Source organism: Erinaceus europaeus, chromosome 16 (genome assembly GCF_950295315.1).
Source record: "Erinaceus europaeus chromosome 16, mEriEur2.1, whole genome shotgun sequence".
In the NCBI taxonomy this organism is placed as follows: domain Eukaryota; kingdom Metazoa; phylum Chordata; class Mammalia; order Eulipotyphla; family Erinaceidae; genus Erinaceus; species Erinaceus europaeus.
Window position 1 is genome coordinate 57,234,053 of NC_080177.1, and position 72,089 is coordinate 57,306,141.

General features: G+C 40.3%; 3 protein-coding genes and 2 pseudogenes across 3 annotated transcripts; 3 read left to right on the forward strand and 2 right to left on the reverse strand.

Annotated features, from left to right (window-relative positions):
- Nucleotides 1–22,242: 22,242 nt before the first annotated feature.
- LOC132533558 (U4 spliceosomal RNA) lies at nucleotides 22,243–22,319 on the reverse strand (annotated as a pseudogene).
- Nucleotides 22,320–31,296: 8,977 nt separating this feature from the next.
- On the forward strand, nucleotides 31,297–32,244 carry LOC103112309 (olfactory receptor 4F15-like). Its single transcript, XM_007521710.2, has one exon. The coding sequence runs from the start codon at nucleotides 31,306–31,308 to the stop codon at nucleotides 32,242–32,244; it is 939 nt and encodes a 312-aa protein (XP_007521772.1). The 5' UTR covers nucleotides 31,297–31,305.
- Nucleotides 32,245–35,178: 2,934 nt separating this feature from the next.
- On the reverse strand, nucleotides 35,179–38,263 carry LOC103112308 (elongation factor 1-alpha 1-like; annotated as a pseudogene).
- A 2,128-nt stretch (nucleotides 38,264–40,391) lies between these two features.
- LOC103112307 (olfactory receptor 4F6-like) lies at nucleotides 40,392–41,339 on the forward strand. Its single transcript, XM_007521709.2, has one exon. It carries the CDS (start codon nucleotides 40,401–40,403, stop codon nucleotides 41,337–41,339), a length of 939 nt encoding a protein of 312 aa, XP_007521771.1. The 5' UTR covers nucleotides 40,392–40,400.
- A 22,464-nt stretch (nucleotides 41,340–63,803) lies between these two features.
- Nucleotides 63,804–64,787, forward strand: LOC103112306 (olfactory receptor 4F3/4F16/4F29-like). The gene has a single exon (XM_007521708.3). The coding sequence runs from the start codon at nucleotides 63,816–63,818 to the stop codon at nucleotides 64,785–64,787; it is 972 nt and encodes a 323-aa protein (XP_007521770.3). The 5' UTR covers nucleotides 63,804–63,815.
- The last annotated feature ends 7,302 nt before the right edge of the window (nucleotides 64,788–72,089 follow it).

Consider the following 72,089-nt stretch of genomic DNA (forward strand, 5'->3'; position numbering starts at 1 on the left):
TAGAAGCCTCGCATGATATGTTGAATTTCTGAGGTGTCTGTTGTGATATCTCCTCTTTCATTTACTATCCGATTTATTTGGGTCTTCTCCCTTTTTTGTTTTGTGAGTCTGGCTAAAGGTTTGTCGATTTTGTTTACTCTTTCGAAGAACCAACATTTACTTTCGTTGATCTTTTGTATGGTTTTTCTATTCTCAATGTTATTTATTTCTGCCCTAACTTTAGTGATTTATGACCTTCTCATTGCTTTAGAGTTCCTTTGTTGTTCTTCTTCTAGGTATTTAAGATGTGCAATCAGGCTGTTTATTTGTGCTTTTTCTTGTTTCCTAATGTGTGCTTATATAGCTATGAACTTCCCTCTTAGGACTGCTTTAGCTGTGTCCCAAATATTTTGATAGCTTGTGTCTTCATTTTCATTGAAGTCTCGAAACATTTTGATTTCTTCCTTGATTTCCTCTTTGACCCAGAAGTTGTTAAGAAGTGTACTGTTGAGCTTCCACATTTTTGCACTATTACTAATCTTTTGTTGATTGTTAAGTGTTAGTTTAATTCCACTGTGGTCTGAGAAGATGCTTGCGATGATTTCAATGCTCTTGAATTGGCTGATGCTGTCTTTGTGGCCTAACATATGGTCTATCCTTGAGAATGACCCATGTGGATTTGAGTAAAATGTGTATTCCAGTTTCTTGGGATGAATGACTCTGAAAATGTCCAATAGTTCTAGTTTATCTATCTCTTCATTTAGCTCCCTTATGTCTTTATTGATTTTCTGCCTGGATGGTCTGTCAAGTTGAGAAAGTGGGGTGTTGAAGTCCCCTACTATGATTGTGTTACTGTTAATATATTGCTGTAGCTCTTTCAGTAGAAGTTTGATATATTTAGATGGCTTCTCATTGGGTGCATAGATGTTAATAATTGTTAAGTCCTCTTGATTGACTGATCCTCTGAGCATTAAGTAGTGTCCATTCCTATCTTTTTTAATTTATCTATTTTCAAGTCTATCATGTCAGATATGAGAATAGCTGTTCCTGCCCTTTTTTGTGGGCCATTGGCTTGTATGATAGTTTTCCATCCTTTCACTTTAAGTCTGTGTTTGTCTTGTTGAGTTAGGTGGGTTTCCTGTAGACAGCATATTGTTGGGTTGTGTTTTCTGATCCATCTTCCTACTCTGTGTCTTTTAATAGGTGAATTCATGCCATTGACATTTATTGATATCAAAGATTGAAGATATTATAATGCCATTCTTGTAGAGTTTTAGAGTGTTTTGATATATGTCCTTATTAAAAAAAATTTGTTTTGTTATCTTTATTTACTGGATAGAGACAGCCAGAAATTGAGAGGGAAGGGGGTGATAGAGAGGGAGAGAGACAGAGAGACACCTGCAGCCCTGCTTCACCACTTGCAAAGCTTTCCCCCTGCAGGTGGGGACCGGGGGCTCGAACTCAGGTCCTTGTGCACTGTAATATGTGCGCTTAACCAGGTGCGCCACCACCCACGCCCCCTTGATATATGTCCTATTTGTGGTGGTCTGATTGTTTATAGGAGACCTTTCAGAACTTCTTTCAGGGTTGGCTTGGTGATAGTTGATTCCTTCAACTGTTGCTTGTCTGAGAAGGTTTTGATGCCTCCATCTAGTCTGAATGATAGTCTAGCAGGATATAGTATTCTTGGCTGAAAGCCTTTCTCATTGAGCACTCGATAGATATCTTGCCATTCTTTTCTGGCCTGTAGTGTTTGTATGGAGAAGTCTGCTGCTAATCTTATGGGTTTTCCTTTGTAGGTGACTCTTTGTTTTTCTCTTTCAGCCTTCAGGATCCTTTCTTTATCCTTATTCCTTTCCATTCTAAGTATGATATGTCTTGGTGTCTTTAGGTCTGGGTTAATTCTGTTTGGGACCCTCTGGACTTCTTGAATCTTTATGTCTTTGATGTTGTCTAGACTAGAGAAATTTTCAGCTATTATGGCCTGGAAAATGCTTTCTTCCTCTCCTTCTCTTTCTTCCTCTGGTATGCCAATAATGCGTATATTGTTTCTTTTGAAGTCATCCCATAGGACTCTGTTGTTGTTTTCAGCAGCTCTTAATCTCTTTTTGAGATCTCTTATTTCTTTTTTAGTTGTCTCTAATTCATCCTCAATCTTGCTAATTCTGTCTTCAGCCTCATAGATTCTATTCTCTCTGCCCTCTACTGCTTTCTGGAGTTCATCTATTTTGTTGCCCTGCTCTGATACTGTTTTAGCTTGTTCATCTAGTTGCATTCTTAGCTCAGTGATTTCAGCTTTCAGCTCTCTAATAACCATGAGATAATTAGTATTTTCTTCCATATTCTCATTTGTTGTTCCTGCATTTCTGATTACAATTTTTTCAAATTCTTTACTCACTCCTGTTATTATTTCCTTAGCTAATGTTTGGATGTTGAACTTGTTATTTTGTGCTTCACCCTCTAGAAAACTTTTAGCTGGAGTCTTGTCCTGGTTTGATTTTCCAATATTTTTTCTTGTTGTTTTAACCATTTTATATATTATGTTATGAGTTCCCTTTGTCAGTACTTTTCAAATTATTGATCACTATTGCCTGGATTGACTTGTGTCTAAGTAAGTTAATTAAAGAGTTCACAGTGGTGGAAGTTAACAGTTATTTCAATCCCTGAGTTGGAGCTCAGTGGTTTAAAAACCTCTTACTTTTTGTTTTTTCCTTCCCTGTAGGCTATGGGAGCCTGAGGGCTTTTAAACTATCAATAGGCTTCTTAGCTTAATCACTGACTCCAGGGATGCATTGGATCGACCTTCTCGTGGTGCATCCCGTGAGTACCCATTTATTGGGGAAACTGACGATCCTTCCTAGCCGACTGAATCCACATGGATCCCAGTCACTTTCAAAGCCAGCAACAAGCAGACATCAGGCTCAACCTGACGCTGTTGACTGGCTACGGAAGAAGGGCAAATGCTAGAAGAAGAAGAACTGACTCCAGACCAAGAGATAAAGCAGGGTGTGGCAGAGATAACCCAGTGATTATGCAAAGAGACTTTCACAGCCCCTCAGCTATGCCACCGAGGTATAGGTCTTTTCCTGAGTTTCCTGGTTAGATTTCTGTCCCCTGGTGTCCCTCCCTGTCGCTGCTCCAGATTCTGAGGGTAGTAGCCATGGAGACTCAGAGTTGCACTTGGTGAGTCTCTGGGGAGTCCTCTCCTCCCTTAAGCTGTCCCCTTGTTGGTGGAGCAGACTGGAGGTGGTGTCTCAACTGATAAACTGCTGAACTGTTAGCAGTCACTTAATCTCTCCTTAGGCTCCTCTCTCCTGTCACCAGCCACACGTGTTTGTACTCACCGGTGATTTACTGGGTTCCTGTGGTCATTCTAGTCCTGTCTTGTTTTGGTCCCGGGTGGTCTCCTTTGGTATTCCTAGTTGATCCGGGAGAGGAGAGGAGAGAAAGTGATCTCTGTTGTTCTTTTTTTATTGTTGTTGTGGTTATTATTGTTGTTATTGAAATCATTGTTGTTGGATAGGACAGAGAGAAATGGAGAAAGGAGGGGAGACAGAGAGGGGGAGAGAAAGATAGACACCTGCCGACCTGCTTCACCGCCTGCGAAGTGACTCTCCTGCAGGTGGGGAGCCGGAGGCTTGAACTGGGATCCTTACTCTGGCCCTTGTGCTTCAGTGTCACCTGAGCTTAACCCGCTGCACTACCATCTTGACTCCCCATGAATGTCTTATAAGACAAAGGAATTGTTTCACTCCCTGTTCCTGCTGGCCCTGATGCCTTAATTTTTTTTAAATAAAAATTTTTTATTTTAGGATTTATTTGATATTTTATCTTATTTATTATTGGTAGAGACAGAGAGAAATTGAGGGGGAGAGAGGAGATAAAGAAGGAGAGAGACAGAGAGACACCTGCAGGCAGCAGTGCTACACCGCTCATGAGGCTTTTCCCCTGCAGGTGGGGACCATGGGCTTGAACAGTCCTTGTGTACTGTAGTGTGTGCACTTAACCAGGTGCACCACTCCCTGGCCCCTTGATAAAAATTTACTGATGGGATTTTTTAAAAAAAATTTTTTATTTAAGAAAGGATTAGTGAACAAAAACATATGGTAGGAGGGGTACAACTCCACACAATTCCCACCACCCAATCCCCATAACCCATCCCCTCCCATGGTAGCTTTCCCATTCTCTAGCCCTCTGGGAGCATGGACCCAGGGTCGTTGAGGGTTGCAGAAGGTAGAAGGTCTGGCTTCTGTAATTGCTTCCCTGCTGAACATGGGCATTGACTGGTCAGTCCATACTCCCAGTCTGCCTCTCTCTTTCCCTAGTAAGGTGGGTCTCTGGGGAAGCTGAGCTCCAGGACACATTGGTGGGGTCTTCAATCCAGGGAAGCCTAGCCAGCATCCTGGTGGCATCTGGAACCTGGTGATTGAAAAGAGTTAACATATGAAGCCAAACAATTTGTTGAGCAATCATGGATCCCAAGCTTGGTATAGTGGAGAGGAAGTGTTAGGGAGGTACTCACTGCAAACTCTAGTGTACTTCTGCTTTCAGGTATATATTTTGCCGTAGTTTATGGATACATGTGCACGTAAGCTCTCTCTCACAGAAACTGGTGTATATCTAGATTATGGGACTTTGTTAGAAAGTGAACTACCTGAGATGAAATTAGAGTGTACTATAAAAGGAAAGGTCTCACCCGAGTAATGAAGTTGAAGGGTTGTCATTCCACACGTGAAGTCTCTGGATACAGTCTGAGGTGAAGCATGTTGAGGTGGCAATCGTTGCTTTGGTTAGGTTGTGATTGGCAGATGCAATATTATTTGGTTTGGATTGGGAGATGCATACGGGAAAGTGGGCCCTATCCAAGGGTTCCAGGACTGGGGGAAGTAGGGGCTCTGTAGTGAAGATGTGAGGTTCCTGCTGTCTTAGGGTTCAAAAAGACAATCGATAGTTAATATTATCATCACATTATATGTTAATTGGGTTAACTTTGAAAAGTCCCTTTGTTATGGTTTGCTGTACAGTACCCAGTATCTTGTATATAGCTGTGCTATTGGATGTTTCTAATCTACTTGGTCTAGACTTTTGAGAGAGTCTGCATATCAAATACACAGCCTATATATTAAAAAGATTCAGTTTGTCTTTTGAGAAACTTTGAGACATACAATTGACTTCCCCCTCTCATATTAATTAACTACTGATTTATATGTCTACATTTTGCTAGGAGTGTACATAAACACCATTCCCACCACCAAAGGACTGTGACCATCCCTCCCGCCCACTCCCACCCCCCACTGGCCCAGGAAGCTGCATGTCTACCCCTCACCACTGGGTTTTTACTTTGGTGCCCTACTTACAATTTGATCAGGTCCTGCTTTTAGTTTCCCTTTCAGATCTTCTTAGTCAGCTTCTGTTGATGAGTGGGATCATCCCATACTCATCTTTATCTTTCTGGATGGGATGTTTTTAAAGGCTCATTTTCCCATGTTTATACCCAAACCTAGTCTCCGGGAAAGAACCTGTGGACAGGGTTTCTATGGCATTCTCTCCCTAACTACCCTCAAAATTCTTCCCAGTTGAATCATCTATTTTCTTTGTCCTTTTTCTCCTAACTGATGGATGTCTCTCTTCTAGTCCCTCAGGATTGGAGGAGTCCGGCCAAAGACTACCTTAAATGGCAAAAGCCCATCTCAGTTGTAGGAGAGCCAGTGGAAGTAGCTGGGGCCATTGCAGTTTGGTTTCCTGTCAAAACTTGTTCAAGATAATTTTTAATGTCCTGTTCATTCTCTCTACATTCCAGACCTTTGTGGATGATATGCAGTGTTAAGATGCCACTTAATTCTGTTGTCTGAGCCTATGCTGGGTGGCAGACTATATTATGGGTTATTGTGTTTTAGCAATGGTCTGGCAACCCCTCTAGCTATCTCAGTTCTGGTGGGGTATGCTACCCACCCAAAGTATGTTCAGATCAGGACCAAAAGGTATTTTTACCCTTGACAGGACTTGACTTCAATGAAATCTACTTCTAAGTCATCGAAAAGAATTTGTCCCACTCTTTGGGTGCCCACTGACAGCTTTTGTCCTTGGATTGTTCTTGATATAGATTAAGCATTTTCCACAATTGTTGCAGCCAGAGCCCCTATTCGAGAAACGTATAGCCAACCATTTAAGAGATTATAGGAAGTGCTGAGGGAACAGGTAACTTGGGGAGAAGTGCTCTTTCACCACCAGAGCTGAACTGGAAATAGCCCAGAGGCTCACCTTATCATTCACTCACTTACTTTTTTATTAATTAAATTAAATTAATTAATTTATTTTTTGCCTCCAGGATTAGGTGCCTGCACCACAAATCCACTGCTCCTGGAGGCTATTTTTTTCCTTTTTGTTGCCCTTGTTGTTTTATCATTGTTGTGGTTATTATTATTGTTGTTATTGATGTCGTTGTTGGATAGGACAGAGAGAAATGGAGAGAGGAGGAGAAGACAGAGAGGGGGACAGAAAGATTGACACCTGCAGACCTGCTTCACTGCTCGTGAAGTGACCCCCCAGTAGGTGGGGAGTTGGGTGGGGGAGCTGGGGGTTCGAACTGGGATTCTTGTGCTCCCACTTACCTTTTACAAAGAACTGAGTGAGAACCTCCAAGAGGAGACCTCCTTCTTGAAAAATTTCCCACTTGAAAAAAAAAAGATTGATGTAAATTCATATGTTGTTAGGTTAGGACCCCAGCTCAAGGCCCTGCTCTACACTTGCATTGGGGAAAGCTTTTCTCCTTGTCTATATCCCTCTCCCCTCTCAGTTTCTCTCTGTATCTAATAAAAAAGCAAAAGGAGAGGTGGAGCCAAGATGGCTACATGAAGACAACATCTAGGCTGACTCTCCACAAGAAATCTCTTCAGATCCTGCCATCTCTGAATGGAAGCAGGATTTCCAGGCCAGTAGGACAGAAACTACAGAGGAGGTGACAAAGAGAAACAATGGTGGAAAGTTATAACTCATCTATGAATTGAAAAAAAAAGGGTGCTAACGTATTTTTAAGAATGAGAGTTACTTACTGCCCTAATCCAACTTTCTAGCCCTTTTCTCTACTCTGACACCATTCTCTCAGACAATATTCTTACCCAACTTCAGGCTAGCTTCTTCTTCTTCTAGCATTTGCCCTTCTTCCGTAGCCAGTCAACAGCGTCAGGTTGAGCCTGATGTAAAGTTTCGAGACCTCCTTTGAATCTGGAGAGGTGGCAGTCGTTGACTATGTGGGTCATAGTCTGTCTGTAGCCGCAGGGGCAGTTCGGGTCGTCTCTGGCTCCCCAGCGATGGAACATAGCGGCGCACCGGCCATGGCCTGTTCGATAGCGATTGAGGAGGGCCCAATCATAACGTGCTAGGTCAAAGCCGGGTTGACACTTGCAGGGGTCTGTGATGAGGTGTTTGTTCTTGACCTCAGCTGACTGCCAACTCTGTTTCCAAGAGTCTGGAACAGAGAAGTTCAGTGTAGGCGTAGGGGACCAGATTGGGTGACGAGACGTCAAGCGTTGGACAGGGTGGGCGAAGATATCCGCGTATATTGGCAGGTCCGGTCGGGCGTAGACGTGGGAAATGAACTTAGATGATGCCGCATCCCGACGAATATCTGGCGGGTTGATGTTGCTAAGAACTGGCAGCCATGGAACCGGGGTGGAACGGATGGTTCCAGAAATTATCCTCATGGAGGAATATAATTTGGAATCGACCAAGTGGACATGGGGGCTACGGAACCATACTGGGGCACAGTATTCTGCAGTGGAATAGCATAATGCCAGAGATGATGATCGTAGTGTGGAAGCGCTCGCGCCCCATGAGGAGCTGGCCAGTCTTGCAATGATGTGATTCCTCGCGCCCACCTTTGCTGCAGTTTTTATGAGATGTTCGTGAAATGACAGGGTGCGATCGAGAGTAACGCCAAGATAGACTGGCTGGGCTTCATGCCAGATTCTCATATCGCCAAGCCGCACATTAAGCTCACGCGAGGCCGAGCGAGGCATGGTGTAGATGGAAAACAGATGATACCGTTTTTGCAGTGCTAGGGATTAGTCACCATTTTTTACAGTAATCAGATATCAGAGACATGTCTTTCGTGAGTGTTTCCTCGAGGATGTCAAACTTGGATGCCTGAGTTGCACAGCAGATGTCATCGGCGTAGATGAACTTCCTTGAAGAAGTTTCTGGGAGGTCATTGATGTAAATATTAAATAGCGTAGGAGCCAGAACAGAGCCCTGGGGGAGGCCACTTGAGACAAGTCTCCATCTGCTAGCTTCAGGCTAGCTAACTAACTCAAGCAAAACTACCATAGGTGTGTGCCCCCAGGAACATGCTTAAAATGAACTTCCTAGCTTTCTTCTATCCTAAGATCCTTAATCTCGTCTGTTCTGTTCCCACTTTTTGGTTCCTGTTCATTAACCATTTTATCTCAACTTAGGTCATGTCACCTTCCAGATACCAAGTTACAGATGCTACCATGATTCCATCCTGACTTCTCCTCTGGGCAGACGACCTCACTAATGTGTCCTGGATCCTCGCACCTCCAGAGCTCTGGCCCAGTAGGGAAAGATAGAAACAGGCTGGGGGTATGGATCAACCTGCCAATGCCCATGCTTAGTGGAGAAGCAGTCACAGAAGTCAGAATTCCTACCTTCTGCTCCCCAAAACAACCTTGATCCATACTACCAGTGGGGGAGAAGTGATAGGATGAAGATCAGAGAACTCTGAACTCCAGCTCCATTAGCATCGAGAGGGAGAGAGAGAGAGAGAGAGAGAGAGAGAGAGAGAGAAGGAGAGGGACATTTAGAGGGAGTTATGTTGTCATGAGTGGTCATGAGTGGCTTGGAGGGGAAGAGGTGATTGAATCAGGAGAAAAGAGAGGCAATAATGTATAAATGTGGACAGATAGTTGTAGAGATGATGACTGGCCCATTTCTACAACCTTAAGGGAACTGTGATGGATTGTAGTGGGGAGACTGAAGATTCAGAACTCTGGTGGTGGGAATGATATGAATTTAAACCCCTTTAGACATGTAATTTTTAAAAATAAAAAAATTAATAAAAAAGAAAAAAGGGTACTAAAAAAGACAAAGGCAAGTAGACTGGTGAGTTTTTCACTGCACCTCACTCCTGCCCCACCCCACAAGCCCAGAAGCTATTTATCCCTGAAGCAAAAAGAGCTTTTGAGACAAAAGCCTTCTACAGAGAAAACTCCTCTGGGCAGATTCCATGACTGAATTTTCCAGAGAGCATCTTCTGTCACCTGTCTTAATCCTGCCTAACAGATCCAGAGCAGGAACTTTCACAGATTAACCTGCTTGACAGCTACTCTGTTAGGTTAGGACAGATTATAATGTGGATGCCAGGGGCATTCCTTGACTGGATCTGAACTGCAGATAGCAGTTCTGAAAAGCAGCTTGGCAGGCTGATTCATCTGCCCATCAAAGCAACCAGGCAGTCGCCCCTTCAGCCTGGACCTTTCACACACCACTGCAGCAGATACCTGCAAAAATAGATTCTTTGGGAACTCGGGGAAGTTTCATCTGACCAATATCTTCCCCAGTTGTGAGCATATGCATGTTCTGATAGCTTGTTATACTCCTATTTACTGAGGTTGGCTGTTTTTTTTTTTTTTTTGTAGTTTCTTTTTAATTTTTTTTTTTTTTTGCTTCTCTCTCTCTTGGTCTTTTTCTTTTAATTTTTCCAGTCTACTTTTCTTTTTAATTTGGATGCAAGAGACACTACCTGTCATCTTCCAAAGGCAGTGGTGTCACCAATAAAACAACAGCCCCCCACCCCCCCTCCTGAGGCACATCACATGATAACTGGCTTCAGGGGTCCAGGAACCCACAAGCCAGCAGCTACTTCAGGCCAGACCTGAACAGCAACACCCAGGAAACATGTTTCTCGTTCTTGCTTTTGGCCCAGTTGGAGTTGTTACCTTGCTCTAATACTATGGCTTTGTTCTAGGAGGAAGGGGCATGAGAGGCAGGAAGATTTGGGGGCCTTTAACCCCTTTCTGATTGCTCCCAATTCAGATTCTGATTTTCCTGCCTTTCTCCATGTCCACCTGTATAAAAGGGTGACATCCCTTAGCGGAAGGGGCTCAATATGAATTAATGGAGCTCAACCTCAGATTGCTGGCTTGAAGGGCAACAAAGCAGATTTCCCTTCATGCAAAAGCTGGTGTGACAGGGCAGTTTTCTGTAGCACCAGGCAGTAAGTAGATCCTTGTTCGGCTTCACTTTAACATTCTGTGACCTTTTGGTTTTCTGAGTTGGTGAAAAATTAAAAGGAATTTTATTGAGTTGTTTGTCCTTGATGCTATTATTATTTTTTTAAATTAATTTAATAATGATCGACAAGACTGTAGGATAAGAGGGGATATAATTCCACACAATTCCCACAATCAGGGTTCTGTATCTCATTCCCTTCCATTGGAAGATTTCCTCTTCTTTATCCCTCTGGGAGCATGGACCCAGGATCATTATGGGGTGCAGAAGGCAGAAGGTCTGGCTTCTGTAATTGCTTCTCCACTGAACATGGGTGTTGGCAGGTTGATCCATACTCCTAGCATTTTTCTATCTTTCCCTAGTAGGGCAGGGCTCTGGAGAGGTGGGGTCCCAGGGCATATTGGTGAGGTCATCTGCCCTAAGGCTAACCTTGTCAGATAAAATAAGGACAATAAAAGCTGGATGGGCAAGATACCAGCAAACTTTAATGATGGCTCTTTTGGTCACTACCAGGTTACCCCATCATCTGGGGCTCTAGTCAGGGAGTCCTGGGATTCCCACATAGATGTGATAGGCCTAGACCTCTAAAGATATCTCTCTCCACTATTGCTGGTCATCTCCATCAGAAACAGCATTAGGGGCCCTTTTGTGGGCCTCTACAGGACCTTGCCCTCAATGTGGAACAACGATGGTGGGGACTGCCCCACTCTCTGAAGGAAGGCTGGGCCAAAATACTCTGCCACTGGAGGAAAAGGGGTCCTTAAATGAGTGCTGCCTAGAATGTTCCTAGCTATGACCATAGAATGCAAGCTCAGGGATGCAGAGGTTACACAGGTTGCTGTGCTGAATATGGGCCCCAGATCAAATCAATGGGGTTTATAGTTGATGGTATTTATATACCTTCCCCATATTTGGGAGCTACTCTCTGCCCTGATTCAGTGTTCTAGTCCTATTTCCTACTCTGACACCATCTCGCCAGACAATACCTTTAGTCCACCTGCATGTTAGCTGTTAGGTTCAGACAAAATTTAGTAAAGTCATGGGCCCCTTGGAATATGCCTAAAATAGATTTCCTAGTTTTTTCCAAAGTGGAGACCCCAAATATCATCTGATATATGCTTTTAAAATAAAAAAAATTATTATTGATTAGATAGAGACAGCCAGAAATCAAGAGGGAAGGTGATGATAGAGAGGGAGAGAGACAGAGAGACACCTGCAACACTGCATCACCACTTGCAAAGCTTTCCCCCTGCAGGACAGGACTGGGGGCTGAAACCTGGATCCTTGTGCTTTGTAACATGCACTCAACCAGGTGTGCCACCACCCGGCCCCACACCTGCTATATTCTTACCTTTAGGTTTCTGATTATTAAATAATTTGTTCTGTTTTATCCATTTATATTTTTCAGCCACCAAGTTGCAGATGCTACCATGATGCCAAGCTGCTATTAATTTTTATATTAACTTATTCTCAGTAACTTATAATTCTTTTTAAAAGAACTGTATTTATTTGATAGAGATAACCAGAAATGTAGAGGGAAGGGAGAGATACCAAGGAAGGAGACAAACACCTGCAGCACTGCTTCACCACTTGCAAAGCTTTCCCCCTGCAGGTGGGGACCAGGGGCTTGAACCTGGGTTTTTTGCACACTGTAATATGTGCACTTAACCAACTGCACCACCACCTGGTCCCTAACTTATAGTTCTTTATCCTCCCCCCTTTTATTATTTTTATTTTTTATTTAAGAAAGGATTAATTACCAAAACCATAGGGTAGGAGGGGTACAATTCCATACAATTCCCACCACCCAATCTCCATATCCCACCCCCTCCCCTGATAGCTTTCCCATTCTCTAGCCCTCTGGGAGCGTGGACCCAGGGTCATTGTGGGTTGAAGAAGGTAGAAGGTCTGGCTTCTGTAATTGCTTCCCTGCTGAACATGGGCGTTGACTGGTCGGTCCATACTCCCAGTCTGCCTCTCTCTTTCCCTTGTAGGGTGGGTCTCTGGGGAAGCGGAGCTCCAGGACACATTGGTGGGGTCTTCAGTCCAGGGAAGCCTGGCCGGCATCCTGATGACATCTGGAACCTGGTGACTGAAAAGAGAGTTAACATACAAAGCCAAACAAATTGTTGAGCAATCATGGACCCAGAGCTTGGAATAGTGGAGAGGAAATGTTAGGGGGGTACTCACTGCAAACTCTAGTGCACTTCTGCTTCCAGGCATATATTTTGCAGTAGTTTACGGACACGTGTGAACATATGCTCTCTCTCACAGAAACTGGTGTATATCTAGGTTTTGGGACTTTGTTAGAAAGTGAACCACCTGAGATGAAATTAGAGTTTACTATGAAAGGAAAGGTCTCACCTGAGTAATGAAGCTGAAGGGTTGTCATTCCACACGTGAAGTCTCTGGACACAGTCTGAAGTGAAGCATGTTGAGGTGGCAATCGTTGTGTTGGTTAGGTTGTGATCAGCGGATGCAATATTATTTGATATGGATTGGGAGAGGCCTACGGGAAAGTGGGCCCTATCCAATGGTTCCAGGACTGGGGGAAGTAGGGGCTCTATAGTGGAGATGTGAGGTTCCTGCTGTCTTAGGGTTCAAAAAGACAATCGATAGTTAATGTTATCATCACATTATTTGGTAATTGGGTTAACTTTGAAAAGTCCTTTTGTTAGGGTTTGCTGTATAGTACCCAGTATCTTGTATATAGCTGTGCTATTGGATGCTTCTGATCTACTTGGTCTAGGCTTTTGAGAGAGTCTGCATATCAATTACACAGCCTATATATTGAAAAGATTCAGTTTGTATTTTGAAAAACTTCAAGACATACAATTAATTTTCCCCCTCTCGTATTAATTAACTAGTGATTTATATGACTACATTTTACTAGGAGTGTACATAAACACCATTCCCACACCAAAAGACTGCGACCCATCCCTCCCACCCACTCCCACCCCCCTCTGTCCCAGGAAGCTGCATGTCTACCCCTCACCACAGGGTTTTTACTTTGGTGCGCTACTTACAATTTGGTCAGGTCCTGCTTTTAGTTTCCCTTTCAGATCTTCTTACTCAACTTCTGTTGATGAGTGGAATCATCTCATACTCATCTTTATCTTTCTGACTTAGCTCACTTAACACCAAGTTGCAGATGCTACCATGATGCCAAGCTGCTATTAATTTTTATATTAACTTATTCTCAGTAACTTATAATTCTTTTTAAAAGAACTGTATTTATTTGATAGAGATAACCAGAAATGTAGAGGGAAGGGAGAGATACCAAGGAAGGAGACAAACACCTGCAGCACTGCTTCACCACTTGCAAAGCTTTCCCCCTGCAGGTGGGGACCAGGGGCTTGAACCTGGGTCTTTGCACACTGTAATATGTGCACTTAACCAATTGCACCACCACCTGGTCCCTAACTTATAGTTCTTTATCCTCCCCTCCCCCCCTTTTTTTTTTTTTTTAAAAAAAGGCAGGGCTGTTATGATAGGAAGATGAGGGACACTCATTCCTTCCCGTGTGGTTGGGTATATATTAGGTAACACCAGGTGGGAAGTTTTTGTTACATATGATGGGTGGGTTTGGACAGAGAAAGAAAGCAAGACTCTCTTTTTCTGCCCACAGGCAGCATTTGTTCTTCTGTGTTCCTCCAGGCACCTGCTTTTTTTTTTTTTTTTTTTAAATGGATGTAGGCTTCTACTTGGGAAGACATCTGGTGGTTCACATTGCTTGCACATGGATAGTCTGCTTCAGATGTATTATAATCTTTTTTCATTGTTTGGTAAATCCATACAGAGAAACATGGCTCTTGGGGACTAGGTGATGGTGTACCTGGTTAAGCACACACATTACAGTGTTCAAGGACCTGGGTTCAAGTCCTTGATCCCCACCTGTCTCTATCTAATAATAAACAAACAAAAGAAAAAAGGCTCTCTGCTGTTTACATAATGAAGGAGATCATTATAAAATTTATTTTATTTTTAAAATTGATTATATTCATATATTTATTCCCTTTTATTGCCCTTGTTTTTTTTTAATTGTTGTAGTTATTACTGTTGTTGTTATTGATGTCGTCATTGTTGGATAGGACAAAGAACAATGGAGAAAGGAGGGGAAGACAGAGAGGGGGAGAGAAAGATAGACACCTTCAGACCTGCTTCACTGCTTGTGAAGTGACTCCCTCTTCAGGTGGGGAGCCGGGGGCTCGAACCGGGATCCTTACTCCGGTCCTTGTGTCATGTGCGCTTAACCTGCTGTGCTACTGCCCGACTCCCTAAAATTGATTTTATAATGATAGACAAGACCATAGGATAAGACGGTTGTAATTCCACACAATTCCTACCACCAGAACATCCCTAGTCTTTATCCCTCTGGGGGTATGGACCTAGGATCATTATGGGTGCAGAAGGTGGAAAGTCTGGCTTCTGTAAGTGTTTCTCTGATGGACACGGGCACTGGCAGGTCAATCCATACTCCCAGCCTATTTTTATCTTTCTCTAGTGGGGCAGGGCTCTGGAGAGGTGGGGTTCTAGGTCACATTGGTGATATTGTCTGTCCAGGGAAGTCAGGTTGGCGTCATGATAGCATCTGCATCTTGGTGGCTGAAAAATGTTAATATACAAAGCAGAACAAACTGTTTAATAATCAGGAACCTAAAGGTAAGAATATAGCAGATGAGATTTGGTGTCTTCATTTTGGTACAATCTAGGAAGTATATTTTAGGTATATTCCAAGGGGCCCATGACTTTACCATTTTTTGCCTGAATCTGACAGCTAAGGGCTTAACCCTGTGAGTGAGCCACTGCCCAGCCCATGGACGTTGTTTAATTTCAACATTTTATTAGGTAAAAAATGTTGTGGGCTAATCATTCACAACATTTACACTAGGTGGCAGTCACATGCTATTAAAAAGTCTCGTAGTCACTTAAGGAATCAACCAATTTTTGCAGCGTTCTATGATAAACCCCATGGCTTGCAAAGCTGTTGTAACAAAGAACCATCGGCTAGGTGGCTTATAAATAATGGGAATTTATTTCTTATAGTTCCAGGGTCTGGACTTCTAAAATTAGCATGTGAGGTAGATTGATTTCTGGTAAGGGTCCTTTTCTGAGTTCCATTCTACTTAATACTCTTCAGTAGAAAAAAAGTAAGAGAACTTTCTTTTCTTTTTAAAATGCAAGTAGTTTGTTGATGTCATTAAAAAGCCTTATTTATTTATTAGGTGAGGAGAGAAAGAGAAAATCACAGCATCAGTTTTGCACGTGTGACACTAGGATCAAACTCAAGACTTCATGCTTGACTATACAATGATTTATCCCCTCTACCAGCCCTCAGACCATTATCAGTGGCTTTTAAAGAGTCATTTAATCACTGTATGACTTCATGCATATTATTAATATCAAATTCTGAACTAATGAAAGTAAGTTAAGCTCATAATCAGATGGTCAAGAAATGCCAGTGACATTTGAAATATGGATGATAACAATATCACTAGCCTAGTCTGCTTTACTTTTTTTGTGCTTTCCCTTTCTTTCTGCCCTTGTTTCTTAAGTTTCACCTATGAGTGAGATCACCTGGTATTCATCTTCTTCTTTTCTGGCTTATTTTGCTTAACATGATTCCCTCACTTCTTCTGAGTCATTAATGCTTTTATTATATATTTCAGCACTAGAGATTACCCATCAGTAGATTACACTATCTCCCTTCATTACACTTTCTTTTATTTTAAAATTTTAAAATATTTATTTATTTTCCCTTTTGTTGCCCTTGTTGTTTTCATTGTTGTTGTAGTTATTATTGTTGTTGCTATTGATGTCGTCATTGTTGGATAGGACAGAGAGAAATGGAGAAAGGAGGGGAAGAAAGAGAGAGGGATAGAAAGATAGACACCTGCAGTCCTGCCTCACCGCCTGTAAAGCGACTCCCCTGAAGGTGGGGAGCCGGGGGCTCAAACTGGTATCCTTACTCCAGTCCTTGTGCTTTGTGCCATGTGTGCTTAACCTGGTGCGCTACTGCCCGACTCCCTACACTTTTTAATGATCTTGTTACTACTCATTTTACATTATCCTGATTAAAAACGTTCTCATTTTATCTTTTAAAAAATTTTTTTATTGGGGAATTCATGTTTTACATTCAACAGTAAGTACAATAGTTTGTACATGCATAACATTTCTCAGTTTCCATATAACAATACAACCTCCACTAAGTCCTCTGAAGGACCTGTATTCTCCCCACCCACCCACCCCAGAGTCTTTTACTTTGGTGCAATATGCCAATTCCAGTTCAGGTTCTATTTGTGTTTGCTCTTCTGATCTTATTTCTTTAGCTTCTGCCTGATAGTGAGATCATCCCATATTCATCCTTCTATTTCTTTTTTTTTTTAAATAATTTATTTCTTTATTGGGGAATTAATGCTTTACATTCAACAGTAAATACAATAGTTTGTACATGCATAACATTCCCCAGATTCCCATTTAACAATACAACCCCCACTATTTCATTCATCATTTTTCATGGACCTGTACTCTCCCCACCCACCCACCCACCCCAGAGTCTTTTACTTTGGTGTAATACTCCAATTCCATTTCAGGTTCGACTTGTGTTTTCTTTTCTAATCTTGTTTTTCAACTTCGGCCTGAGAGTGAGATCATCCCATATTCATCCTTCTGTTTCTGACTGATTTCACTCAACATGATTTTTTCAAGTCCATCCAAGATCGGCTGAAAACGGTGAAGTCACCATTTTTTACAGCTGAGTAGTATTCCATTGTGTATATAGACCACAACTTGGTCAGCCACTCATCTGTTGTTGGACACCTGGGTTGCTTCCAGGTTTTGGCTATTACAAATTGTGCTGCCAAGAACATATGTGTACACAGATCTTTTTGGATGGGTGTGTTGGGTTCCTTAGGATATATCCCCAGGAGAGGAATTGCAGGGTCATAGGGTAGGTCCATTTCTAGCCTTCTGAGAGTTCTCCATACTGCTCTCCACAGAGGTTGGACCAATTTGCATTCCCACCAGCAGTGTAGGAGGGTTCCTTTGACCCCACAACTTCTCCAGCATTTGTTGCTGTTACCTTTTCTGATGTATGACATTCTCACAGGAGTGAAGTGGTATCTCATTGTTGTCTTTATTTGCATTTCTCTGACAATCAAAGAGTTGGAGCATTTTTTCATGTGTTTCTTGGCCTTTTGGATCTCTTATTTTTTTTTAATATTTATTTATCCCCTTTTGTTGCCCTTGTTGTTTTATTGTTGTAGTTATTATTGTTGTCGCAGATCTCTTGTTTTTTTATATATATTTTATTTAGTTTATTATTTTAATGAGAAAGTGTAAATACAGAGGGAAAGAGAGAAAGATACTGGAACACCTCTCAGTTCTAACTTATGGTGGGGCTGAGGATTGAACCTGGGACCTCAGAGCCTCAGGCTTGAAAGGCTTTCGCATAACCATTATGCTGTCTCCCCAGCCCCTTTTGGATCTCTTCTGTGGTGAATATTCTGTCCATGTCCTCTCCCCATTTTTGGATGGGGTTATTTGTGTTATGCTTAGAGGTTCGGGCCCCGATCACACACAAGGAAGTCCAGAGTCTCATGCAAGTACAAGAGCCTTTATTAGCAAGCTTAAGCTTGGGTCCCAAGAGCCTCCATGCAGGGGAAGGTTTACAACCCTGAACATTTTTCATCTCAGCTTTTTATAGTTAGCACAGGGTGGGTATAGGTGGGGATATTTATGCGGAACAAGGAACAGTGGGTTTCGGGTCAGTGGCTGTTCTCCTTTCTCAATATTCGGGAACTTTCCTGCTCGTCTCTGATTGGCTGGGTTCAGGGTGGAACTTTTGTGGTTTTTCCAGTAACTCAGGGTGGGGCTGAGGTCATACCTAACATGGCAGAGGGTGTCCAAAATGGAGTCACTTTTGGTGCCCTAGATCTTTTCTCTGACCTCCTCAATTTGTTTTCTTGTTGTTGAGTTTGGTAAGCTCTTTATATACCCTGGTTATTACCCTGGTTTCTTGTCTGATGTATGGTATATAAAGATCAACTCCAATTATGTGAGGGGTTTCTTGGTTTGGGTAGTGGTTTCTTTCTTTCTTTCTTTCTTTCTTTCTTTCTTTCTTTCTTTCTTTTAAAGATTTTATTTATTTATGAAAAAGCTAAGAGGAGAGAGAAAGAACCAGACATTAGTCTGGCACATGTGCTGTGGGGGATTGAATCCATGAGCTCATGCTTGAGAGTCCAAAGCTTTACCACTGTGCCACCTCCTGGACCACTGGGTAGTGGTTTCTTTTGCTGTGCAAAAACTTTGTAATTTGATGTAGTCCCATAGGTTTACACTTCCCTTAGTTTTCTTTGTAATTGGATTTATTTAATTGAAGATGTCTTTAAAATTTATGCAGAAAAGAGTTCTGCCAATATTTTCCTCTAAGTATCTGATAGTTTCTGGTCTAACATCCAAGTCTTTGATCCACTTGGAATTTACTTTTGTGTTCGGTGAAATATAGTGGTTCAGTTTCCTTCTTCTGCATGTTTCAAACCATTTTTTCTGACACCATTTGTTGAAGAGACTCTGCTTTCCCCATTTAATAGTTTGGGCACCTTTGTCAAAGATTAGATGTCCATAGGTGTGGGGGCTTACTTCTGAGAACTCAATTCTATTCCACTGGTCAGTGTGTCTATTCGTGTTCCAGTACTAAGCATCAATTCCAATTTATTTTAGTGTTGGTGATTGCAACTGGGACCTCAGAGTCTCATGCATAAAATTGTTGTGCATGGCAACTAAACAGTCTCCTTGCCCTTTGATTAATGATTTATGAACATTAAAAGAGACAAATTTTATCAAGACATTTCAACTGAAATTAAAAAATATGTATTCAGCTTTTAGAAATATTATGCTTATGTACAAACATAGATTACTATACATTTGGAAATTTAAATAATTTTTTAAAATTAAAAATATTGATTAAGATTTTTTGATAGGCAAATGGGTGAATTTTTAATAGGGTCAAGAATAAGGTGGCCTTTATATTTTTGGTGGCTCTATTTTTATATTGATGAATTTAATAACTCCCAGAAAGTTTCTTTTTCCAACTTACCCAACTGTTTATTCTAGAAAAATAATACACAATTGTGTTTTTGCCTGTTTCACATGAATATGCACTGGATAACAATAAAGATGATTTTAACTAATAAGCAGTTAAAAGATATTTTTGTAAATTTTCTTTAATATTTTTTATTCATTGTCCCTTTTGTTGCCCTTGTTGTTACATTGTTGTAGTTATTGTTGTTGTTATTGATGTCGTTCCTGTTGGATAGGACAGTGAGAAATGGAGAGAGGAGGGAAGACCGAGAGGGGGAGAGAAAGACAGACACCTGCAGACCTGCTTCACTGCCTGTGAAGCAACTCCCCTGCAGGTGGGGAGCTGGGGGCTTGAACTGGGATTCTTATGCCGGTCCTTGTGCTTTGCACCACCTGCGCTTAACCGCTGTGCTACTGTATTTTTGTAAATTTTAGATATTTTCTTTGCCTCAAATCCTGCAGTGTTAAAACAATCATATAAAAGTTACTTATTCATAAGGGATCCCTTCCCCTAGACAGCCCATTAGATGCCACACCCTAGTTGCTCTGGGAAAATCAGTCTTATTCTCTGAGACCTTTTTCAGCACAGACTGAAATCATATTGGCTTTCTCTGTTCTACTTGGTTCTGCATTTCACTACGCTCTGTGTTGTTGACTAACTGCCTCTACTCTGGGGGAAATGGCATAGCTCCATATGCCAGTTGTGATCTCCCTGTAGATGCTATTTCATAACTGCTAGAGAACAGGTGGGTAAAAAGAATGGAAAGGGGAGTTGGGCAGCGGGTTAAGCGCACGTGGCACAAAGCGCAAGGACCCGGGGCTTAAGGATCCAGGTTCGAGCCCCGGCTCCCCACCTTCAGGGGAGTCGCTTTACAAGTGGTGAGGCAGGTCTGCAGGTGTCTTTTTCTCTCCTCATCTCTGTCTTCCCCTCCTCTCTCCATTTCTCTGTCCTATCCAACGACGATGACAACAACAATAATAACTACAACAATAAAACAACAAGGGCAACAAAAGGGAATAAATAAATAAATGTTAAAAAAAGGAATGGGAAGAATGGATTCAATCAGATTGCCATGTCTTGTTCATTATGATACTTTCTGATATCTAAATCAGACATTAAAATCAACACTGAGCTGACTGGTGAAATAGACTAGCTGGTTGAATGTTGGGCTCATATATCTCTGGTTCAGCCCTCAGCACTGCGTGTACCAGAGTGTGCTCTGACTTCTTTTTTCTTATGTGAAACTAACTCTCATATGTAATCAATAAAGTAAATATTTAAAAAAAAATCACCACTGGGTATAAGGGAAGATCATACCCAGAGGAGAAAGAACTGAGAACGGTAGCTAAGTTAGGGGCAGGGTTTGAAATGTATTCTGCAGGGAACCTGGTTGCTTCTAGTTGGCAACAGAGAAGGGTTAAGATATTCAAGGATAATAACCACAGGGTGGAAGAGTCCAGCTTAACCCAGGGAGCATGCAGGCGTGTAAACAGCATCTTGAATGTTTAGATTTAGCTTCAGATCAGTCCAGTAGTAAACACCTCAGAGCTGATAACAGTATTTAATCTTGTTTGTGGAAGGCTCCCACATGGATCAAGCAAGTGGAAATATGCCATTTAGGTGAGGTTTGCTTATTTTGTTCTTCTGCATCGATCTTTTAATCAGTTATTATAACAAATGACTAAAGAGAAGCAAAAAGACAAACAAAAAAACCCAACCAATCAGTGAGTTTTTTTCTTTCTTAATTTAATATTTATTTATTTATTCCCTTTTGTTGCCCTAGTTGTTTTATTGTTGTAGTTATTATTGTTGTCGTCGTTGTTGGATAGGACAGAGAGAAATGGAGAGAGGAGGGGAAGACAGAGAGAGGGAGAGAAAGATAGACACCTACAGACCTGCTTCACCGCCTGTGAAGCGATGCCCCTGTAGGTGGGAAGCCAGGGGCTTGAATTGTAGCCGGTCTTTGCGCTTTGCGCCACGTGCACTTAACCCGCTGCGCTACCGCCTGACTCTCAAACAGTGAGTTCTATGGTTAAATATTTCCTTCAATTTAATCAATTGAACTCTAATCCTAAAATATTTAGAAACCTTGATGTCTAGTTTACCTATACATTCATTTTCTAACTCAACAAAAACATTTATTCACCTTCTGTTATATTTTCAACATGGCCTAGTGTTATGAAGGTAGAGAGAAAAAAAACAATACTTTCTTTCATAAGCTTATTGTGTTCTGGTGTTGGGAGATAGAAATAAGTGTTACATAACTACAATAACAGCAACAACAAGGGCAATAAAAATGGGAAAAAATGGCCTCCAGGAACAGTGGATTCATAGTAGTCACCGAGCCAGAGAGAAATGCTTTTTAAGGATATATTGTATTAGGAAAGAGGTGGAAAGAATTGGGAGACTATAGTTTTAAATTAAGTATCTGCCATCCCTATCCATGAGACTTTTGAGCAAATATTTGCTGAGAATAAAAACTTAGTTCCTGCCATTTTATGGTTGGTTTTCCCTTCTAAGGTCTTTCACTGAGTGTGGGAAGGAATCTTTCAAACTCGAAAGCTACAATAAGCTATTTTTAAAAATCCTTTTCTGTTTTTTTCACTAGTCTCTAAAAAGGGGGGAGTGTCCTATTACCATTCTTTAAAAAAAATTTTAAAAAATATTTATTTCCTTTTTGTTGCCCTTGTTTTTTATTGTTGTAGTTGTTATTGTTGTTATTGATATCATCGTTGTTTGATAGGAGAGAGAGAATTGGAGAGAGGAGGGCAAGACAGAGAGCAGGAGAGAGAGATAGACACCTGCAGACCTGCTTCACTACTTGTGAAGCGACTCCCCTGCAGGTGGGGAGCTGGGGGCTCCAACCGGGATCCTTACGCTGGTCCTTGCTTTGTGCCACATGCACTTTACCGGTTGCACTACTGCCCAACTCCCTTAGATTTTTTTCAATTAGCAATAATCGCGCCTCGGATAAACCTCATTGGCTACGATACTGCCACTGCGCAAAGCTCCCTTAGATTTTTTAAAATCATCTTTACTTATTGGATAGAGACAGCCAGAAATCAAGAGGATGATAGAGAGTGTGAGGGACAGAGAGACACCCGCAGCACTGCTTCACCACTTGCAAAGCTTTCCCCCTGCAGGTGGGGACTGGGGGCTCGAACCCGAGTCCTTGCACATTGTAATATGTGCACTCAACCAGGTGCGCCTTCACCTAGTCCCCCATTATTTTTTCCTTTTCTTTTTTTATAATGTTTTATTATTATTATTATCTTTATTTATTCATTTATTGGATAGAGACAGCCAGAAATCAAGAGGGAAGGGGGGGGACAGAGAGGAAGAGAGACAAAGAGAAACCTGCAGCACAGCTTCACCACTTGTGAAGCTTTCCCACTGCAGGTGGGGACTGGGGACTTGAACCTGGGTCCTTGTGCATTGTAACATGTGCACTCAACCAGGTGCGCCACCACCTGGCCCCCCCTTTTATTTTTTTCTAAGTGATTGTTTTCATTACTCTGTCTTTCCTTGTTACTTGTAGTCTTGCTTTTTTCTCGTTTTTAAAATTTAACACTAATTTTTCTACCCAGCCTTTACCATCTCCAATTTCTTTTAAGTTTAAAAATTTTTAAAAAATATTTATTTATTTATTTATTTCCTTTTATTGCCCTTGTTGTTTTATTGTTGTAGTTATTATTGATGTCACTGTTGTTGGATAGGACAGAGAGAAATGGAGAGAGGAGGAGAAGACAGAGAGAAGGAGATAAAGGAGAGACACCTGGAGACCTACTTCACCGGCTGTGAAGGGACTCCCCTGCAGGTGGGGAGCCGGGGCTCAAACCCAGATCCTTACACCGCTCCTTGCGCTTTTGCACCACCTGCGCTTAACCCGCTGCGCTACCGCCGGACTCTCTCCAATTTCTTTTTCTTTGTATACTTCCTTTTCTTTTTTTTGTTATCAACTTCATTTTAATTTTTAAAAAATATGTTATTTTATTATATTATTATTATTATTCAGTGCCTGCAGTACGAATCGACTGCTTCTGGAGGCCATTTTTCCCATTTTTGTTGCCCTTGTTGCCCTTTGTTGTTATTGTTGTTATAGCTGTTGTCATTGTTGTTGGATAAGGCAGAGAGAAATCGAGAGAGAAGGGGAAGACAGAGGGGGAGAGAAAGACAGACACCTGCAGACTTGCTTCACTGCTTGTGAAGCGACCCCCCTGCAGGTGGGGTCAGGGGGCTGGAATCGGGATCCTTATGTTGGTCCTTGTGCTTCGAGCCATGTGCGCTTAACCCACTGCGCTACTGCCTTTCCCCCAGAAACCTATTATTTTAAGCAAAATTGCAAAGAATTAATTCAGTTTAGTTTATCAGAAACTTTTTAACTTCCTAGAAAGGATAATTCCACCATCTGAAACCATCCTAGGATTTGAGAATGAAGACTGAACTGCATAATCCAAGGATTCTGCCTGACTTCTAACACTTGGAAGAAGAGGAAAGAATTGCTCTTGTAACTGTCCTACAGGTAAAAAGATGATCTGATAAGTATGACGTGCTGTGAGAAATAAGTGGAACAGGGTGTTTTTTTTCCTAGCTATGAGAACTGGGGAAATTTAATTAGATGAAACATGCTTAAACTGCACTATGAAAAAAGATAAACATTTCAAGATTGACTAGCAGGATATTTTATGTGGAAGGCAGAGTTTTGATAAAAAGGGGCAAAAAGTTTCCGAGATGGTGAAGAAACTAACTTCCTTAAAAGTTGGATGAGAAGAGAGACTGGGCTGTGGTGTACCTGGTTACGTGCGCACAGTACTATGTGCAAGGGCCCACAAAAAATAAGATGAGAGAGTGCTGCTTAGAATGTCTTAGAATGCCATGTTTGTTCTTTTAGTCCATGAGAAATCACCACTTGGGTTGTTGGGCAGTAGTAGCACAGCGGGTTAAGCGCACATGGGGCAAAGCACAAGGACCAGCTTAACTATCCCAGTTGGAGCCTCCGGCTTCCCACCTGCAGGGGGGTCGCTTCACAAGCGGTGAAGCTGGTCTGCAGGTGTCTATCTTTCTCTCCCTCTCTCTGTCTTTCCCTCCTTTTTCCATTTCTCTCTGTCCTATCCAACAGCAATGACATCAATAACAACAATAATAACCACAACAACAATGAAACAACAAGGGCAAGAAAAGGGGAAAAATAGTCTCCAGGAGTGAGTCGAGCAGTAGCGCAGCGGGTTAAGCGCATGTGGTGCAAAGCACAAGGACACTCGCAGGGAACTAGGTTTGAGCCCCCACCACCCCACCTGCAGGGGAGTTGCTTCACAAGCGGTGAAGCAGGTTTGCAGGTGTCTATCTCTCCCCCTCTCTGTCTTCCTCTCCTCTCTCCATTTCTATTTGTCCTATCCAACAATGAGGACATCAATAACAACAACAATAATAACTACAACAATAAAGTCAGGGCAACAAAAGGGAATAAATAAATAAATAAATAAATAAAAAATAGTTTCCAGGAGCAGTGGATTCATGGTGCAGACTCTGAACCCCAGCAATACCCGGGAGGAAAAAAAAAGGAAAGGGAAAAAAAAATCACCAGTTGAAGCAGTAGGGATCTATGCAGATACTGTTTTCAGAATATTGACCTGTCCTAGAATGGTTGAGGTAGGCAGAGACTAGACACTGGAAGAACTTTGAATCTGTAAAACCCTCAAATTCTCATTTTTGGCTCAGTATCATATCATCTTGGGGGTTCAATCTACAGCCTCTTTCTTGCTTTTTTTAAAATTAAATTAAGTTTATTTAATGTATTGCACCAGGGTTATTGTTGGGGCTCAGTGCCTGCAGAATGAATCCACTGTTCCCAGCGCCATTTTTTTTTTCTGATAGAGATAGAAACAGGGAATGGGGATAGAGTGGGATAGAGAGAGATATGTGCAACACACACACACACACACACACACACACACACACACACACAGAGTCTGTTTTTCTTTTTGCCAGAAAATGAGAAAGTGCAAAGGGTGGAGATAGAAAGGGAGATAGATAAGGAGACACCTGAAGCACTGACTCACTGCTTTTGAAGCTCCTTGTACATGGGGACTGGGGGCTTGAACCAGGGTCCTTACATATTGTAATGTGTGTTCTCTGTAGGGAGAGGGCACAGCCCCTCATTCTATTATTATTTTTTATCTAATTGTTTTTTTATATTTATTTCCCCCTTTTTGTTGCCCTTGCTTTTATTGTTGTTGTAGTTATTATTGTTGTTGTTGATATCGTCATCGATGTTAGATAGGGCAGAGAGAAATGGAGAGAGGAGGGGAAGAGAAATATAGACACCTGCAGATCTATTTCACCACCTGTGAAAAGACTCCCCTGCAGGTGGGGAGCTGGGGGCTCGAACCGGGATCCTTACAGCTGTCCTTGCGTTTTGTGTCAGGTGCACTTAACCCGCTGTGCTGCCGCCGACTCCCATCTAAGTGTTTTTTATATGACTCCTTGGATTGCAACTATTCCATCCATTTCAGCAGATAAATCATCGGCTTAAAGAGCTGACATTTATATACCATTGACTCTGTAGCCTCTAAAAGATAAACCTTCTGATTCAGAGTATAATTAAAATTTACTTGTTTTTTTCTTTAGTATTATTTTCCTTTAAAAAGGTTTTATATATAACATTTCTTTGTATATTCACACATTACTTTCCACTTCTCTTTCTGATTGAAAACTATCTATGGCCCTTTTATTTTGCAAAGTGAACACTTCTTTTTTGGGAGTGGAGAGTTGGCCAATAAAAATTTGCCTTGTAGCAGACAAGGAGGTGTTCATTAGGCCTTGAGTTTGACTCCCAGAATTGCATGTGCCAGAGTGAGCTCTAGTTTTCTCTCTCATTAATCAGTAAATAAATATTTACAATGGAATATACACAATGGAATACTACTCAGCTGTAAAAAATGGTGACTTCACCGTTTTCAGCTGATCTTGGATGGACCTTGAAAAAATCATGTTAAGTGAAATAAGTCAGAAACAGAAGGATGAATATGGGATGATCTCACTCTCAGGCAGAAGTTGAAAAACAAGATCAGAAATGAAAACACAAGTAGAACCTGAAATGTAATTGGCATATCGCACCAAAGTAAAAGACTCTGGGGTGGGTGGGTAGGGAGAATACAGGTCCATGAAGGATGATAAATGACACAGTGGGGGTTGTATTGTTAAATGGGAAACTGGGGAATGTTATGCATACACAAACTATTGTATTTACTGTTGAATGTAAAACATTAATTCCCCAATAAAGAAATAAATTAAAAAAAAAGTTTGCCATTGGGGTTATTTCGAGGGTTTGGTGCTCCATGACTCCACCATTCCTGGTAGTCTCTGTTTCCTTTGTTCCTTTTAATAGAGGGAGAGTGGTAGAGAGGGGAAAAAAGAGAGAGAGAGACAATGCCGCGTTGTTTATAAAGTTTCCTCCTTGTAGGTGGGGATTGTGTGCTCTCTTAGGTGAACACCTCTTAATCCCCATTGCAGAATTTGTTTGTTTGTTTGTTTGTTTGCCTCCAGGGTTATAGCTGGGGCTTGGTGCTTGCACTATGAATTCACTGCTCTTGTGGCCATTTTTTCCATTTTATTGGATAGGACAGAGAGAAACTGAAAAGAGAGGGAGATAGAAAGACACTTGCAGAGAATCTGGGGACTCAAACCTGGATCCTTGTGCTGATCCATGCATTTATTACTAGGTGGCTTAACCAGCTGCATCACCGCCCAGAATTTTTTCTTTCTTTTAATTGTTACCGGGGATTTTACTGGGCTTGGTGCCTGCACAATGTATCCACTGCTCCCAGTGGCTTTTTTTTTTTTTCTGGTAGAGCCAGAAAGGAAAGGGGGATAGAAAAAGAGACACGTGCAACACTGCTTCACTATTTGTGAAGCTTCTCCTTGAACCTGGGTCCTGGCACATAGTAATGCGTGAGCTCTATCAGGTGTGCCACCACCTGGCTCCAGAATTCTTCACTTAATAGATGTATTCTGAGGTTTCTTTAAGTAGAAAATGAGGCTTTTTAAAACACACGCCTAGGCAGCAGGACGGTAGTGCAGGGGGTTAAGCGCACATGGTGCAAAGTGCGAAGACAGGGAACCCGGTTTGAAACACCCCCCCACCTCTCGTCCCCCACCTGCAGGGTGGTTGCTTCACAAGCGGTGAAGCAGCTCTGCAAAGTGTCTTTCCCTCCCCCTCTGTCTTCCCCTCCTCTCTCCATATCTATCTGTTCTATCCAACAACAATGACATCAATAACAACAATAATAATAACCACCACAACAAAAATGGCAACAAAAGGGAAAAAACAAAACAAAAAAGCCCCACAAGACTACATTTTACTTTTTATTTTATTTTATTTTTTATTAATTATATACAAAATTTGTAAGATGACAGTGTTCTAATTACACTACATTTTACTTTTACAGCTTTCCACCGAGTAACTCCTTCAGTGCATTCACCTGTATTCTGAACGGATTCTTGTTCCAAGGCTCTATCCATTGTGCTGTCCCACATCTCTCCTTTTTCTGATACTCCTGATTCCAGTACAGTCCTTATATTCTTCTTGTGTGACCCAAATCTCTTCATTTCATTCTTGGCCTAGTTCACTTTCTCCCAGTGAAATTTTGTCGTTTTCCCAGACCCACTGTTTCTCTCCCCACTGACAGTCAATTTTTTTTAAAATTTTTTATTTAAGAAAGGATTAATGAACAAAAACATAAGGTAGGAGGGGTACAACTCCACACAATTCCCACCACCCAATCTCCATAACCCACCCCCTCCCATGATAGCTTTCCCATTCTCTAGCCCTCTGGGAGCATGGACCCAGGGTCGTTGAGGGTTGCAGAAGGTAGCAGGTCTGGCTTCTGTAATTGCTTCCCCGCTGAACATGGGCGTTGACTGGTCGGTCCATACTCCCAGTCTGCCTCTCTCTTTCCCTAGTAAGGTGTGTCTCTGGGGAAGCTGAGCTCCAGGACACATTGGTGGGGTCTTCAATCCAGGGAAGCCTGGCCAGCATCCTGGTGGCATCTGGAACCTGGTGATTGAAAAGAGAGTTAACATACGAAGCCAAACAATTTGTTGAGCAATCATGGATCCCAAGCTTGGAATAGTGGAGAGGAAGTGTTAGGGAGGTACTCACTGCAAACTCTCGTGTACTTACTGCTTTCAGGTATATATTTTGTAGTAGTTTATGGATACGTGTGCACATAAGCTCTCTCTCACAGAAACTGGTGTATATCTAGGTTATGGGACTTTGTTAGAAAGTGAACTACCTGAGATGAAATTAGAGTGTATTATAAAAGGAAAGGTCTCCCCCGAGTAATGAAGCTGAAGGGTTGTCATTCCACACGTGAAGTCTCTGGACACAGTCTGAGGTGAAGCATGTTGAGGTGGCAATCGTTGCGTTGGTTAGGTTGTGATTGGCAGATGCAATATTATTTGGTTTGGATTGGGAGATGCATACGGGAAAGTGGGCCCTATCCAAGGGTTCCAGGACTGGGGGAAGTAGGGGCTTTCTAGTGGAGATGTGAGGTTCCTGCTGTCTTAGGGTTCAAAAAGACAATCAATAGTTAATATTATTATCACATTATTTGTTAATTGGGTTAACTTTGAAAAGTCCCTTTGTTATGGTTTGCTGTACAGTACCCAGTATCTTGTATATAGCTGTGCTATTGGAAGCTTCTAATCTACTTGGTCTAGGCTTTTGAGAGAGTCCGCATATCAAATACGTAGCCTATATATTAAAAATATTCAGTTTGTCTTTTGAGAAACTTTGAGACATACAATTGATTTTCCCTTCTCATATTAATTAACTACTGATTTATATGTCTACATTTTTCTAGGAGTGTACATAAACACCATTCCCACCACCAAAGGACTGTGACCCATCCCTCCCGCCCACTCCAACCCCCCACTGGCCCAGGAAGCTGCATGTCTACCCTTCACCACTGGGTTTTTACTTTGGTGCCCTACTTACAATTTGATCAGGTCCTGCTTTTAGTTTCCCTTTCAGATCTTCTTACTCAACTTCTGTTGATGAGTGGGATCATCCCATACTCATCTTTATCTTTCTGACTTAGTTCACTTAACATAATTCCTTCTAGTTCTGTCCAAGATGGGTCAGAGAAGGTGGGTTCATTGTTTTTGATAGCTGCATAGTATTCCATTGTGTATATATACTACAGCTTTCTCAGCCACTCATCTGTTGTTGGGCACCTGGGTTGCTTCCCTTTTAGCTATTATGAATTGTGCTGCTATGAACATAGGAGTACACACCTCTTTTTGGTTGGGTGTTATGGAGTCCTTGGGGTATAACCCCAGGAGAGGAATTACTGGATCATATGGAAGGTCCATGTCTAGCCTTCTGAGAGTTTTCCAGTCTGCTCTCCACAGAGGCTGTACCAATTTACATTCCCACCAGCAATGTAAAAGGGTTCCTCTGTCCCCACATCCTCTCCAGCATTTGTTGCTGCTGTCCTTTTTGATGTATGCCATTCTTACAGGAGTGAGGTGGTATCTTATTGTTGTCTTAATTTGCATTTCTCTGACAATCAGTGACCTAGAGCAGTTTTTCATATGTTTGTTAGCCTTTTGGATCTCCTCTGAGGTGAATGTTTTGTTCATATTTTTAAAAATTTTTTAAAATTTATTTTAAAAAGGAGACATTAACAAAACCATAGGCTAAGAGGGGTACAACTCCACACAATTCCCAGTCAGATCTCTGTATCCCATCTCCTCCCCTGATAGCTTTCCTATTCTTTATCCCTCCTGGGAGTATGGACCCAAGGCCATTGTGGGATGCAGAAGGTGGAAGGTCTGGCTTCTGTAATTGCTTCCCTGCTGAACCTGGGCGTTGACTGGTAAGTCCATACTCCCAGCCTGCCTCTCTCTTTCCCTAATAGGGTGGGGCTTTGGGGAAGTGGAGCTCCAGGACACATTGGTGAGGTCATCTGTCCAGGGAAGTCTGGTTGGCATCATGCTAGCATCTGGAACCTGGTGACTGAAAAGAGTTAACATACAATATTTATTTTCCCTTTTGTTGCCCTTGTTGTTTAACATTGTTGTGGTTATTGATGTTGTGGTTGTTGGATAGGACAGAGAGAAATGGAGAGAGGAGGGGAAGACAGAGAGGGGGAGAGAAAGACAGACACCTGCAGACCTGCTTCACCGCTTGTGAAGCGACTCCCCTGCAGGTGGGGAGCCAGGGGCTTGAAGTGGGATCCTTATGCCCGTCCTTGCGCTTTGCACCACATGTGCTTAACCCACTGTGCCACCGCCTGACTCCTGAAATGTTTCTTCTTTTTAATATTCCTTTATCTAGTTAGCATGCTGGTTTTGTTTTGTGTCAGCTTGGCTTGTTGATCTACAGTCCCCAGTAGTCTCCTTTTCCTTTCTACATTTCCAACTAGAATGGGTTGAAAGAGAGCTTAATTTGCAACATTTAAACAGATATGACTAAGCAGTAGTTGTATTTATAGGTAATATTTGTTGTCATATCTCTGCTGGTCTGTGAGATATGGTGATTGAGATGATGATTGAGACTGTGCCTGCCACAGTCTCCTTGGGATACCTCTTTAGCATCTGTAAGTAGGGGCCAGGTTTGTGTTTAGCTCTGCAGTTGAGGATCTTAGCTTCTGTACTTCTACATACTATCAAAGTCAGAGACAAGGGGAACTGACATTGGTTGTCACCTGTTCTCCTGGGCTGTAACTCTTGCTTGTGAGTCCCAGTTTACCTTTATTCTCTTTCATTTTATGTCCCCCTTCCTTTCCTGCCTGTCCTGTGGGCTTCAATTTAAGTACTAGGTGAAAAGATATCAGAAAATGGAAAGCGGGTACAGAGCAGCCTGTAGTATATTATCTGCTGGTGTGGCTTTGCTTCTCTTACAGAGCTCTGAATGATATGGCTAGTAATTCCAATTTCTTATTTTTTCCTGTTCTTTCAGGCAAAATTGGAAACCAATATGAAGTGAGACCATGGGGGGAAGAAATCATTCGTGGATACCTGAGATTGTGTTTGTGGGACTCACCAGTTCTTTGGAGATGCAGCTTGTCCTTTTCCTAGTTTTCTCTGTGTTCTATGTAGCAGGCATTCTAGGTAACATTCTCATTGTGCTCACAGTGATCTCTGACTACCATTTACACTCCCCCATGTACTTCCTACTGGCCAACCTCTCCTTTATTGACATTTGGGTTTCCTCCATTGCAGCTCCCAAGATGATTTACGATCTTTTCAATGAGAGGAAAGCAATCTCCTTCCAAGGCTGCATTGCTCAGATGTTCTTCATTCATGTTATTGGAGGAACTGAGATGGTTCTGCTCATTGCCATGGCCCTTGACCGTTACGTTGCCATATGTAGGCCTCTCCACTACTTGGTCATCATGAACTTCAGAACTTGTATTTTGCTCTCGGTTGCTGCCTGGACCATTGGACTCATCCATTCATTGATCCAGCTTCTATTTGTTGTGGACTTACCATTCTGTGGCTCCAATGAGATAGACAGCTTTTATTGTGATCTTCCTCGATTTATTAGGCTTGCCTGCACAGATACTTACAGATTGGAGTTAATGATCACTGCCAATAGTGGCTTCATCTCCCTGGGAACTTTTCTCATCTTGATGATCTCCTATATCTTCATTTTGGTGACAGTTTGGCAACGTACTTCCAGTGGCTTGTCTAAGGCCCTGTCTACACTGTCAGCTCACATTACAGTAGTGGTCTTATTTTTTGGTCCGTGTATCTTTGTGTACTCATGGCCATTTCCCACAGTGCCAGTGGATAAATTCCTTGCCATCTTTGATGTGTTTGTCACTCCATTCCTGAACCCTGCAATTTACACTTTTAGGAATAAAGAAATGAAGGTGGCAATGAGTAGAATATTCAGTCAGTTATGGAGTTTCAGGAAACTCTTTTAAATGATTTTTACTATTTCTGACTTTCCAGTCCATGCTACTAACAACCAGTGAGACACAGTACTATGGATGCTTATTTGCTAGTTAATTACCAATGTGCAAACTTTTTCTTGTTCCCTGTCCATAACTAAGGAGGAGATGATACTTTAACTTTTTGTGTAATGTGATGGAATAAAAAGTATTAATATAAAACTACTTCTACATTTTCTTATCCTTCCTTGTTAATCATAATTATGGATAAGTTTCATGTCTCTGTTCTTACTCTGTGTCCTGAGAAGATCTTCACTTGTCAGACTTATACTTGAAGCTTGTGATGAAGAAACTAGAGAAAAGTGTTTTGAAAATATGACAAACATGTAATTATTAGAGATAGTTTTCTTTTTTTGAAGTTCAGTAGTGAGACTTATGGGAGCAGCTATAATATGTGAAGAAGATAGGTGAAAGAAAAAATAGGAATTTTCAAGAGATGCCTGCCTCTTACCTTTCAATATATTTTACAGTGAGGGAAAGGAAAAAGTTAAGGTTCCTTTTAATTATTTTTAGTTTTCATATCACAATATCAATCTGAAATGGGTTCATCGTGCTATGGTTCCTTTCCTTGTTTCTCTGATTTTATTTATTTATTTTTTTGTGCTGTGGTTTCTTAAGTATTTGAGCTAATGTATGTGGTAATTACACATTAAACACTATAATTACTCTATATAATTAGCTGTATAGAGTACATGTATAGAGAGAGTCTTGTTACTCTTTTGATCTAGAATCTTAGGTAATTTGAGTATTGGGATCTAAGTAGAGCCAAAGAAAATGGCTTATTTGATAATTTTGTTTTAGTTAGTGCCAGTGCTTGCCCTAGTTACATAAAAATCAACAATGATGCCTCGGAATTAGTATCTTTTCCTATTCAGTGGCATGTTTATAAGCAAAGATTTCAGCTTTTGTTTTAACTAATTTTAATCTCTTTATGACTAAATCACTAGATCTGTAAAATGGATGTGAATTGAATCATCGGAAATTTCTGATATTTAATTATATTTTACTTAAAAAATGACAGTTTCTTGTGGGAAAGGTGAAGCCATATACTTTTTTTTATAATTGTAACTGATTTTATACTTGTAAAGTACTTTAAATGGTCAGGGATAGATAGCATAATAGTTATGCAAAGAGTCCCTCATACCTGAGGCTACAAAGTCTCAGGTTCAATCCCCCACACCACCATGAGCCAGAAATGATCAGTGCTCTGGTAAAAAAAAAAAGTACTTTAAATAATTTTTGACCTAATTATAATATATTTGCCTGTCCAATGCAATGGAACAAAATAAAAATGTTGAAACCACTTCTCAATATTGATAAATTTCTCTATGATGTCTACATATTTTTTCTCATTAAAATTTGTTTTAATAAGTCTCAAAATTCTGTGACAGACTTTTGGTCAAGTTGTTTCCATTAAAAAATACTGATTTAAAAAACTAATATTGTGGTCCAGGAGGTGGTGTAGTGGCTAAAGCACTGGGCTCTCAAGCGTGAGGTCCCCAGTTCAGTCCCTGGCAGCACACATACCTAGTATTGTCTGGTTCTTTCTCTCTCTCCTCCTCTTTCTCATGAATGAATAAATAAACTCTTAAAAAATAAAGTCTTGTGGTCCGGGAGGTGGCGCAGTGGATAAGGCAGCAGACTCTCAAGCATGAGGTCCTGAGTTCAGTCCCCGGCAGCACATGTACCAGAGTGATGTCTGGCTCTTTCTCTCTCTTCCTAGGTTTCTCATTAATAAATAAATAAAATCTTTTAAAAAAATAGTCTTTTTAAAAAAAAACAAAAACAAAAACTAATATTGGGGGCTGGGCAGTAGCGCAGCAGTTTAAATGCACAAGGCAAGAAGCGCAAGGGCCAACTCAAAGATCCCGCTTCCAGCCCCCCAGCTCTCCACCTGCCGGGGGTCACATCGCAAATGGTGAAGCAGGTCTGCAGGTGTCTTATCTTTCTCTCCCCTCTCTCTCTTCCCCATCTCTCTCCACTTCTTTCTGTCCTATCCAACAACAATGACAGCAATAACAACAGCAATAGTAACAACAACAATGATAATCAACAAGGCCAACAAAAGGGAAAAGATATCCTCCAGGAGCAGTGGATTCATAGTGCAGGCACTGAGCCCCAGTGATAACGTTGGAGGCAAAAAGAAAAAAAAAAGCTAATATCATGTATGTACAAACTATTGTACTTACTGTTGAATGTAAAACATTAATTCCCCAATAAAAAAAATCAGAGTAAAACAAAAAACAAACAAACAAACAAAAAACCTAATATCTTCAGCTCACATGCAAAAAACTAAAATGGTCCACAAAACATTATTCTTTCCTTTTGAAGGTTTTACAACACACTGTCATTATTAAGCAGGCTTTTTTTTTTTCCACCAAAGTTTTCATTGGGGTTCAGTGCTTGCACAATGTCTCTACTACTCCTGATAGCCATTTCTCTCTGTTTTCATTTATTTGCTTATTCATTCATTCATTCATTCATTCATTCATTCATTCATTCATTCATTCGTTTGTTTATCAGAATACTGTTCATCTTTGGCTTACGGTGGTGTGGTGGATTGAAGCTGGGACCTTGGAGCCTCAAGCATGAGAGTCTGTTTGCATAACTGTTACTCCACCCTCTTCCTTTGTTTTGATAAAGACAGAGAACACACACACACACACACACACACACACACACACACACACACAAGAGACCAAGACCTGCTTCACCACTTGTGAAACTTTTCACGTTCACTCTGGTGAAGACCAGAGGCAGGAACCTGGGTCCTTGCACATGTATCAGCCCCTCATTAGTCTTTTGCTATTATTACACTTAGATGGTCTGGTGAGACAAACAGTTCTAGTTCTAAGACCATTCTTCAACTGCGATTAAGACTGGGATGGCAGGTAATGGAAACAATATTCATTTAACTTTCTGAGCCTTCTGGGCAGAAGCTCCAGCTGCCTTCTTATCCACTGCTTTGATGATTCCTACCATTGTCTGTCTTGTGTCCTGAGTAGCAAAATTACCCAGAGAAGGATAATCCAGAATCTCAGTATACATGGACTTGCCAGGAACCACATCAATAATGGCAACATCACCAGATTTCAATAACTTGGGATCATTTTCTAATTTCTATCCAGAATGGCAATCAATTTCCTTCTCTAGCTCAGCACACTTGCACACAATGTGAACTGTGTGACAATCAAGCATAGATACTTATACAACATTGATTTGGCTTGGGTGGTTCAGAATCATCACCCAAACTGTGAAGCCAGCTGCTTCCATTGGTGGGTCATATTTACCATCATAAACCATGATGAGAAAACTTTAACAGCTACACTGTTGACACTGAAGCCCACCTTGTCTCTAAGAAGTGATTTACTCAGGCTTTTGTGGTGCATTTCAACAGATTTCCTTTTTTTTTTTTTTTTCCTAGGAGGGCAAGTATAAGGGATTGTCACTTGGATAAGTTTGTGGCAGGGTCCAATCCAAAGTTTCAGGCAGTGGTCCCACTGGTACTGCCATATTTATGGGTATTTGATATCCCTCCAACCAAGGCATAGTATACTCTACTCCAGCATGTTGTCATCATTCCAACGAGAAAGTGGCATAAATTCTACATCTTCTTAATGTAGGTACTGATTTCTTTAGGGATTTCCTCATATTTCTTTTGGCTGCAGGGTGACTCAATGGAATACACTTTGTTAACACCAACAATTAGTTATTTCACACCCAGATTATACGCCAGAAGAACATGCTCATGGGTCTACCTATTTTTTTTTGCCTCTAGGGTTATTGCTGGAGCTTGGTGCCTGCACTACAAATCCACTGCTCCTGGAGGCCAAGCCCAGTTTTGTTGCCCTTGCTATAGTCATTATTGTTAATGTTGTTGTTGGATAGGACAGAGAGAAATGGAGAGAAGAGGGAAAGACAGAGGGGGAGAGAAATATAGATACCTGCAGACCTGCTTCACTGCCTGTGAAGCAACCCCCCTGCTGGTGGGGAGCCAGTGGCTCAACCAGGATCCTTATGCCAGTCCTGTACTTCATGTCACATGTGCTTAACCTGCTGCGCCAGCCCCAGGTCTACTCATGCTTAGAGACATCTGTTTCACATTCAACACCAGCAGCAATTACATCAGTATTGTCAGCCTGAGAAGTGTCTGCAATCATTTTTTAAAAAATTATCAAGCATCTTCTCTTTTTTTTCCTGCTATTCTCTTTTTTAATTTTTTTTAATTTATAAAAAGGAAACATTGACAAAACCATAGGAAAAGAGGGGTACAACTTTGCACAATTCCTACCACCAGACCTTCGTAGCCCATCCCCTCCCCTGATAACTTTCCTATTCTTTTTTTAAATTTTCTTTTTATTTATTTATTTTAAAAAATTTATTTATTTATTTAAAAAAAGAGACATTAACAAAACCATAGGACAAGAGGGATCCAACTCCACACAAGCCCCATCACCGGGTCTCCATATCCCATCCCCTCCCCTGATAGCTTTCCCATTCTCTATCTCTCTGGGAGCATGGACCCAGGGTCCTTGTGGGTTGCCGAAGGTGGAAGGTCTGGCTTCTGTAATTGCTTCTCTGCAGAACATGGGTGTTGACTGGTCAGTCCATACTCCCAGCCTGCCTCTCTCTTTCCCTAATAGGGTGGGTCTCTGGGGAGGTGGAGCTCCAGGACACATTGGTGGGGTCCTCTGTCCAGGGAAGTCTGGTCCGCATTATGCTGTCATCTGGAACCTGGTGACTGAAAAGAGAGTTAACATACAAAGCTAAACAAATTGTTGACCAATCATGGACCTAAAGGCTGTCATGTGTAGATGAAGTGTTGGAGGGTACACACTGCAGACTATTGTGTACTTCTGCTTTCAGGTATATATTTTGCCCTAGTTTATGGATACGTGTGAACATATCCTCTATCTCACGGGACCTTGCCTATATCTAGGTTTAGGAACTTTGTTAGGAAGTGAACTTCCTGGAATGGAATTAGAGAATACTATGAAAGGAAGGGTCTCATCTGAGTAATAAAGCTGAAGGGTTGTCATTCCACACCTGAAGTCTCTGGACACAGTCTGAAGTGAAGCATGCTGAGGTGGCACTTGTTGTGATGATTAGTATGATATCGTCGGATGCAATGTTATTTGGTATGAATTAAGAGAAGGCATTCAGGAAAGTGTACCCCACCCTAAGTTTCCAGGACTGGGGGAAATATAGGCTCTATAGTGGAAATGTGAGGTTCCTGCTATCTTAAGGTTCAGGAAGACAATAGATAGTTATTGCTATAATCACATTATTTGGCGACTGGGTTAACTTTGAAATATCCCTTTGTTAGGATTTTCTGTATCATACACAACATCACCATAATTTATGTCCTTTGACATTATTTGTATATAGCTGTGCCACCAGTTGCTTCTGTTCTCCCTGGTCTAGGCTTTTGAGAGAGTCAACATATCAAAGACTCACCCTATGTATTAAAAAGACTCAGTCTGTGCTTTAAAAAGTTTGAGACATACAATCAATTTTTCCCCTCTCATATTAATTAGAGATTTATATGACTACAAATTAATAGGAGTGTACATAAACACCATTCTCACCACCAAAAGACCGTGTCCCATCCCATCCCCCTACCCTCCCAAGCCCCCACCTCCCCCTGCCACCCCGGGAAGCCGAATATCCACCCTTACCCTCACCCCAGGGTTTTTACTTTGGTGCCCTACTAGCTTTCCTATTCTTTAACCCTCTGGGAGTATGGGCCCAAGATCATTGTGGGATGTAGTAGGTGGAAGGTCTGGTTTCTGTAATTGTTTCCCCGATGAACATGGGCGTTGACAGGTCGATCCATACTCCCAGCCTGTCTCTCTCTTTCCCTAGTGGGGAAGGGCTGTTCTATGCTCACCAGGCTGACAATGCTTAACAGGCTGACATCAGTTGTGTACTGGTTCTGTTCATGTCCCAGCAATCTTATCCTATATACAGTGAGTGATCTCACACTGTCCATCATTAATTACTTCTCATTACCAAGTAACAATTCTGATACCTATTCTTCTGGGAAATTACCATGACTCAAAGACTAAGTTCTCAGGAGATATCAAAGACAGACTGATTAATAAGGATTTCAGAAACAACAATGGGTCACCAATACCTAGTACTACTAATTAGCTATACTCTCACTGGGAATTAAATTATATATTTTGTATTAGAGGTGGTTATGTTGAAAACAGATGCCAGAATTATTGAGTTTCTCTAAATGCTGCTACATGTCTTAGAATATAAGAGGTAGGTCCTAAAATGCTCCTAATAATGGGTAATACTCCATCAATCTCTCTGTTCATATTGCTCTTCTACTCTGCTGCTTGGTATTACTTTTCCTCTAGTCTACTTTACTTCTGTCTCCAGTTATTCCAATATTTGTTTTCTTTTTGTTGTTGCTGTTATCTCCAAGTCTTAAGCACTCCAGGTTACTTTTTTTTCATATATATATATATATATATATATATATATATATATATATATATATATATATGGAGAGAGAGAGAGAGAGAGAGAGAGAGAAATAGTCACCTGAAGATGTGCTTCACCTCTTGTAAAGTGACCCTCCAGCAGGTGGGGAGCTGGTAGCTTGAGCCGGGATCCTTGTACTTCATATTATGTGCACTTGACCGCATGCGCCACTACCCAGCCTCCAACTTTTAAAATCTTTCACCACTTTCTTCATATCTTCTATGATACTTCAGATGTACCATTGTGGGGATGAAATATGTTAATATTTTCACTATTCCATTCAAATTCCCCTAATCAGGGAAATGCATCGCTACCTTTTTATTTATTTATTATATTTTAAAAATATTTATTTAATTTATTTATTCCCTTTTGTTGCCCTTGTTGTTTTATTGTTGTAGTTATTATTGTTGTCATTGTTGTTGGATAAGACAGAGAGAAATGGAGAGAGGAGGGGAAGACAGAGAGAGGGAAAGATAGACACCTGCAGACCTGCTTCACCACTTGTGAGGCGACTCCCCTGCAGGTGGGGAGCCAGGGCTCGAAACGGGATTCTTATGCTGGTCCTTGTGCTTTGTGCCACCTGCACATAACCCGCTGTGCTACAGCCTGATTCCCAATCTCTCCCTTTTTATACAGAATGATAGTGAAAGTCAATCCCAGCTCCTTAGCAATTTCATAAAGCATTTAATCATGTAAATAAATATCTGTATCAAGAGAAACAGGAAATAGGAAGACTGAATATTGGTAAAATATGTTTCTAATTTTTTTTTTCTAATTTTGAGGTTACTTTATTGAAGAAATATTTACTTGTAAGAATCTGCCTGTCATAGTTGGGCTTCATACCTCTACATAATAGGCAGTAACACAGCAAACCCTCCACCAACTTGTCATCTCCTTCCACCATAGAACACTGGCTTCCCACTGTCTTTCGACTGTCTTTTCCAGCTCTCTGCTATCACCTCCTCCCCCATGGAGGTCCATAATAGCTAATTAAAATTTCACTCTATATTTCCCCCACTCTTTTATGCTCTTAAAGTCTTATCTATGAATGATATACTTATTAATTTTCAGAGATAAATGGAGAGAGGAGGGGAAGACAGAGAAAGGGAGAGAATGATAAACACCTGCAGACGTGCTTCACTGCCTGTGAAGCTACTCCCGTGCAGGTGGGGAGCCCGGGCTCGAACTGGGATTCTTACGCCGATCCTTGCGCTTTGTGCCACATGCACTTAATCCACTGCGGTACCGCCTGACCCCCAAAATAAAAACTTTTAAACAGTTATGTTTCCTGTTTTAATGCTTCAGGCCATTACGCATTCTTGACCCCTTGGGAGTAGAAAATTTAAATTTAAATTTAAATCTAAATTTAAATCCCTAAACTCTACTTGATTTTTTTTCATTTTTGTCCCTTCAAAGATATGTTATATTATAAATATCAAAGCTAAACTATGCAGAATAATTAGAAACCAATTTTAATGGGACTCAGGAGGATTTCTAATTCATTGAAGTTTGGGTTAAAAAAATAAGCAATGGATAGTCTCCTTGATGCTTATTGTTTGTACTTATTGTTTGTTTTTCTCAATCTCCCTTTTTTCTTGCTTCAGATTACTTCTGCTTCTTTACTGATTGAGTCAATGGATGGAGAAAATGACTCTGTGGTATCTGAATTTATATTGATTGGATTTTCAACCTCATGGGAGATGCATCTTTTTCTCTTTTGGTTCTTCACTGTGTTCTACATGGGAATCATCCTAGGAAACCTTCTCATTCTGTTCACAGTAATTATTGACTCTCACTTACACTCCCCCATGTATTTCCTACTAGCCAACCTCTCTCTTTTTGATCTAGGACTTTCCTCCACCACAGTGCCCAAATTGATCTCTGATCTTTTCACTAACTGCAGCATCATTTCTTTTCCAAAATGTATGATACAGATATTTTTTATCCATGTTGTGGGTGGAGCTGAGATGGTGCTACTCATAGCCATGGCATATGACAGGTACACAGCCATCTGCAAGCCTCTCCACTATATGACCATCATGAGCCCCAGAATGTGTGTTTCCTTTGTAGTAGCTGCATGGATAGTGGGGATAATCCATGCTGTATCTCAGTTCTTTGTTGTCATAGACTTGCCTTTTTGTGGCCCCAATAAAGTAGATAGTTTTTATTGCGATTTTCCTCGAGTTATGAAACTTGCTTGTGTAGACACTTACAAACTAGAGTTTGTAATCATTGCTAACAGTGGGCTAATATCCATGGTAACTTTCTTCTCCTTAATTATATCCTACATCTTCATTCTGGTCACTGTCTGGAAACGTTCCTCGGGGGATTTATCCAAAGCGTTTGTCACATTGTCAGCTCACATCACTGTGGTCATTTTGGTTTTTATGCCTTGTATGTTTCTCTATATCTGGCCTTTCCCTACCACACCACTGGATAAGTATTTGTTCATTTTTGACTTTGCTATCACACCTCTCTTGAACCCTGCCATTTATACCTTAAGAAACAAAGATATGATAGTGGCCATGAGGAGACTGGGCAAAAGAATTGTGAGTTCTAGCAGTACTGCATAACAGAAGGATCAGATCCAGAGTACAAAGAGCTTCGGGCTCACCAAGAACTCTGAAGGCCACATTACTCTCCTTACTAGTATGGGAAGAACCTGTAGAGTCTGATGGCACAACTGTAGAGCTGTCAAGTCAGAGATGATTTTGTCTGGCCAACTACAAAGAATGAATTTACTTTATCTAGATCACTTTTACTTCGATGAGTGATGAGAATAGAAAACAACTGTTTTTCTGGGAGTAAATCTGGTCTTCAAATATCATTTTCCAGGACTTGCTAATTGTAATTACTCTCAATAATAAAAAGTATCAGGATACAGAGGCAGCTTCCTTGGTAGAGCACAGGTTTTGCCATGCGTACAGCCCAGATTGAAATCCCAGAAACTCGGGCAAAATGCTCTGACACCAGAGGAAGCTCCAGACTTTGATGTCTCTAGCTGTTTCTGTCTCTATCTCTCTAGCTGAATGAAAGTAATCAGCTCAGCCAGTGTGGTGAAACTGTACATGTACTAGTCCCAAGTTGCACCAAATAATATTTTAATAAATAAATATAACCAAATATAAATGTGTAATAAATAATTAAACATTTAAATTTCTTGAAATATTTGCAAACATATCTCATAGTAACTCAACAGATAAAATAGTAGGTATTATTAATCATAAATCAGCACAGTATATTGTATTTATATTTTAATGTTTAACCTATAAGAAGAATATCAAGTATGTATTAGTTTCATTGTTCCCTGGATTTGTATTTGACTTTATAATAGCTTTGTTATTTTAGGATGGCATTTTAGTTTTATATTTAGATTTTAGTTATTGTTGTAGATGAAAAAAATTCTTAAATACTATCAATAACTGTGATACTGATCAGAGCTCATAGCACACTTTCTGCTTAATATTTTTAAAAGTGAACATGTTCCAGTATTCATTCATCCAGTTTATTATTTAAAAATATGTGGAAAAATGAAAAGCATCCACATGTATAGGCTACTATATTTTACTGTAGACTGTAGGATATTACATAGATGTACAACATCCTCCTCTCTCTGAGAATTTTTCTTTTTTTATTAATTAATTTTTTATTTTTTAATATAATTTTTTATTTATAAAAAGGAAACATTGACTAAACCATAGATAAGACTGGTACAACTTCACACAATTATCACCACCAGAAGTCTGTATCCCTTCCCCTCCCCTGATAGCTTTCCTATTCTTTATCCTTCTGGGAGTATGGACTCAAGGTCATTGTGGGATGCAGAAGGTGGAAGGTTTGGCTTCTGTAACTGCTTCCCCACTGAACATGGGTGTTGACAGGTTGATCCATACTCCCAGCCTGTCTTTCTCTTTCCCTAGTGGGGAAGGGCTCTGGGGAGGTGGAGCTCCAGGACATATTGGTGTGGTTGTCTGTCCAGGGAAGTCTGGCTAGCATCAGGAACCTGGTGGCTGAAAAGAGAGTTAACACACAAAGCTAAACAAGTTGTTGACCAATCATGGACCTAAAGGCTGGAATAGTGCAGATGAAGAGTTGGGGGAGGTCTCCGTTTTGTAGATAGCTAGTAGGCATATTTTAGTTATATTCCAAAGGGCCTGTGGCTGTACTAGTTTTTTTTTTTTCCCCTCTGAGCCTGAAATCTGATATGCAGGTGGGTCCTAATTATTGTCTGGGGAGGTGATGTCATGCCTGGCAGAAGGACCAGAAAGCTGGATCAGGGAAGAGAGTAGCTCTCAAATATGGGAAAGGTGTATAAATATTGTTGACTGTAAACCCCATTGATTTAATGTCATCTGGGGCCCATATTCAGCTTAGGAGCCTATGTGACCTCTGCATCCCTGTAGATCTGAGCTCACATTCTGTGGTCATAAGTAGGAACATTCCATGCTGCCCCATTATCAGGACCCATCTTCCTCAGGTGTAGTATAGAGTATATTGTCTGCCTCCCCAGATCTCTGTCCCACTAGGGAAAGATAGAGACAGGCTGGGAGTATGGATTGACCTGCCAATGCAAAGGTTCAGTGGGGAAGGAATTACAGAAGTCAGACCTTCCACTTTCTGCACCCCATAATGATCCTGGGTCCATACTCCCAGAGGAATAAAGAATAGGGAAGCTATCAGGGGAAGGGATGAGATATGGAGGTCTGGTGGTGGGAATTATGTGGAAATGTACCCCTTTTATCCTATAGTCTTGTCAATATTTCCATTTTATAAATAAAAATTAATAAAAAAAGAGATTTTTTTCAGGTAACTAAGGTGATAAGAGACAGATGGGACCCCAGCAGTTGTATACCCGGTTAAGCATACACATTACCACGAGCAAATACCTGTGTTTGAGTCCTTGCTCCCTGCCTGAAGGGACACACTTCATGAAAGTGAAGCAGGTTTGCAGCTGTCACTCTTCCTCTCTCCCTTTCTTTCTCCTTCTCCCTTCTCAATTTCTATGTCCTCTCTAGTGAAAACAAAGCAAGAAAAAACAACAACAAAAGGAAAAAACAAAAGGCCACTAGGAGTGGTGGATTGATAGTGCAAGTATTGAGCCCCAGCACTAACCTTGGGGGCAATAAAAAGAGGGAGAAATGGGGTTAAAAGTCAACAGTATTTACACACCTTTCCCATATTTGGGAACTACTCTCTTTCCTGATCCAGCTTTCTAGCCCCTTTTCCAGCCATGATACCATCTCCCCAGACAATAACTTGGATTCACCTGCATATCTGAGGTCAGGCTCAGAAACAAACAAACAAACAACTAGTATAGTCATGGGCCCTTTGGAATATAACTAAAATAGGCCTACTATCTACAAAATGGAGACTCCCAAATCTTCATCTGAAATATTCCAGCTTTTAGGTTCATGATTAGTCAACCATTTGTTTGGCTTTATATGTTAACTCTTTTTTTCAGCCACCGGGTTCCAAATGCTACCATGATGCCAACTGGACTTCCCTGGGCAGATGACCCCAACAATATGTCCTGGAGCCTCGCTTCCCCAGAGCCCCGCCCCACTAGGGAAAGAGAGACACAGACTGGGAGTATGGATTGACCTGTCAATGCCCATGTTCAGCAGGGAAACAATTAAAGAAGACAGACCTTCCACCTTCTTTATTCCACAATGACCTTGGGTCCATACTCCCAGAGGGATAAAGAATAGGAAAGCTATCAGGGGAGGGGATGGGATACAGAATTCTGTTGGTGGGAATTGTGTGGAATTGTACCCCTCTTTTTTTTTTTTTTTGTTCCTCCAGGGTTATTGCTGGGCTCGGTACCTGCACCATGAATCCACCGCTCCTAGAGGCCATTTTTCCCCCTTTTTGTTCCCCTAGTTGTTGCAGCCTCTTTGCAGTTATTATTGCCATTGTTGACGTTGCTTTGTTGTTGGATAGGACAGAGAGAAATGGAGAGAGGCGGGGAAGACAGAGAGAGAGGGGGAGAGAAAGATAGACACCTGCAGACCTACCTCACCGCCTGTGAAGCGACTCCCCTGCAGGTGGGGAGCCGGGGGCTTGAACTGGGATCCTTATGCCGGTCCCTGCGCTTTGCGCCACGTGAGCTTAACCCACTGCGCCACCGCCCGACCCCCAATTGTACCCCTCTTATCCTACAGTTTTTGTCAGTGTTTCCTTTTTATAAATAAAAATTAAAAGAGAGAGAGAGCTAGGTGAACACTACACATTGGTCAGAAGATTAATACAAGAGGAAGAGATAACTATTATCAATATATATGCTCCCAATATGAGTGCACCCAGATATATAAAATAAGTATATATATTCTTAAAAGATTTATTTATTTATTTATGAGAAAGATAGGAAAGATAGAAAGAACCAGGCATCTGTTACATGTGCTGCCATGGATTGAACTCAGGACCTCATGCTTGAGAATCCAGTGCTTTATCTACTGTGCTACCTCCTCGACCACTAAAATAAGTATTTACTGATGTCAATGAAGACACCAATAACAATACAATAATATAACATACCATTCACAGAAAGAGAAAGAACATCAAGACAAATAAAAGTAAAGTCATAGAGGAGATGGACTTAACAGATATACTCAGAAATTTCATCCTAAAAGAATAGGATATAGATTCTTTTTGAGTGAACATGGACCATTCTCAAGGATTGACCATGTGTTGGGTCACAAAGACAGCCTTAATAAATATGTAAATATTGAAATCATAAAAAGCACCTTTTATGACCAGAAGTGGTAAGGTTAGAATCAACCACAAAAAGAAACAAAGAAATACACCCAAACTATGGAGACTGAACAATACATTTCTGAATAATACCTGGGTCACTGAAGAAATCCAAAGAGAAATAGAAATTACTTGGAGAACAATGAAAATGAAGAGACCAACTACCTGACAAAAGCTGTATTGAGGAGGAAGTTTATAACAATACAGGTCAACATCAACAAAAGGCAAAGATCTCAAGTTAGTTCTCTAACATCACAACTGAGTCAACTAGAAAAGGAGCAACAGAGAGGCTCAAAAGTCAGCAGGAAATGTGCACTTAGACCTACAGAGATGCAGAGGTTACACAGGCTCCTGTGCTGAATATGAGCCCCAGATTGGATCGATGGGGTTTACAGTTAATGGTATATACTTTTAACAGATTTGGGAGCTACTCTCTTCCCTGATCCAGCTTTCTATTCTTAATCCCAACTCTGACAACATCTCCCCAGATAGTATCTTTAGCCCATCTGCATTTTAGCTATTGGGCTCAAGCAAGAATTAGGAAAGTCTTGGGCCCCTTGGAATATACCTAAAATAGACTTCCTAACTTTTCCCAAAATGGAGACCCCAAATCTCACCTGCTATATTCTTTTTAAAAGTTTTTTATTTTTACAAAATTACATGTCAGCAGGAATTTAAACCCACACCATTCCCACCACCAGAGTTCTGAATCTTCAGTCTCTCTACTATGATCCACCAGTTCCCCTAAGGTTGTAGACATGGGCTAACCATCATCTCTACAACTATCTGTCTACATTTATATACAATTGCCCCCTTTTCCTCCTGATTCAATCCTCTCTTCCCCTCCAAGCCACTCATGACAACATAACTCCTTCTAAATGTCCCTCTCCTTTTTGTTCTTTCTGGGTGCTGATGGAGCTGGAGTTCAGAGCCCTCATATCTTCATCCTATCACTTAGATTAGAACAGATCTCATCTACTATATTCTTACTTTTAGGTTCCTGATTAATAAACAATTTGTTCTTTATTATATTTTAAAGCTTTTCAGCCACCAAGCTGCATATGACCTCACCAATGTGTCCTGGAACCCCACCTCTCCAGAGCCCTGCTAGACTAGGAGTATGGATTGACCTGTCAATGACCATGTCTAGTGGAGAAGCAAATACAGAAGCCAGACATTCCACTTTCTGCACCCCATAATGATCCTGTGTCTATGCTCTCAGAGGGATAAAGAATAGGAAAGCTTCAAATTAGGGGATGGCATATGGAACTCTGGTGGTGGGAAATGTGTGGAATTATACCTCTCTTATCTAACAGATCTGTTGTTCATAGTTAAATCAATAAAAAATTAAAAAATAAGAAAAAGGCACAGTGGATAAAGCTTTGGACTCTTAAGCATGTGGTTCTAAATTTAACCCCTGGTTCTACATGTGTCAGAATAATGCTCTGGCTCTCTCTCATTAGTGAATAAATAAATCTTTTTAAAAATCTAGAAATAAAATCACCAAGAGGAAGGAGATAGTCAAAATTAGAGCAGAAATTAATGAATAGAAAGCAGAAATATGATCCAAAAGATTAATGAAACCAACAGCTGATTCTTTGAAAGGATAAATAAAATAGATAAAATACCAGCTACACTCACAAAAAGAGAAAAAGAGAAAGCCATGGTAAAAACAGTCTGGAATGAGAGATGAAATTACAATTAAAGATGGGGAGATACGTAGGTGAATCATGTGGGTGAATATTATGAAACATCTCTAAGCAAATAAATTGGATAACCCAGATGAAATAACATTCCCAAATCATACCATCTGCCAAGTCTAGTCCAAGTGGAAGTAGATATCTTTTTTTCCTGATTTTATTTTTAAAATTTTCTTTATTGGGGGATTAATGCTTTACAGCCAACAACAAATATAATGTACATGCATAACATTTCTTGTTTTTCCACACAACCTCCACTAGGTCCTCTGCCAACCTGTTCCAGGACCTGACCCTCCCACCCTCACCCCAGAGTCATTTACTTTGGTGCAGTACACCAACTCCAGTCCAAGTGTTGCTTAGTGTTTTCTCTTCTGATGTTGTTTTTCAACTTCTGCCTGTGAGTGAGATCATCCCATATTTATCCTTCTGTTTCTGACTTATTTCACTTAACATGATTTCTTCAAGCTCCATCCAAGATGGGCTGAAAATGATGAAATCACCATTTTTACTCTGAAAATGTACAGTAGTTCTAGTTTATCTATCTCTTCATTTAGCTCCTTTGTTTATTTGTTGATTTTCTGCCTGGATGATCTGTCAAGCTGAGAGAATAGGGTGATAAAGTCCCCTACTATTATTGTGTTGCTGTTAATATATTGCTGTAGCTCTTTCAGTAGATGTTTGATGTATTTAGATGGCCTCTTTTGGGGTGCATAGATGTTGATAACATTAAGTCCTCTTGATTGATTGATCTTCTGAGCACTAAGTAACATCCATCCCTATCTTTAAAAATTTTTTTATTTTAAGGTCTATCGTGTAAAACATGAGCATAGCTGTTCCTGCCCTTTTTTTGTGGTCCATTGGCTTGTATGGTAGTTTTCCATCCTTTCACTGTGAGTCTGTGTTTGTCTTGTTGAGTTAGGTGGGATTCCTACAGACAACATATGGTTGGGTTGTGTTTTCTGATCCATCTTCCTACTCTGTGCCTTTTAATTCAGGTGAATTCAGGCCATTTACATTGATTGATATTATAGATTGAAGATATTTTAATTTCACTATTGTAGATATTTAGAGTATTCTTTTTAAAAATTCATTAATGAGAATGATAGAGGAGAGAGAGAAAGAACCAAAGATCACTCTGGTACTTGTGCTGCCGGGGCTAGAACTCAAGACCTCCTGCTTGAGAGTCCAGTGCTTTATCTACTGCACCACCTCCTGGACCAAGTGTTTTGATATATGGAATATTTATGGTGATCTGATTTCAGAACTTCTTTCAGGGCAGTCTTGGTGATAGTTGATTCCTTCAACTGTTGCTTGTCTGAGAAGTTTTTATGCCTCCATCTAGTCTGAATGACAGTCTAGAAGGATACAGTAGTCTTGGTTGAAAGCCTTTCTCATTGGGCACTCAATAGATATCTTGCCATTCTCTTCTGGCCTGTAGTGTTTGTGTGGAGAAATCTGCTGCTAACCTTATGGGTTTTCCTCTGTAGGTGACTCTTCATTTTTCTCTTGCAGCCTTCAGGATCCTTTATTTATTTATTTATTTATTTAAAATATTTATTTTATTTATTTATTCCCTTTTGCTGACGTTTTTGTTTTATTGTTGTAGTTATTATGGTTGTTGTTATTGATGTCATTATTGTTGGATAGGACAGAGAGAAATGAAGAGAGGAGGGGAAAACAGAGACAGGGAGAGAAAGACACCTGCAGACCTGCTTCACTGCTTGTGAAGTGACTCCCCTGCAGGTGGGGATCTGGGGGCTCAAACTGGGATCCTTATGGCAGTCCTTGAGCTTTGTGCCACCTGTGCTTAACCTGCTGCGATACCACCCACCTCCCTAGCATCCTTTCTTTATCCTTATTCCTTTTCACTCTAAATATGATGTATCTTGATGTCTTTAAGTCTGGGTTAATTCTGTTTGGGACCCTCTGGGCTTCTTGAGCCTTTATGTCTTTGATGTTGTCTAGACTAGAGACGTTCTCAGATATTATGTCCTGAAGAATGCTTTCTTTCTTCCCTTCCCTCTCTTTCTTCCTCTGGTAAGCCAATAATGCATATATTATTTATTTTGAAGTCATCCCATATGTCTCTGTTGTTGTTTTCAGTATCTCTTAATCTCTTTTTGAGATCTCTTACTTCTTTTTTAGTTGTCTCTAATTTTCCTCCATCTTGCTTATTCTGTCTTCAGTCTCAATTATTCTATTGTCTCTGACCTCTACTTCTTTCTGGAGTTCATCTATTTTGTTACCCTGTTCTGATACTGTTTCAGCTTGTTCAGCTAGTTGTGTTCTTAGCTCAGCTATATCAGCTTTCAGCTCTCTAATAACCTTGAGATAATTAGTGTTTTCTTCTAGAGTCTCATTTGTTGTTTCTGCATTTCTGATGACAATTCTTTCAAACTCTTTACCCACTTCTGTGACTAATTCCTTAGGTAGCATTCAGATGTTGATCTCATTATTCTATTCTTCAACTTTTGGGGGACTTTTATCTGGACTTTTATCCTTGGCCATTTCTCCAATATTTCTTCTTGTTGATTTAACCATTCTATTGTAGTATGCTATGAGGTCCCTCTCTCCGTACTTTTCAAATTACTGATCACTCTTGCCTGGATTGATGTGTGTCAAAGTAAGATACTTAAAGAGTTCACAGCTGTGGAAATTAACAGTTATTTCAATATTATTTCAATACCTGAGTTGGAGCACAGTGGCTTAAAAGCCTATTTTGTTCTTTTTCTTCCCTGTAGGCTTTGGGAGCCTCAGGGCTTTTAAATTATAAGCTTCTAGGGTTGGGTGGTAGCACAACAGATTAAGTGCACATGGCCTGAAGCACAAGAACTGGTGTAAGGATCCTGGTTTGAGCCCTGTCTCCCACCTGCAGGGGGGTCGCTTCACAAGCAGTGAAGCAGGTCTGCAGGTGTCTATCTTTCTCTCCCTCTCTCTGTTTTCCCCTCCTCTTTCCATTTCTCTCTGTCCTATCCAACAACAATTACATCAACAACAACAATAACTACAACAACAATAAAACAACAAGGGCAACAACAGGGAAAATAAATAAATAAAAATAAATAAACTATAGGCTTCTTAGCTTAATTACTACTCCTGATCAAGAGATAAAGCAGGGTGGGGGAGAGATAGCACAGTAGTTATGCAAAGAGACTCTCACACCCCCAAGGATCCAAAGCTCTGGGCTCAATTCAGCTTCTCTGCCAAGTTGGGCAACACTGCTGGGCCCTGTGACTTTCTAAACAAGTCCTGTTTATAGTCCGTAGGTTCTGAGGCAATTTTTCACCATGTTCTCATCAGGAGAAAAATGTGGAAAGGCTTCCACTATACAGCCCCACTGCTAGGCCACCGAAGTATAGCTCTTCTCCTGAGTTTTATGGTCAGTTCTGTGTTCCCAGATGTCAGCACAGATCCTCCCCCCTGCTGCTCCAGCCTCTGAGGGTAGTAGCAATGGTGACTCACAGTTGCATTTGGTGAGTCTTAGGGGAGTCCTCTTCTCCCTTCAGCAGTCTTTCTGTTGGTAAAACAGACTGGAGGTGGTGCCTCAACCGGTAAACTGCCGGACTGTTACCAGCCGCTCAGTCTCTCCTTAAGCTTCTCTCTGTCCACGGGCCACATGTGTTTGCACTCACTGGTGATTTGGTGGGTTCCTGATGTCATTCTAGTCCCATCTTTTTGCGGTCCCAGATGATCTCCTTTGATATTCCTAGTTGGCCCAGGAGAGGAGAGGAGAGGAGAGGAGAGGAGAGGAGAGGAGAGGAGAGGAGAGGAGAGAAACACAGCTGCTGCTGCTACTTGGTAGCCCCACTTCCAGTGTCAAAAATTTTTAAGCAGTATAAGAATCTAGTCTATGTATTTATCATTTCTGAGAGTTTAAGACTCTTGCATCAAGCCATTGATATGAATAAATTTGTACAGACACTGACTGCATAAATATAAGTTGATCCAGGTGTTTGGAGCAATTCAGAGATAAAAAAAAAAGGTCAAAATTGCTAAATGGAAGATAGCTTTACTTTGTGTCATTTTATTTCTTTGCTATTATCTCCACATTCTCTCTAGAGAAAAGGGTTTTGCCATAAAATTTCTAGCTAGCACTTGATTAGAATAATACTTCTTCCCTTTCTGTTTCTCAAGCATTCTACTTTTGGATTTTTCAGCTAGTTACTTTTATTTACCCATTGTAATGCAAAAATACTTCTGTACATTCATTCAAAGCACCATCAAATCTGATACCCAGAGCTACTTTTCCATCTCTTCTTTCATTTTATAATTCCCTAGGTAAAAAACCAGTGTGGACTCTGAGGTATAATTGCCAGAAAAATGCAATCAAGGGTGGGCTGACTATTCCCAAGACTTAAATTATCATTTGGTCACCGGTATTCAAGGTTGTTAATTAGAATCCTTTTTATTTGAGAAAAACAGTATTAAGCTCTTTGCTTTGCAAAATGTTATACTTTAAGTCAGAATGTGAAATTGTTTTTCCTAAACCTGGAATAATGATTTGACTTCAAGTACTGCTATATATATATATATATAAAACAAATGTTTTTATAGGTTAGCAGACTGAAAATAAATCCAACCTATATTTAGGTCTCTATTCTGTTATTTCTCAGTAATTATTTCACTTCTTAATCTATAGTCTAGTTATTATTTGGCATATTTAATGTATGTGTATTCTGAGTAAATCTTAGAGAGGAGTATCAAGATAAATGAGCTTTGACTTTAGCTAAGAATTTGGGGGAAGAGTTTTCTGAAGGAGATAATACTATGTTGGATGATGATGAAGGGTGGGGTTATGACTAGAAGGGAGTAGTTCTAGGAGGAGGAAGAAGCATGTTATTTTTATATTTTCTCATTTATTATTCCTTTCTATGTTCCTATTTAACTTAGTACTTTCTTTTATTTTTTAAAATCATCTACAAATTCCCAAGTGATGTTTTCAGTTTCTATGTTATATACTTCCCCAATTTATGTTATCTTGTTCTCAGTGTTCAACAAACTAGTTTATTTTTCTCTTTTAGAAATTATAGCTCTCATTATGAATCTCATAACTTAAGATTCATATCATCTTCATAAAATTGAAGGGACTTGATCTGCTGCTGTCTGAAGAGAAACAATTCTTCAGTCTCAGGTAAGAAAGAACTCTGGCTCTTAATACCCTTGTTTGCAAATATAATTGATGCCATTTTTATTTTTGAGTGTAAGCCATTTTTGGGGCTCAGAGAAGTCTTAAAGGTCTTCCTTCTTTTCTTTTTTTATTGATACAATAATGATTGACAAGACTGTAGGATAAGAGGGATATAATTCCACACAAATCCCATCACCAGAGTTCACATCCCATCCCCTCCATTGGAAGTTTTCCTATTCTTTATTCCTTTGGGAGCATAGACCCAGGATCATTATGTGGTACAGAAGATGGAAGGTCTGGCTTCTGTAATTGCTTCTCTGATGGACATGGGTATTGACAGTTTAATCCATACTCCTAGCCTGTTTCTATCTTTCCCCAGTGGGGCAGGGTTCTGGAGAGGTGGGGTTCCAGGACACATTGGTGAGGTCGTTTGTCCAGGGAAGTCAGGTTGAAGTTGATGTCTTACAGTATGATGGAAACCGTATTTCATGAAAAGTTGAAGAAAATTGTCTATGAAACTCTCAGAAGGTGGAGGCTGGGTGGGTTAGGAGGGAGCCTGGCTACGCACACCAACTTAATCACGCATAGTAAGAAGATCAAAGACCCTTGAAAGGATAACAGAGATATAATTCCATACTGTCTCCACCACCAGAGAGCTCTGTGTCTATTTCCTCCATTGGAAACTGCAGTAGTTCTCCTAAGGTCACAGATATAGGTTGACTATTATTTCTTTATATTTACCCATGTTTTTCTATGGTCCTCCCTGCGCTTTCTAAATCACACCTACACCCATTGCTACTTCCGAATGTCCTTCCATTTTTCCTTTTCTCTCTCAGGGTATTGATGAAACTGGAGTTAAGAGACATCTGGTCATCTACCCCTGACAAATCTCAGGTGGAGGAGACAGCTATCAGGCTGCATAGAGTTAAGGGAGAGATCGTAGACAGCAGAATATATAATATTAAGAGTCAAGTAGTATAGTTGAGAGTAATTGGAAAGATGGTGGGGAGAAACATAAAAGCAGTACATTCAAGATTAGGAATTTGGGCTTTGGGAGACAATGAAAACCACTCCCACCCACTTTTTGATGACAAATTATACAATCAGGTGTTACTTAGGAAGAGTAATGTGATAGTATTTTATTATTATTATTTTTTGGTCAACATCACTGGTAATTCACTGCCTCAGCATGACTATTTTTTCAGAAAGAAAGGCAGAGACAGAGACAGAAAGACAGAGGCAAAGACACTACAGGACTTAAACTGCCTTTAGTGTGGTGGGGGGCTGCCTCAACTCTGGGCTGTGAACTATTTTGTCCCTCTAGTAGTCATTTTTAGGTTAAGTAGGTAGAGATTAACTGTTCTGTTCTGAATTTCAATAATTGTGTGATATTGTGATTTATAAGAAATATATATCTTGTCTTTTCTGCTTCTGGCATACAGGTCCTATAACTAGGAGGATCAATAACGATGTATTTTATTATGTAAATGAGGCACCTTTGGGTCCCACTTAAACTTGGAGACTGGTTGCCAGAATAAGCAATCACATGTTTAGAGGGATGAAAATTTCAGCTTTTAATTTTTTTTCTTTCTTTAAAATATTTTATTTACTTGTTTATTTTTAATGAAAGAGAAATACAGAGAGATACAGATAAAGAGAGATAGAGATCAAAGCACTGAAGTTAGAGATTGAACCTGGAACTCAAAACCTCATGTATGAAATTCTTTGGCATAACCATTATGTATTTCCCCAGCCCTGATGATTTGCTTCTAAAACCTGTCCTGGATAAAAAGCATTTTGATAACTTTTAAAGTTTCAAAAGTTTTGACCAATTCTGAATTGCTTTATTTTATTTTTTATTAGTGAGTTACCAAATTGCAAAATAATACTGGTACAATTCCACACCATTCTTACCACTAGAGTTCTGTGTCCCCAGTCTCTCCATTGAAAACTGCAGTTTTTCTCCTAAGATATGGGTTGATTATTATTTCTATTAACTATCTATCTACCTATCTTTCTATATATTTTCCCCTATTTTTTCCCGTATGGTCCTGACTTCTCTTACATCTTAAGTCATAGCTAAACCCATTATATTTCTGGATGTCTTTCCTTTTTTCCTCATCTTTCTCTGGGTCCTGATGGAATTGGGTTTTAGAGCCTTCTGGTCATCTTCTCTTAACATTTCTCCTCCTCTGGGAGTATGGACCAAAACTTTTTTGGGGGGTGCAGAAAGTAGGAGGTCTGGCTTTTGTAATTGCTTCTCTGCTGGACACGGAAGTTGGTGGGTTGATCCATACCTCCAGCCTGTTTCTGTATTTCCCTAGTTGGGTAGGGCTTTGGAGAGGTGAGGTTCTGAGGCACATTGGTGAGGTTGCCTGCCCATGGAAGTCAGGATGGAATCATAGTATCATCTGCAACTCGGTCAGTAAGATACAATGCAGGACAAAATATTTAATAAATAAGAACTATAAAGTAGGAATAGAGAAGGTAAAAATAGGGAGTTTAGGGTGGTAAGAAGCTAGGAAGTCTATTTTAGGTATGTTCTTTGGGACCCATGATTTTAGTGATTTTTTTACCCGAATTTGATAGTTTACATGGAGGTGGGCTAAAAATATTGTCTGGGAAGATGTAATCAGAATTGAGAATAGGGCTAGAAATCTGGATTAGGGCAGAGAGTAGCTCCTGAATTAAAGAACATACGTACTGTTAACTGTTAACCCCATCAGTCTGACCCAGGGCCCATATACATCCACATTTAGCGCAGGACCCTGTATACACTCCAAATCCTTGTCAGTCTGAGCTCACAGTCCATGGTCACACCTGGGAACGTTCTAGGCTGCACCGTTTCAAGACCAATCTTCTTCAAGTTGTAGAGTACCTTTGGAAAGTGGGACAGTCCCTACCATTGCTAAATTATAGTGAGGACAGGTTCTAGAGAGGCCCTAAAATCTTATAAATCAATGTTTTTCAATTAAATGATATAAAAAAGAAAAAAAACTTATGAATGAAAGAAGCAGGGAATAACTGATACGCCTACTAAAATTCAACTAGCATTTATTTGCTATTGAAATTAACAGGCCATTTGTGTGGTCAAGCTCTGGGTGAAGGTATATTTAGATTATAAAGAAAACCTACTAGAAGTTGAGAATAAGATAAGAACTTAAATGGTATTTTATTTATGTAGAAAACTAAGGATTAAAAACTGGGAAATGACAAAAAGAAAATGAACAGGAGAGTTTAGTGCCACTAGGAGATGCTTTAATAATATAACAGTAAACAGTTACTAAGTTCTCACAATGTGTTGTATCTTGCAACCAGAACTATCATTCCTCCAATTTAACAGACAAGTAATCAGACATAATAAGATTAGATATCTTGTCCAACTTCAGGAAAGTTGTAAGGTGTTTGAGTCAAGTTTGAACCAGAAGCTGGGCTTGTGACTTTTTTTTATTATTATATTTATTTGTTTATTGGATAAAGACATCCAGGAATTGAGAGGGAATTTAATTTTTTTTTTTTCTTTTTTAGATCTGGGACCAGAGATTGAATCCAGATCTTGCACAAGTGACTTAACATTGAGCCACCTCCCTGGTGGGGGGAGGGAAAGAGTATGAACCAGAGCATCACTCTGGCACATGCAACAGTGGAAATTAATTTTCAGACCTCATGTTTGAGAGTCCAATGCCTTGTCTACTGCATTATCTCCCTGCTTGCTGGCTCAATTATTTTTTTAGAGTTAGAGAGATTCAGGAGTCTAGAGAACAGGAAGGAGACAGAGTACACAGAATCCCACCATGAGTCAAGTTTTCTTGTTGCTCTCACGTGGTGCCTGGGTTCTGACCTTGAGAGTGATCTCCTCAGTTTTTGTTGTTGTTGTTGTTGTTTTTGATTTGGAAAAAAATTTTCAATTTTTAAAATATCTTTATTTATTGAATAGAGATAGCCAGAAGTTAGGGGATCTTGTGAGAGAAAGATGCCTGCAGCACTGTTTTACCACTTGCAAAGATTTTCCCCTGTAGGTCGGGACTGGGGTCTTGAAGCCCGGTCCTTGTGCATTATAACATGCATGCTCAACCAAGTATGCCACCAACCAGACCCCTCTCTTCAGTTTTTTTTTTTTAGCAATATTTTTACACCTTTCTTTTTCCATGACACTAAAAATAAGAAAGAAAACAAATCAGTTTAAGTAAACCACCAAATACTAAATATTTAGGTATTTGGAATGATAAAAAGAACTGGACTTTTATTTTAAATTCTATCTTTTGTAACAAACCTTTTTTTATTTTACTAATTTTTTTTTATTTAAGAAAGGATTAATTAACAAAACCATAGGGTAGGAGGGGTACAACTCCACACAATTCCCACCACCCAATCTTCATATCCCATCCCCTCCCCTGGTAGCTTTCCCATTCTCTATCCCTCTGGGAGCATGGACCCAGGGTCATTGTGAGTTGCAAAAGGTGGAAGGTCTGGCTTCTGTAATTGCTTCCCTGCTGAACATGGGCATTGACTGGTTGGTCTGTACTCTCAGTCTGCCTCTCTCTTTCCCTAGTAGAGTGGGTCTCTGGGGAGGCTGAGCTCCAGGACACATTGGTGGGGTCTTCAGTCCAGGGAAGCTTGGCTGGCATCCTGATGACATCTGGAACCTGGTGACTGAAAAGAGAGTTAACATACGAAGCCAAACAAATTGTTGAGCAATGTAACAAACCTTTACTATAATAGGCAAAATTAGGTTAACTCTAAGTTTATATCCTTTAAAAAAACTCTTGAGTCAGGCCTTATTCAGTCACTTCATCAGGAAGCAATGAAAAGTATTTTTATTGAGAATTATAGCTTCATATTTTTTAAAATAAATGTTCTTTCCCTGTTCTTCTTCTTTTGGGACACCTATGATGCAAATATTGCTCCTCTTAATGCCATATAAATTCCTTATATTACCTTTATTTTTTTTCTTTTCTTTCTGCACACATTCTCTGTTTTTTTTCTACCTTATACTTCTGTCATTTTGCTGTTGAGCCTCTCAAATGTATTGTTTAATTCATCCATTTTGCTCTTTAATTTCTTCTTTGACTTGTCTCTTATTTTCTCTGACCTTGTTTAAGTTTTCCTCTATTGATCCTCTCATTACAGTGAATATCTTGAAGATAATGCTTTGAAGCTCTTTAGGAAGTGTACCCATCTTTAATGTACTTTTTTCCTGGGGATTTATCTTGATTCATCTGTATGGGTGATTTCCTCTGTTTGTCTCTTTTCATCATTATTGGTATTTTTTTGATGCCCTGTGCTGGAGGATGTTACTTGACTGGTTTTGAACAGGTGTTCTCAGCCATTAGTCCCTTCTTTGAAGCTTGAGTGGTCTGAGTGGTACTAGAGTTTCCCAGAAGCTAGTAGCTTGGGAGTAGTTGCAGCAGGTCAGCTGTGGGGGAAACTAGTTGTACCCTGAATGTCTCTCACTTGCATAGAGTCCAGGATGTGTTTCTTGGGTCCCGGGATGTGGCACCCAGCCCAACTATGAATGGTTAAAGTGAAGTAGTGGCAACTCGACCCCAATCTCCATAGCTATTACGAAGAGGCAGTAAACATGGGCTCTTGCAGTTGATGCTGATGCATAAAGACCTTGGGATCTGGGTGCTTACTGAATATATGCCATTGTAGTGATGAACATCTGATTTCAGTACTTGTGCGTAGAGGTCCCAGAAACAGGACAGTGGTGGCTGAGCTTGAAGGATATTGCTGCAACTCTTCTTGTGTGAAACTGTGGTTACTGTACTGTACTGGAGTCATCAATCCCCCTTAGGTATGTAGAGGCAGGTAGGTGCTAATTACTACTGGGTGCATGTACTCACTGGGCTGAAGCTGTTTGTAAGTTTGGAAAGGGGCCACAGTTTCCCTTGCAGTGGCTGGGTTTACATTTTTAAACATGTACAAAAGTAACAGAGCACTGTTCTAAATAGAAAACTGAATATTAAAATAGTGAAAGAAAATCTAGGGGTGGGGCACTGGGTTAAGCGCACATTAACACAAAGCACAAGGACTGTCACAAGGACCGGTTCCGAGCCCTGACTCCCCATCTGCCCTGGGGGGGTGCGGTGGAGGGGCTGGCGGAGGGTTCACTTCACAAGTGGTGAAGCAGGTTTGTCTGCACATGTCTATCTTTCTCTCTCTTTCTCTCTCTCTCTCTTCCCCTTTGCCTCTCAATTTCTCTCTGTCCTACCCAAAAAATTGAAAAAATGGCCACAGGAGCAGTTGATTCGTAGTGTAGGCACTGAGCCCCCAGCAATAACTCTTGGAGGCAAAAAACCAAAAAACTAAACAACAACAACAATAACAACAAAACAAGAGGGATACCTTATATTAAGATATAAAATCAGTTACTATTAAGTAAACAATAGTGATACTTAATCGTATATCAACAAACAACATGGGTATAACCAAAAATAATAAAATTAATAGATAATTAATTTAGAGAAAACAACACAACTTCCGAAAGCCTAGTATCTGTTGCAAAAAGAACGCTTATAATTGAACAAGAAAGAACACAATGGAAAATAGAAAAGTAAGTGGAGAAGCAGTTCACAGAAAATCAAATCTAAATCACAGGAAAACACTCTCAAATTTATCCTTGTCGGGAGTCAGGCTGTAGCGCAGTGGTTAAACACAGGTGGTGTAAAGCACAAGGACTGGAGTAAGGATCCCGGTTTGAGCCCCAGCTCCCCACCTGCAAGGGGAGTCGCTTCATAGGCAGTGAAGCAGGTCTGCAGGTGTCTATCTTTCTCTCCCTCTCTGTGTCTTCCCTTTCTTTCTCCAATTCTCTCTGTCCTATCCAACAATGACAACAACAACAATAATAACCACAACAATAAAACAACAAGGGCAACAAAAGGGAATAAATAAATAAATAAATATTTAAAAAAATTATCCTTGTCAGGGAAATGAAAATTACAGTAACAATGAGCTATTTACACTCACTAGGTCTGCATGAGTTTTAAAAAGTGTTAACATTTATCTTGTGGACATATGTGTTGCTCCAGACTTTGGGGAGGCATTCAAGTAAAACTACTAAAATTAAAAACATACGTACTTTGACCCATCAGTCCTGCCCTTGGGAATCCATAATGTAGGAAGAGAAGCATTTACATACATATAATGAATGTATTAGAATGCTTATTTACAACAAAGTTACCAAAAAAAACTAGAAACAAGGTAAATGTATACTAACAGAGAAATTACTAAAGGGCAGGGGAGATAGCATAGTGGTTATGCAAGTAGCTTCCACACCTGAGACTCTGAACTCACAGGTTCAATCCCCAGTATCACTTTAAAGTCAGAGCTGAGCAGTGCTCAGGTAAAAATGGAGAAGGAAGGAGTGGGCTGTAGCGCAGCGGGATAAGCGCAGGTGGCGCAAAGTTCAAGGACCGGCATAAGGATCCCGGTTCGAGCCCCGGGCTCCCCACCTGCAGGGGAGTTGCTTCACAGGTGGTGAAGCAGGGCTGCAGGTGTCTATATTTCTCTCCCCCTCTCTGTCTTCCCCTCCTCTCTTCATTTCTCTCTGTCCTATCCAACAATGACAACAACAATAATAACTACAACAATAAAACAACAAGGGCAACAAAAGGGAATAAATACATAAATAAATATAAAAAATGGAGGAGAAGGAAGAAGGGAGGGAAGAGGAGACATTACTGAATAAGTTATGGCTTATTTGCATATATTATAAATGTTAGGCAACCATTAAAAAGAATAAATTGGGGGTAGGTGGGCTGTAGCTCACCAGGTTAAATGGACAAGGACTTGCACAAGAATCCCTGTAGAACCCCTGCTCCCCACCTGCAGTGTGTGTGTGTGTGTAACTTCACAAGCCGTGAAGGAGGTCTGCAGCTGTTTATCTTTTTCTTCCCCTCTCTATCTTCCCCTCCTCTCTCAACTTCTCTCTGTCCTATCTAATAAAATAGAAAAAAAAAAAGGCTTCCAGGAGCAGTAGTTTCATAGTGCTGGCACCAAGCCCCAGCAATAACCTTGGAGGAAAAAAACCAGAAAAAATTGGAACACCTTTTTAGACTGCAAATTTGTGCGTTTTTACACATATTTCCATTCTGTGACACATTATATTCTAGAAATTAGGAAGTACATATGTCCTTTAAAATTCATTTATTTATTTTTAAATTTTTATTTATAAAAAGGAAACATTGACAAAAAACACAGCATAAGGGGGTATAACTCCACGCAATTCCCACCAGCAGAACTCTGTATCCCATCCCCTAATAGCTTTCCTATTCTTTATTCCTCTGGGATTATGGTCTCAGGGTCATTATAGGGAGCAGAAGGTAGAAGGACTGGCTTCTGTAATTGTTTCTCTGCTGAACATGGGTGTTTACAAGTCAATCCATACTCCCAGTCTGTCTCTCTCTGTTCTAATGGGGTGGGGCTCTGGGGAAGTGGAGTTTCAGGACACATTGGTGGGGTTGTCTGCCCAGGGAAGTCCGGTTGGTATCATCTTAGCATCTGGAACCTGGTGGCTGAAAAAAAAGTTAACATATAAAGCCAAACAAATTGCTGACTAATCATGAACCTAAAGGCTGGAATAGTTCAGATGATGAATTGGGGGGTGTGTGTGTCTCCATTTTGTAGATAGCTAGTAGGCCTATTTTAGTTATATTCCAAAGGGCCCATGACTTTACTAGTTTCTTTTAAATTCTGAACCTGACATCTGATATGCAGGTGGATCCAAGTTATTGTCTGGGGAGATGATGTCATGGCTGGAGAAAGGACCAGAAAGCTGGATCAGGGAAGAGAGTAGCTCCCAAATATAGTAAAGGTGTATAGATATTGTTGACTGTAAACCCCATCGATTTAATGGGAAGAGAGAGAGAGAGAGAGAGAGAGAGAGAGAGAGAGAGAAGGAAAATGAGAACCTGCTGGGCTAGTGTCGCCTGAGAGAGGAGACCAGGAACTCGTGGCAGTGTGGTAATACAATTCTTTATTAATGTGGAGCTCCAGAGTTGGGTGTGAGCACAGCAGGTTTAGGCCAAATGGCTGCCTCCCACTATTCATCCAGCCCTTTTCCAGGTCGCGATGTGGAAGAGAAAGAGGGGCAAAACCAGGAACAGTAGTGGGTTTTATAGGGTAAAAAACGGAAGTGGCAAGTCAGGACAGAATTGGCTAGGGAAGAGGGTGGAGAAAAGAAAAAGGCATTCTGGGAAGGTAGAAAGCTTCTGTAGCAACAGTTGCTAGGATTTTAGCTGGCAGAGGGGGCAATGTGGTGGTAGAGGAGTCATTTTTAAAACAAGGCAGAAGATTGATGTGTAAATAATAATACTCGCATGGAAATATGGTGGTTTGTGGGTCCTGCCTAACTCAACCACATCTGTACAATAAATATCCCAACAAGAACCATTCTGAGTATCACTCTGGCAAATAAAGTCCAAGAATAGAACTCTGTACCTACATTTGCAAGCCTAATTTTTTCTTCTCTTTTTATTGAGGGGATTAATGCTTGCTTGACAATGTATTTACTGACATGTGTACAATTTCATTATGTACCAGCTATCCCTCAAATTTTCTCATTTTCCTCCCCGTCCCTGCCCAGAGCCCTTTGCTTTGGTGAAATAAATCATGTCCAGTCTGTGTTTCACTTTGTGTTCTTCCTCCCTGTCCCTATTTATTAAGTTCTGCTAATAAGTGAGATCATTTGGTGTTGGGAAATTGTGAGCATGTGGTTGAACTTGGCAGGGCTTGACTTGAGGGGACATCCATCCTCTCCCTGCCCCCCAAAGCACCCTACATTCCATGCTACTAATGTCCCTGTGGCTTTGTTATTTACATATCAATCTCCTGCCTTGTCTTACAAATGACTAAAGGTCTCCTAAGTCCCCACAGGGTATTGCTAATTTCTATCAGTTGAATCCCTAGCAATGGTTGCTAAGGAGGTTCTACCTTTCCAGCCCCTCCCATTTTTCTCCGCCCCTCTCCTAACTATATGGATGGTGAAGCCAATTCCGGGGCAGGATTGGTTCTTCTGGTCCTGGGGGAGGAGAAAGGGGTGTGTGCAGGGGGAGGCAGACAGCCACCATTGCTGCTTTTGGCTCCACGTGGTTTTAACCAGGTGCCTAAACGCCTGACTCTGGGGCCCACATGAATAAAGATTTGTATTGCTACCTCCACGAACTTGGTTCCTGGGTTACCTCTCCCTCTTGAGATGCTAGCCCGACAATTTGGTATTTGTCCTTCTCTTTTTGGCTTATCTGTCAATATGATGTCCTCAAGTTCCATCCAAGAGAATATAAAGGAGACAACTTCATAATTTTTAACAGTTGAGTAGTAGTTCAATATATATATATGACTTTTTAATTTTTTTAGATGTTAGACATCTGGGTTGCTTTCAAGTTCTGGATATTACAAACTGTGCTGCTATGAACATGAGTATACATAGATCTGTTTTTGTTTCCTTTGGGTACATCCCAGGAGAGTAATTGCTAGGTTGTAGGGTAGGTCTGTTTCTAGTGTCCAAATCTCCAGATTGCTTTCTACAATGGTTGAACCACTTTGCATTCCTACAAGCAGTGTAGATGTGTCCCCTTTTATCCACATCCTCTCCATCATTTCTGTAATTTCTGTCCTTTCTGATATATAGCATTCTCACAGGTGTAAAGTGGTATCTCACTGTTGTCTTTATTTGCATTTCTCTGATGATCAGCAAATTTGAGCACCTTCTCTTATATCTGTTGGCACTCTGGATCTCTTCAATGAAATTTCTGTCCATGTCCTTGCCCTATTTTCTCATGGCAAGTCTAATTTTTATCCACTGTGCCACCTCCCAGACCAGGAAGTATAAATTTCTTTCTTTTGTTTTTTAGATTTTTTATATTAATTAATTTATTTTTCCTTTTGTTGCCCTTGATTTATTGTTGTAGTTATTATTGTTGTTATTGATGTCGTCATTGTTGGATAGGACAGAGAGAAATGGAGAGAGGAGGGGAAGACAGAGAGGGGGAGAAAAAGATAGGTACCTGTGGACCTGCTTCACTGCCTGTGAAATGACCCCCCTGCAGGTGGGGAGCTGGGGGCTTGAACCAGGATCCTTATGCCAGTCCTTGCGCTATGCACAACGTGCACTTAACCCGCTGTGATACTGCCCGGCTCCCATAAATTTCTTTATTTCATGAGGCATCTCCCTTAAGTTCCTAGAAGCCTTTGTCTACATTTTTCCTTCTTACTTGTACACTAAAGCTCAAACTAAAGTTGAGGTACATAATTCAATGCTACCAAGAATATATTCATGGAAAAAGATTCTGATGTTGGATCTTTATGAGTATTGTATTATGTAAACTCTCATATCTGTAAAATTGCAAGGCAGTTCTTCATTCTGGCATTCATATAACCTATAGTGAAGACTTCTTTTCAATTTAAAAATTATGTTGTTCTCCCTTTTATGCTTTCCAGGTAACTTCAAGTCAACCTTGTCCAGGAACTTGATGGATGGAGGGAATTACTCAGTGGTGTCTGAATTTTTATTGCTGGGGCTCACTAGTTCTTGGAAGTTCCAGATTCTTCTTTTTCTGTTTTTCACAATATTTTATATAGCAAGCATGCTAGGAAACCTTCTCATTGTGCTTACAATTATCTCAGAGCATCACTTACATTCCCCTATGTACTTTCTGCTAGCAAATCTCTCCTTTATTGACACAGGTGTTTCGAGCATTGCAACCCCAAAGATGATTTATGACCTTTTCAGAAAACATAAAACCATCTCATTCAAAGGGTGCATTACCCAGATGTTCTTTATCCACACTGTTGGGGGTACAGAGATGGTGCTGCTCATAGTTATGGCCTATGACCGATACGTTGCTATCTGTAAGCCCCTCCACTATCTGACCATTATGAGCCTAAGAATGTGCACTTTTCTTCTGACTGTTGCTTGGACCATTGGACTTATCCACTCAGTGGCCCAGCTGGCCTTTGTTGTAAACTTACCCTTTTGTGGTCCCAATAAAATGGATAGCTTTTATTGTGATTTTCCTCGGTTTATCAAACTTGCATGTACAGACACATATAGACTAGAGTTTCTAGTCACTGCTAACAGTGGTTTCATCTCCATGGGCACCTTCTTCATCTTGATTGCATCTTATATCTTCATTCTAGTCACAGTTAGAAAGCACTCTTCAGGCAGTTCATCCAAGGCCCTTTCTACTCTCTCAGCTCATATCACTGTGGTGATCTTTTTCTTTGGTCCTTGCATAATTGTCTATGTGTGGCCTTTTCCTACCTTACCAATAGACAAATTTTTAGCCATCTTTGATGCCATTATCACTCCTCTTATGAATCCAATTATCTATACATTTAGAAATAAGGAAATGAAGGTGGCAATGAAGAGACTGTTTGGTAAGGTTTTGAGTGTTAGGAAGAGTTCTTTCATGCATAATCTGAGAAATTCAGATTCATGCTGACATTCTTAGAAATTTACATCTTTAGTTAAACTTCTCAACTTCTCACAGACATTTTCAGTTTCATTAATGATCTCTTTATCCATTGTGAAGGGCCTCTTCAAGGATTTTGTTCTGATCTGGTCTTATTTTCTTAGACCTACTGTTCTAAGGATCCTGAAAATATCAAAGTAGAGTGGGTACAACCTTGAAATGTTGTGTCTTATCTGTCACTGAATAATTTGCTGAAGAATGATATTTCATATACTGGGCACATTTTCCATAAAATCTAAAAGCAGAGCACTCTTTTTTTTGATAGTGATTCTCAAAGACATCTCTTTTAGTATATGTATGCATTTATATTCAAGATTTATTTCTTAGTTTTTCCATGTCTATGCTCTTGCTTGCACACCTAGAAGAATAAACAATATAAAGATATTTACCTAGGTAGCTTTAAATTTTCTTGACAGACCCTTGAATTATGTTTGCTATTTCTCTGCTGAACTACTTTTTAAAAATTACTAACAGGTATATATTATACAAGACATGTCAGAAATTCTTTGCTATTTCTGTAGTTCTTTCTCTAGCCTTTTGGTGTTTGGCTAATATTAGGGTAAACACAGATAATGGATCAAAATACCTTCAGTCTAATAGAAGCCTTATCTGATATCCCTGAATTATGCCAACATCTTTGGAGTAAGGTCAGGATTTGAAGTATAATCATAGAATCTGATATAGTCACTAGAATCGGAGATAATATATCTGATATAGAGTGGTCTACATACCAGGAAAGAGATCATTCAATTATGCATGCCCTTGCAATGTTTATCTATACCCTTAAGATTTTTATGTATATTCTTAAGATATTTATATTTGATATAACTGTATACACATATATATGCAAGAAATAGAGGAAAAGGATGGCCCATGAGAGAGATTCTGTGTGACACATTTGGAAGAGACATTCATCAGAGACATTTGGAAGAACCTCATTGTGAGATGTACACCTTGTGTCTGCCACTCCATATCCCCTCTTTTCTCTCACTACTAATGATATAATGAAATTTATTTGTCAGCCTTAAGAAGTGAATGAAACTCTGTTCCACGGCGTCCAGAGCACCCCAGCACAATTTTTTGTCATTTAAGAATTTGACCTCTGGATTTGTTCATTCATACTCAGATTTAATTGCTAAAAAGGTTTTTAGATTTAGTTAGGATTAGACAGTCAAAATTTGAGGTAACTAAACTCAGCAGCAGCAGCAGCAGCAGCAACAACAACAACAAACAACAAATAATTCCATCCATGAGGGGAAGAAGATATAAACAGAATGTTCACCAAAGGAGAGAGCCAAAAGGCCAGTATACATGAAAAATGCTTCAAGTTATTGATTTTCATAGACATGCAAATAAAGACAACTATGAGAAATCAATTCACTCCTGTGAGACTGTCATATATCAGAAAGGATGGTAACAACAAATGTTGGAGAGGCTGTGGGGATAAAGGAACCCTTCTGCACTGCTGGTGGGAATGTAAATTGTTTCAATACCTGTGGAGAGCAGTCTGGAGAACTCTCAGAAAGCTAGAAATAGACCTACCCTATGACGCTGCAATTCCTCTCCTGGGGATATATCCTAAGGAGCCAAACACACCTGTTCAAAAACATCTGTGTATACTTATCTTCATAGCAGCACAATTTGTAATAGGTCATACCTGAAAACAAGCCAAGTGGCCAACAACTGATGAGTGGCTGAGCAAGTTGTGGTATATATACATGATGGAATTCTACTTAGTTAGCTGTTAAAAATGATGTAGTCTACTTAGTTAGCTGTTAAAAATGATGTATTCACCTTCTTTGCCTCATCTTGAATGAAGCTTGAAGGAATCATGTTAAGTGAGATAAGTCAAAAGGAGGATGAATATGGGATGATCTGACAGAACTTGAGAAATAAGAACAGAAGGGGAAACACAAAGCAGAACTTGGACTGGGTTTGGTGTATTGCACCAAAGTAAAAGACTCTGGGGGTAAGGGAAGGCTTTCAGGTCCTGGTGCATGATAGTGGAGGAGGACTTAAACTGGTGGTTAGAATGTTATACAGAAAATTGAGAAATTTCACACGTGTATCAAAAACTATATTTACTGATACCTTTAACGCCCCAATTAAAAAAATGAAAAAAATAATTGAGGTAAATCACAGGCTGACAACTCAGAAAACTTTAATGCTATTAATGTTATTAATTATAATCAAATGTTTGTGATAAGAGGATATACATATTTTGTCTTGTTAAAATTTTTTTACTTATTGATTTTTTAGATTTTTAAAAATATTTTTATACTACAGAATTACATGTTGACAGGGGTTTGAATCCATACCATTCCCACCGCCAGAGTTCTGAATCTTCACTCTCCCCACTGCAATCCACCACAGTTCTTTTAAAGTTGTAGACATGGGCCAACCATCTTCTCTACAACTATCTGTCCACATTTATATATAGTTGCCTCTTCTTTTTCTGATTCAATCCTCTCTTTCCCTCTAAGACATTCATGACATCATAACTACCTCCATATGTCCGTCTCCTTTTCCTTCTCTCTGTCTGGGTGCTGATGGAGCTGGAGTGCAGAGTCCTCTTATCTTCAGAGGCTATACATTTCTACATCATTCTCTGTGTTATATAATTACGTATTACCTCATGATTTCCAAATAATAGTCATACATTTATATGGTAAATGTAGTCATACATTTATGTGTTAATATTAAAAGATTATATATGGATTGAATATTTTAAAACTAAAATGAGAAAACACTGGCTTATGATTAATGAAAATAATAAAAGAAACTTCTATTATGTAAATCAGGTTGACTAAGTGAAAAGCAAATACAAAGTGTAGAAATTACAGAACAAAATTTATTGCAAAGCTATCCATGAAGAGATATAAAAATAAAATGAAGGAATGTATTATATTCTCTTTGTGATAAAATGTAATAATATAATTATTTTAAAATACATATACTGCTCAGAAATAGTACAAATAACTCGTCAAAGAGAATACCACTTTCCTTTCTGGGTTACCAGATGAAAAGGGCCTGGTCTTTGAGAAGATTCTTTTTTTAGTTTTTTCATTACTTTCATTTGGTGGGGTTAATGGTTGTGTAGTCAATGACACATGGTTATCTCCCTGTGAAAGTTCTCTGCACATCTCATCCAAAACTTAGATCCTTTTACACCATCACACAACAAGACTCCAGGTTCTCCTCGTCCTCTAGCTCCCCCTCCTTTCCTAGAGTCCTTTGGTTTGGGGCAATACATTTCATCCAGTCCCAGTTTCACTTTGTGTTTTCCCTCTCTGTCCTCATGAGAGAAGATGTTCTCAATCACATGTGGGTTGGCAATTTGTTACGAAGCTGGCCTGCCAGTCATGAGTAGCCACAAGATTATAAGCATCATAAAAGATGCAAAAAAAATAATGTTCAAGGCAGAAATGAGTGTTTTTGACAAATCTTTACCCTATCCCTTATGAAAATGTTCCAGGCAACTGCAGACACTCTTAAACTTGACAGATGTGTCAGTACTCCTTTTCTGTAGTCATTAAACTGCTCACTCAAGTGGCAGCTCTCATTTGTCTATATAATTGTTGTCCAAACCTTTAATTTTGAGCCTGTGCTTGTCTTTAAGGTTAATGAGTGTTCTTTAGTCATCAGATAAGATGGTTGGGCTGTTGTTTTCTGATGCATTATGCTACTCTATGCCCTTTGATGGGTGAGTTTAGGCCTTTGACATTTAGTGAATTTATGAATTTTATGGAGTTCACTGCCATTTTTCTATGTGGACCTTGGGTGTTCCTTTCCCCCTCACCCCAGAGTACAGCCTATTCAGCTTTGATTTATGGTAGTGCTAAGGATTGAATCTGGGACATTGGAGCCACAGATATGAAAGTCTTTTTGCATAACCTCTATTCTATATCTCTGGCTGTATTATTGTATTTTTATTTTATTTTATTTTTATTACTGTTTTATTAGGGAAATAAAATTTATGAATAAAATAATTTTATTATTATCCTTGTGGATCTGTCCTGATTGTCAGAGGAGAGAGGCAAAGTTTCTCCTTATTTGGCATCTTCTCTCCTCTCTCTCCTCATGTCCTATTAATTTCTTCTTCTTCTTCTTCTTTTTTTTTTTTTTTTTTGCCTCCAATGTTATTGCTGGGGCTCAGTGCCTGCACTACGAATCCACTGCTTCTGGAGGCCATTTTTTCCCATTTTTGTTGTCCTTGTTGTTGTTATTGTTGTCATTGCAGTTTTTGTTGGATAGGACAGAGAGACATCAAGAGAGGAGGGGAAGTCAGAGAGAGGGAGAGAAAGGTAGACACCCATAGGCCTGCTTCACTGCCTGTGACCCCCCCTGCAGGTGGGGAGTTGGGGGCTCAAACCGGGATCCTTACTCTGGTCCTTCTGCTTCGCACCATGTGTGCTTTACCCTGTTACTGCCCGGCCTCCTAGTTTCTACTTCTAATAATGGATTTTTGACTACTTGGGAGTATTGTTTATAATTGCAGAATTAAAAAAAAATTATCTTTATGGATAGAGACAGCCAGAAATTGAGAGGAAGGAGGAGATAGAGAGGGAGAGAGACAGAGAAACTCCTATAGCACTGCTTCACCACTTGTGAGACTTTCCCTTTGCAGGTGGGGAATGGAGGCTTAAACCTGGGTCCTTGAACATGATAACATGTGTGCTCAACCAGGCTCACCACCACCTGGCCCCCCAAAATGTTTTGATATTTAGGAATGGAGATTACAGACTGCTTGACTTGCCCAAAATAGTGTGTTGCATTTATTGTTCACTTTAGCAGTTGATTTGGTTGAGTAGTTCGGGCAGGTAGATAAATTTATATAGAAGGTAATTAAATTTTTTTTTATATTTACTTTTCTCTTTTGTTGTCCTTTTTTATTGTTGTTGTAGTTACTATTGCTGTTGTAGTTGATGTTGTCGTTGTTAGATAGGACAGAGAGAAATGGAGAGAGGAGGGGAAGACAGAGAGGGGGAGAGAAAGACACCTGCAGACCTGCTTCACCACCTGTGAATCAACTTCCCTGCAGGTGGGGATCCGGGGGCTTGAACTGGGATCCTTACACTGGTCCCCCGACTCCCTGTATAGAAGGTAATTTTAAAGATAAGATCTTGTAAAGGTAATTTGAACACGCTTCTCCATAGAAGACATACAGATGGGAGTAGGGCACCAAAGTAAAAACGCTAGGTTGAGGGTGAGGGTGGATACTCAATTTCACGGGGCAGGGAGCAGGGGATGGGATGGGACACAGTCTTTTGGTGGTGGGAATGGTGTTTATGTACACTCCTATCAATTTGTAGTCATACAAATTACTATTTAATTCTTATGAGAGGGGAAAAATTGATTGAATGTCTCAAACTTTTTAAATCACAGACTGAGTCTTTTTAATACATAGGCTGAGTCTTTGATATGTTGACTCTCTTAAAAGCTTAGACCAGGGAGAACAGAAGCAACCAGTGTACAACTATATACAAATAATTTCAAAGAACATAAATTATAGTGATGGTGTATGATACAGCAAATCCTAACAAAGAAATATTTCAAAGTTAACATAATTGCCAAATAATGTGATTATTGAAATAACTATCTATTGTCTTCTTAAACCCTAAGATAGCAGGAACCTCCTGCTTCTTCTCTAGAGCCTATATTTCCCCCAGTCCTGGAAGCTTTAGGTTGGGGCTCACTTTCCTGCATGCTTCTCTCAAGTCAGGCCAAATGATATTGCATCCGCCGATCCCAACCTAATCAACACAATGAGTACCACCTCAGCATGCTTCACTTCAGATTGTGTCCAGAGATGTCAAGCATGGAATGTCAACCCTTCAGCCTCATTACTTGGGTGAGACCTTTCCTTTCATAGGATTCTCTAATTCCATTCCAGGAGGTTCACTTCCTAACAAAGTTCCAAAACCTAGATATAGACTAGGTCCCATAGGATAGAGGATATGCTCACATGTATCCATAAATTAGGGCAAAATACATATCTGCAAGCAAAAATACACAGTAGTCTGTAGTGAGTCAGTATAAAGTTCATAGTGAAATAGTGTCTACTTAGACTCAGATACCCTTCTCACCTACTTCCTATTACAGTTCTCTCTCTCTCACTCCAAAGCTAACCTTATCAAAGCAAGGACTACAAAAGCTGAATAAGGGCGAGAGACTGGCATACTTTAATGATGACTTTTTAGTCACTATCAGGCCACCCCATCAGCTGGTTGGGGAGTCCTGAGATTCCCAAAAAGACACGATGGGCCTAGACCTTGAATAAATCCCTCTCTCCATTGTTACTGGTCGTTTATATCAGGAACAAGACAATAGACTCCTTTGTGGGCCCCCATAGGACCTTGCCCTCAACTTGGATCAACAATGGTAGAATATGTTCCATCTTCTGAAGGGAGGCTGGACAATATACTCTATGCTACATCTGAGGAAGATGGGTCCTGATATTGGTGAAGCTTGGAATGTTCCTATTTATGACCACAGAATGTGATTTCAGATCTATAGGGATGCAGAGGTCACATAGACTCCCAAGCAGAATATGCGCCCCAGATGACATCAGATCAATGGGGTTTACAGTCAACAATATTTATACCCCCTTCCCATATTGGGGAGCTACTCTCTTCCCTGATCCATCTTTATGGTCCTTCTTCCAACCATGACATCATCTCCCCAGACAATAATTAGGACCCACCTGCATATCAGATTTCAGGCTCAGGCAAAAAACAAACAAACAAACAAAAAGTATAGCCATAGGCCCTTTGAAATATAACTAAAATATGCCTACTAACTATCTACAAAGCAGAGACCTCACCTAACTCTTTTCTGCAGTATTCCAGCCTTTAGGTCCATGACTGGTCAACAATTTGTTTGGCTTTATATGTTAACTCTCTTTTCAACTACCAGGTTCCTGATGCTAGCATGATGCCAACCAGACTTCCCTGAACAGACAACTCCAATGTGTCCTGGAGCTCTGCTTCCCCAGATCCCTTTCCTTCTAGGGAAAGAGAGAGACAGGCTGGGATTATTATCAACCTGTCAATGCCCATGTTCAACAGGGAAGCAATTACAGAAGCCAGACCTTCTACCTTCTTTATTCCACAATGACCTTGGGTCCATACTCCCAGAGGGTTAAAGAATAGGAAAGCTATCAGTGGAGGGGATGGGATACAGAGTTCTGGTAGTGGGAATTGTGTGAAGTTGTACCCCTCTTATCCTATGGTTTAGTCAATGTTTCCTTTTTATAAATTAAAAAAAGACATA

What these genes read in the sequence shown, in the direction of transcription:
- LOC103112309 (XM_007521710.2), top strand. Translation starts at nt 31,306, where the DNA reads ATGGGGGGAAGAAATCATTCGTGGATACCTGAGATTGTGTTTGTGGGA.
- LOC103112306 (XM_007521708.3), top strand. Translation starts at nt 63,816, where the DNA reads ATGGATGGAGGGAATTACTCAGTGGTGTCTGAATTTTTATTGCTGGGG.
- LOC103112307 (XM_007521709.2), top strand. Translation starts at nt 40,401, where the DNA reads ATGGATGGAGAAAATGACTCTGTGGTATCTGAATTTATATTGATTGGA.